Source organism: Puma concolor, chromosome E1, assembly GCF_028749965.1.
Source record: "Puma concolor isolate L17-30 chromosome E1, mPumCon1.1.hap2, whole genome shotgun sequence".
Classification (NCBI taxonomy): Eukaryota; Metazoa; Chordata; class Mammalia; order Carnivora; family Felidae; genus Puma; species Puma concolor.
In genome coordinates, this window is record NC_141680.1 from 57,832,993 (window position 1) to 57,894,596 (window position 61,604).

The following is a 61,604-nucleotide window of genomic DNA, read 5'->3' on the forward strand; positions in this document are numbered from 1 at the left end:
GTCCTGCACTTGGCCACCATCTACAGCCTGTGGACCGAAGGGGAAATGCTTGGACACATTTTACCAGGTCCTGTCTCCTCCATCTTAACTGAGTGGAAAAGGAGAGAGTTGGGACTGGTGGGAAGATGGATGCTTTTGGTGCTAGTAGCCACCAGGCTTTGAAGTGTGCAACCCCTAATAGGCCCACTTCCTGGAAACAGATTTCTTTTAAGGAAAAAAGATACCAGTGAACATTCAGCAGAGGGAAATTCAACCTCATCTGCCCCCAGCCAAGAGTGGCAATAATCTCTGGGCAGAATGCCTTCCACAAATATTGAGCATTTACTCCGTGCCAGAGCTGGGCAGGGAAGAGTAAGTCTTGGTGCTGCCCTCAGCACAAAACCAAGGACCGAGAATTGTTCCCCAAGGAGGAAAGCCCCTGAGTCTCTCGGAGGGGACAAATGAGGAAGAGAGAAATGAAGGAAGGCGGCCCATCTGATTCCAGAATCCACACTTAGCTGTTTTCCTGGGAATTCTCTAGAGAGGGTCTGGAGCAGTTCCTGACCAGTGGAGAGTAGAGCTCACGTACATCCTGTCCCTAAGCTCTGCGCCCCTTAGCGCCCAGGACTTTGCTACTCTGCCCAGCCAGAGGCAGAGAAGCCCCTGGCCACCTTGGGATGAGATGTACTTCCCCAGGTTGTATCAGCTCCCCACAGAAGTTGAAGGGCTTGATGAGGGGTCTTGGGGCCACTGTCCTAAGTAGAGCCGCTAGGGTACCCAAGAACCCAGATTCTAGTCATAACTCCTGTCCCAAGGGGTGTGCATAGGGCAGGGGCTGACTACAGGCACCATGGTCAAAAAACGCATGTTGGGGTGCAAGGAACTGACGCCCTCATTCCAGAGTCGTCCCTTGGTCTGGGAGGTTGGGGTACGCCCCTCATCAAGTGCAAAGGGGGTTTTGAGGTCCTTCTGCTTCGACGTTCCCCCCACATGGGCGCCCTCCGACTCCTCTGGGTTCCCAAGGGCCCTTAGAGACACCCCTCGATGCAACCTCGACCCCTCACCACCCTTCCGGACGCGCGTCGCCTCCAGCCAGGGGCTGAAGGCACAGAACGCACCTCTCGCGCGCCAAGCGCAGGAACTATCCGGCCCCTTGTTTGCCTAGGCCCGCCCCTTCCGCCCTCTGGGGTGGGGCTAAGTGAGGCTTCCGCCGGAAACCCGGAATCAAGCAGAAAACCAAGCTCGGAAGCTAAGCTCTGGGTGTTGCTAGTCCCTCGTCCTCGTCTCCTGCGTCCAAATTTAGGTTTTCACGCCCAGTTTTTACAAGGTCCTGAGGCCCCACCTCACCCCCACATTCCAACTTCGGCAGAACCTAAGGCCAGGAAAGGAACCTATTTCCGGCCTCACCTCCCACTCTCCTGTCCTTCCCCGGTCCCCCTCTGCCCCCCCGACCATGGCCCAGAAGCCGAAGGTAGACCCCCACGTCGGGCGCCTGGGATACCTGCAGGCACTGGTCACGGAATTCCAAGAGACGGAGAGCCAAGGTGAGAAGGGCAGGGTGGGGGGCTGAAGACGGGGCAGTGGTCCGGCCGCCACAGCCGTTCCGAACCTGGCCCCAATGCCGCTTTTCTACCGCAGACGCCAAGGAGCAAGTACTGGCCAACCTCGCCAACTTCGCCTATGACCCCAATAACTACCAGTATCTGCGGCAGCTGCAGGTCCTTGATTTATTCCTCGATTCGCTGTCGGAGGAGAATGAAAACCTGGTGGAGTTTGCTATTGGTAAGGATGGGGCAGATCTCCCAGATACCTGATTTGACTTGGTGAGATAAGTGAGTCATTGGGAAAGGAATCTTTTAAGCAGTCCCTCTGCTGAGAAGGCAGGTCGTCTCATTGTACCAGCGATGTCTGTGCCACCTCCTCGGTTAACACATTGTCCCGGGTCACAGCTAGCTTGAGTCAGGTCTGCAACTAATGCCCAGGACTTCCTCTGCATGCGTGCTTTCCCTCCCACTTAGAGATGAGATAATAATTGAGGGAATGGATTGAAGCCACTTGAAGGGAAAAACGTTTATAGAATGCCGTTTTTAAACATCTCTATTAGAGGGGCGCCTGGGTGGCGCAGTCGGTTAAGCGTCCGACTTCAGCCAGGTCACGATCTCGCGGTCCGTGAGTTCGAGCCCCGCGTCAGGCTCTGGGCTGATGGCTCAGAGCCTGGAGCCTGTTTCCGATTCTGTGTCTCCCTCTCTCTCTGCCCCTCCCCCGTTCATGCTCTGTCTCTCTCTGTCCCAAAAATAAATAAACGTTGAAAAAAAATTTAAAAAAAAAATAAACATCTCTATTAGAAAAAAAAATTTTTTTAATGGTTATTTTTAAGAGAGAAAGCGTGCACATGGGGGAGAGGCAGAGAGAGGGAGACACAGAATCCGAGGCAGGCTCCAGGCTGTCAGCACAGAGCCTGTCGCGGGGCTCAAACTCAGGAACCAAGAGATCATGACTCTAGCAGAAGTTGGATGCTTAACCAGCTGAGCCACCCAGGTGCCCCATAAACATCTGTGTCTTAATGTATTAATATCAGGAGACGTAGAGGTGATTTGGAGTGGCTATGACTTCTGTAGTTGTTATGGTCTAAAACCCATGAATTATTCAGTGGACATACTTATTGGGCATGTACTGTGTGAGGAAGTTACTGTTCTTGTTTTGTTTTTTTCTTTAAGTTTATTTTGAGGGAGGGAGAAGGGGCAGGACAGAGTCGGGGGAGAGAGAATCCTAAGCAGGTTCTGCTCTGTCAGTGCAGAGCCCGATGTGGGACTTGATCTCAGGATCCATAAGATCATGACCTGAGTTGAAATCAAGAGTCAGATGCTTAGCCGCCTGAGCCACCCAGGGGCCCCTGCTGTTCTAAATGCTGGAGATATGGGGAACAAGTTGTGGAAAGGTCTTTGCCCTCAAGGAACTTACATTCTAGTAGGGGGAGACAGATGGTGAGCAAACAAACAAAAAAGCTGAGGCTCTGAAAGAAGTGAACAGGGTGATGATGGAGAGCATAGGTGGGAGCTGCTTCATTTCTGCCATCATGGGAAGTCATTGTAGAAAGAGGCCCAGCATGGTCAGGAACCCTAAAGCAGGAGGAGCCAGAAAGAAGGCTGATGTGGCAGGCTATGGTGAATGAACCAGATTGGTACAAAATGGGTTACAGAGGTGGGCGGCACCAGAATTTATAGGGACTTAGATCTAGGCCATGGAAAAGAGTTTGGATTTATTCTGAGGACAAATGTTCATTTTTCAATATGCATCATAAAAAATAACGTTTTTCTACACAACCAAAGGAATCTTATTTACATAGAGAAAGAAACCTTTTATTTATTTATTAGGTTTATTTATTTATTTTAAAAGAGAGAGAAAACCCACACGCCTGCCAGTTGGGGAGGGGCAGAGAGAGAGAGAGAGAGAGAGAGAGAGAGAGAGAATCACAAGCAGGCTCCGAGCTGTCAGTGCAGAGCCCCATGTGGGGCTCAGTCTCACGAATCATGAGATCATGACCTGAGCTGAAATCAGGAATCAGATGGTTAACCAACTGAGCCACCCACGCGCCCTGAGAAAAAAACATTTTATAATAAATCCATTATCACTTAATACCTACTTATGCAAATTTTTCTAATAGTTCCCAAAATGACATTTTCCTGTTGGTTTGTATAAACCAGGAACCAATCCAGAATTCATGCATTTAATCTGGTTGTTATGTTCCTTAGCTCTCTCTTTCTCTCTGTCTTTCTCTCTTTTTAAATTTTTTTTTTTTAACGTTTATTTATTTTTTTGGGACAGAGAGAGACAGAGCATGAACGGGGGAGGGGCAGAGAGAGAGGGAGACACAGAATCGGAAACAGGCTCCAGGCTCTGAGCCATCAGCCCAGAGCCTGACGCGGGGCTCGAACTCACGGACCGCGAGATCGTGACCTGGCTGAAGTCGGCCGCTTAACCGACTGCGCCACCCAGGCGCCCCTTTCTCTCTTTTTAAATGAACTTCGTGTTTTATTTCTTTAATTTTTTAAATGTTTATTCATCTTTTGAGAAAGAGAGAGAGAGAGCATGAGCAGGGGAGAGGCAGAGAGAGAGGAAAACACAGAATCCAAAGCAGGTTGCAGGCTACGAGCTGTCAGCACAGATCCCACTGTGGGGCTTGAACCCACAAGCTGTGAGATCGTGACCTGAGCCATAGTTGGCTGCTTAACCGACTGCACAACCCAGGCACCCTAAAAAAAAAAAAAATTTTTTTTTTTTTTTTTAATTAAGCTCTATGCCCAGTGAAGGGCTTGAACTCATGACTCTGAGATCAAGAGTTGCATGCTCCGTCTATGAGCCAGCTAGATGCCCCATGAACTTTGTATTTTACAACAGTTTTAGAAAAATTGCAAGAATAATACAGAGAGTTCCCATATATGCCACATCCAGCTTCTCTATTATTAACATCCTACATTAGTATGGTACATTTGTTACAATTAGTAAACCCAGTATTGATACATTATTAACTAAAGTCCACACTATTCACATTTCCTTAGTGTTTCTGTAATAGCCTTTTACTGTTCCAGGATCCCATCCAGGATACTATATTACTTTTAGTTGTCACATCTTAGGCTCCTTTGGACTTGCCAGTCTCTTAGACACTCCCTTTTTTTTGATGGCATTGATGGTTTCAAGGATTGCCAGTCAGGTATTTTGTAAACTCTGCCTTAACTGGGATTTGTCTGATGCCTTTTTCTTGATTAGACTGGGTTATGGGTTTGGGGAAGGACAGCCACAGAGGTTAAGTGCCATTGTCATCACATCACACCATGTCATGGGGCCGTGCTCTCAGCATGACTTCTCACTGTGGGTGACGGCTTTGATCACCTGGCTGAGGTGGTGTTGGTCAAGTTTCTCCACTGTAAAGTTACTCTTTTTTCCTCCTCTTTCCATGTACTCTTTAGAAGGAAGTCACTACATAAATGGTCTCTTTTTGGGGAGCCTGGCTGGCTCAGTCAGTGGAGCATCGAGCTCTTGATCTTGGAGTTGTGAGTTTGGGTGTAGGGATTACTTAAAAAATAAAATCTTTAAAAAATAATAAAAAATTAAAAAATAAGTTATCTCTTTTAATCATTAGTAGACTCTTGTAACACTAAATATTAAAGGATCCAGACCAGTTCTGCAGAATTTCCCATCTTTCTAATTGTCTGGTTGCCTCTTTTGGTGTCATTTAGTTTGTTCCTCTTTCCCCTTTATCTTCTGTAGCCTAGAAGTTAGGCTGTAGGCCTTGATAGAATTAACTAACACTTTTTTTTTTTTTTTGCACTGAATACATCATTGGTAGGTGTGATTTAAAATTTTGAAAGACCATCCAGGTTGGCCCCTTCTATTTGGGGTACCTGGGGCCAGAGTACAAATGGGGGTCGTCCCTCCTCTTGTCACCACAGTAGGTCTCACATCCTTATGTGTGGACATCCTGGCTCTGTCCATACCTGCTCTGTGGCCACTCCTTCGGACTTAGGAGTGTCCGCACAACAGGGGTTGCACACACCATCAGTCGAGTCCACCCCCCTGGGAGTCAGGATCCAGGAAAGAGGCCCATGCAGTTGTGGGAGCAGGTTCAGGGCCTAGAGCTCCAGGTATGGGGCAGAGGAGGATGGGCTCTGGGTGGACTCCCTGGACTCTTCAACCTGTGGAGAAGGCCCTTAGAGTGAGGCCCTCTGAAGCAGGGCCAGGAGCCCCAGTTGCCCAGGTGTACGAGTGGTGCTGGCTCGTGTCTCTGTCCCTCTGGAAGGTTACTATGCTAAGTAAATATTCTAAACAATCGGTCACTTTAAGATTTTCTTCTGTGTACGTCCTCCAGCCCCTCCCTCTGCTCCCCAGCTTCTGCCATCTGAATGGTGACAGTGGCCCCTGCGGAGCATGTGGCTAAACCTCCACCTGGGAGCAGTAGAGCTCCTCCAGCTCAAGCTTTTGACTGGAGAAAACTTGCATGAAAGGAGCAGTCAACCAAAAAAAGGTTTTGCAGGATCAGGAAGTAACTTTCCCCAGGCAGGAGCTCTCTGAGCCCCTGGTGTGCTGGGCCTGGCCTGGATTCTTGCTCTCCTGGGCAGCTTCCCAGAGTGGGTGATCAAGCCCTGGACCTGGAATCCCCAGTCCGCTCTTCCACTTCCTAGCTGATTCTTGTGGCTGAGTTCCATCTGTCCCTTCTTTGAGACTCATTCCCTCACCTGTGTTTGCCCTACTCTGCAGGACTGTCGGGGGGAACAGACGCACGGGCGCATGTGTCTGTCTCCGTGAAGGTACTTTGCCTAGCTGGTTACTCTGTTAGTATCATTATCACCAAGCTTTTCCCTGCCACTTTTCCTTCTTATTTTCTCTTCCTCTCCTTCCCACCAGCGCAAGATCCCTAATCCCCAGAATAGTAGCTTTCCCAGCCTTGAATCCCTCCATGGGGTTGTCGGCAGAGTAGATTTCTCTTGTATTTATTGTGCATGACAGGGAGTCCCCGTCGTACTTAGGTGCACGTTTTGCTATTGCTGTCATTTCCTTTTCTCTTTAATTTTTTTTTTTCAACGTTTATTTATTTTTGGGACAGAGAGAGACAGAGCATGAACGGGGGAGGGGCAGAGAGAGAGGGAGACACAGAATCGGAAACAGGCTCCAGGCTCCGAGCCATCAGCCCAGAGCCCGACGCGGGGCTCGAACTCCCGGACCGCGAGATCGTGACCTGGCTGAAGTCGGACGCTCAACCGACTGCGCCACCCAGGCGCCCCGATCTTTTTTTTTTTTTTTTTTTTTTAAATTTTTTTTTTTAACGTTTATTTATTTTTGGGACAGAGAGAGACAGAGCATGAACGGGCGAGGGGCAGAGAGAGAGGGAGACACAGAATCGGAAACAGGCTCCAGGCTCCGAGCCATCAGCCCAGAGCCCGACGCGGGGCTCGAACTCACGGACCGCGAGATCGTGACCTGGCTGAAGTCAGACGCTTAACCGACTGCGCCACCCAGGCGCCCCGTTTCCTTTTCTCTTAATGTCGCTGGCCCTAAATGGCCAGCTGCCGGGTGCTTATTCCACTAACAGGCTCTTGTGGCAGGCCTGAGATTGTGATCTCCACGAGGACAGAGCCCAGCTTTGCCTATCTCTGGGGAAGGGAAGGGGAGGGAAGGGCCCAGAAGGTGCAGAGCACTAACCATGACTTGTTGCTGCAGCCCTGAGTGGGGTTGGTTCTGGAATAACTGGCAGAGAGAAGAGGTGGGTTAGATTGCCTGTGGCCCACAGAACCAAAACCAGTGTCCGTTGGTTGGCAAGGAGCGTAGTGAGTTTGGTAAGGGCTGGGCTTTGGGGTCAGGCAGGCCTGGGTTCAAGTCCTGGCTCTCCCACTTAACTCCTGGCCTGTGATTTGCCTTCTCTCATCATGTCAGGCGGGGCAGCACCAGTACCTGCCTCACAGAGTTGTTGAGAGAATCAAATGAGATCAAGTGTCTGCAGCTGCAGGATCCCCTAGGCCTCCACCCCAAGGGCTGGTGTCCAGGGCCCCCTCTGAGGATAAACAGTTCCCTCATCTCCCAAAGAGGAGGTGGGATGGCATGCTGTCCTTCACGAGGGGAACCACTTGTCTGCCTCAGGGGTTCTTTCCTTCTGGAAAAACACTGAATAATAGAAAAAATAATGAAAGTTGATCGTTGGCCTCCCAGCGAGTGTCTGGGCAGCATTAGGCAAAGGGAGCCTGGCCTTAACGCATGTGTTGGCGCTGCACCCAGGCCCCCCCTAGCTACAGAGCTGGTGCTCTCGCACTTCGGAGGACGTGGAGTGATAGCTGGCACTCAGGGAGCACCCTCTGTGTGCCAGGCACTGCCTTCTGTGCTTTGTCGCCTCTGACCCTGAGACACTGAAAGTGGCGCTCATAGCTTCCATTTTCCATAAGGAGTCTGAGGCTTAGGAAGGATCAGTGGGTTGGCCCGAGGTTTAAAGAGTGCCAGCCTGGGACAGAAACCAAGGCTGTCAGATTCTAGAAGAGGGCAGAGGAGTTCCCAGTTCCTAGGTCTGTGGAAGGTTGAAAGGCACTTCCTCCAAACCCTTCATGTTACTGATGAGGAGCCAGGCATGGAGAGAGCACTGCCCCTCGGCTAGTTCATGGCAGGGCAGGGTCCGAATGCAGGCTTCCTTCCGCCTGCCCTTGCAGCCCACCACAGTGGCAGGCATGCTTCTGGGGTGGTGCTGATGCGCTCAGCGCTGAGATGAGACCTCCTGTCAAGTGGCTCTGCCCGCCCTGGGGGCTGAGGGCCTGACCGCCAGCCCTTTGGTTCAGCTGCAGTTGTTTTTGTGGGCTGTGGTGGCAGGTCTGAAAGCTGCACTGGGGCGAGTTGGGGTCCCCGACCATTGACTTGCCGGGGGGCCATCTTCCTGTGACCTGTGAAATACCCTGGGGAGGATGACTACAACCTTAAAGAAGAATCTGGTTCCGGTGGTTGCCTGTAGCCCGCAGGGATTTTTGAGTCTCTGTACCTTCCCCTTTCTTGGCCTTTTCTTTTGTGGATTTGCCCGTTTAGAACAACTGTAGAACTGTTTTACCTTTTGGTTGTAGTCCTGGCTGCCTTTTTCCCCTCAGGGTGAAGGGCTCTGGTTGGGAGCTGTTATGATAAAAGCTGCCTTTCTGGATGCCTGCTGTCTGCCCACGGTGTGCCCACAACTTGCCAGCACATGCCCACCTTGTACCAGCACCGCCTGCAAGGTCTCTGAATGTGTCACCAGCCGCAAGGCAGGTAGGACTCAGGCCTCTTTATGTATGAGGAAACAGCTCTTCAGTGAGGTTAGGTCCATTGCCTGGGGCTCACACTGTTAGTGATGACTGGAGCCAGGAATTTACCCAGTCTCCCTGGATCCAAATTCCATGCCCAGGGGACCCAGCTGGCAGACCCAATGCTGAAACTACAGAGCATCGTCTTCCTTTGTTCTTTGTTTCCACTGCACCTTGCCATTTCCACGCTATCCGTGCACAGCCCAGGGCCTTGCTTGATCGCCCACTAAGAGGAGCTGCCACTGGGAGACAGCAGTGTTTCGGGCCAGAGCTGCCCTTGTTGGGGATGGGAGGTGGGAGTGGGTGAATTACAGAGAGCCAGATAAAAAGCCTGGATCTCAGTAAATACTCAAATGAGTGAAAGAATTTGGAGCTCTTGCTCCAAATGAAGCCTTTGGCATTAATTTGGGAATGTTTGCCCAAAGCACTATTGGTTGACTCTGATGCGTTCTAGATGCAGTGTGTTCACCACTGCATCAGCCTAGATGCTGTATGGAGACACAAAGGAACCAGGAGAGGGCACCTGGGTGACTCAGTCAGTTGAGCAAGCATCTGACTCTTGATTTCAACTCGGGTCATCATCTCATGGTTCATGAGTTCGAGCCCCGAGTGGGGCTGCACACACACAGTGCAGAGCTTGCTTGGGATTCTCTCTCTCTCTCTGCCCTTCTTGTGCTTGCTCACGCTGTATCTCTCTCTTTCAAAATAAATAAACTTTAAAAAGTGCCAGAAAACTTACAAAAAAAAAAAAAAAAAAAAAGAGAGAGATGCCAGAAGAGAATTCTCTGCCTCCAAGAAAACTGGTTGAATCTTAGGATATCACAGAATACTTGGCAGTTTTGTTACTAAATCAGGGTTCCGGGGAGCACCTAAGTGGCTGCATTGGTTAAGAGTCTGACTCTTGATCTTAGCTCACGTCTTGAGTTCAGCGCTGGACGTGGAGCCTACTTAAAAAATACATAAAAATAAATAAAACGGGGTTCAAGTAAGTGGCTTCCCAGAATTCATGTTAAATTACTTTCCCGGTTTCTATTTCCTGCAATACATGTAGTTGCCACCAGATGGTGGTGGTGCTCAGAAAAAGGCCAGTATTTAAAAAATAAAAAAAAAAGAAAAAAAGACAAAGATAAATCCTCAGCAATCTCTGGGGAAAAAAAATTTTTTTAATACTCACTTACTTTGAGAGACAATGCACTCACATGGAAGAGGGGCAGAGAGAGAGGGAGACAGAGAATTCCAAGCAGGCTTGCGTTAATGCAAAGCCCGACATGGGGCTCGATCCCACAAACCGTGAGATCATGACCTGAACTGAAACCAAGAGTCAGACACTTAACCAGGTGAGCTACCCAGGCGCCCCCCTGGAAATACTACTTAATAAAATTGAAGGCAGGCACTCCCCATGACCCAGAATTGTATTCATAGGGTTAGGGTACATGCACATGCAGACACATGCAAAAATGTCACCAGCAGCATGATCTATAACAGTTCCAAACTTGAAACAGTCAATAATAGAGTGGATGCTGACGTTATGGGATATTCATACTGCTCACTTAGCAAGGTAAATGAACAATCTGTAGCTACATGTAGTAATCTTACCTGACGTTAAGCAAATGGTGCTCCACACATAATACATACAGTGTAACTATATTTCCGTAAAATCCAAAAATAGGCGGAAGTGAGTTACGGTATTAGTATAGCAGGGGTATATATAGTGAAATTATTTTTTATTAAAAATTTAAAAGTTCCTGCTTGTTAATTAGAAATTATTAAACTATTACAAGTCAGGAAGGTGTTCACCTCTGATGGGAGAGAATTGGATCAGGAAGGGACATGCAGAGGCTTTTGGGTTGCTGACTATTTTCCTTCTTGACCTTGGTGCTGGTTACATGGGCACGTGCATTCTCATTGTTAAACTCTACCTGTGTGTGTCATTTCTTTCTGTACATGTGGGTTGAAGGTATGGCCCTGTGCCAGCCTCTGGGGCTATAAACAGGTGCATGCTTGGTCCGCATGTACTGCGCGCTGGGTGGCGGGGGCGGTGGTGGTACTTGATCACATTCTTTCAATTATCTTGAGCCATTTTGCTGATAAAGAAACTGAGGCTTAGAGAAACTGAGTTGCTTGCTCTGGTCACCTAGGTCCTCAGTGGCAGTGCCAAGAATCTAACTAGATCAGCCCACCTTTGCTTCATCCTCCATATTCTGGGGCTTCACTATACCTCCTTCTCTCACTGATGAATTAGGTAGGCTCCTGGGATCATACAGCTTTCTGCTTAAAAAGGAATTCCTCGGGGCACCTTCTGCCTCAATAGGTAGAGCATGCAACTCAACTCATGATGTCGGAGGTCATGAGTTCAAGCCTCACGGGCTTAGAGTTCACGTAAAATAAAATGAAACAAAACAAAAAACAAGGAAGGGGTGCCTGGGTGGCCAGTCAGGTAAGCACCCAACTTCAGCTCGGGTCATGATCTCATGGTTCGTGGGTTTGAGCCCCATGTCATGCTGTCTGCTGTCAGTGTGGAGCCCCATGGCCACCTCTCTCTCTGCCCCTCCCCTGTTCTCTTTCGAGCGCATGCTCTCTTTCTCGGTCTCAAAAATGAATAAACATTAAAAAAAAAAGGAATTCCTCAGCCATCCGTCTCTGGCAGGATTCCCCTTACAGAAAGGGGGTGACGTCAGTGTTCTCACCCCACTGCTTCCTTCCACACTAGCTGGACCGGGGCAGTCTCTGCCCTCCCTCCTGGACTTGCAGAGACCCGTTTCCCTTCCACTTAGTTCTGGACCCAAGCAAGGTGTGTGTGTGTGTGTGTGTGTGTGTGTGGGTGTGTGGTGTGTGTGTGGGTGTGTGGTGTGTGTGTGTGTGTGTGAATTTATGCGAATACATGATTGACACACATGTTACAGATTTCAAAAGGATATGTCGTCAACAGTGACACCTTCTGTAGCCTCTTCTGAAAGCAGCCATTTACTAGTTTCTTTTATATCCTCCCAGAGATTATTTTCCGGATTTATGAACAAATATGTGTATTTACACTTACACCTTTTTGCAAGTTCTACGCTTGTGGTGGCATATGATATGTATGTTCTGCTTTTTCTTTCTATTCTCTCTCTCTCTTTTTTTTTTTTTTTTTTTTTTTTTTTTTTAGCTTAGCATCATGTCTCAGTGCACCTGCAGTATCAGCCCATAAGGAGCTGCCTCATTCTTTGTGAATGCTGCCTGCTATTCTGTGCAACGGAGGCAGGGGCACATTTAGGGGTGGCCATTCAGGTTGTCTCCACTTCACCCTCACAGGTGGTGCTGCAGTGGAATACCTTATTTGTATGTCATTTCTCCCCTGTATGGGGTATGCCTGTAGAGTAAATTTCCAGAAGTGAAGTATAGGTCAGAAGTGCGAAAAGCCTTGTTTTTTCTTCTTTTGATGTAATTTGGCGTTTGTTATTATGGGAAACATCCATGAGTTTAGGTCAAAACTACGTGCAAGGCATTTTCAGAGAAGCCTATCTTCCATCTCTAAGCCTGTCACCTTGTTCCCCTCCTTTTTACACATAATGGTAGCTTTCTCTACTTACTGTTCTCTCTCTCCACATTTAAATTTCAGAAAGAACTGTTTTCAAGATGCTAAAGTAAAACCCAAGAATAAATAGGCTCAGATGAAGACTTTTATCTGGGATGGGCTGCATCCAGCCCAGTGCCCTGAGGCGTCTGAGTCATCAGAGGGCATAAAGTCTTGGGCCACTCTCTCCTAGGGCATGACCTCATTTAATTCCCCAGAACAATCCTTAGACCTTCCTTTCGCGGCATCAGCGCCCTTCTTGCTGTGTGACCTGAGGTCCCCTACCTGACCTCTCTGAGCCTTCGGCTTTCTCATCCTTGGTTTTACTTGGTGTTTTTCTCTTTTGCCTCTCCTGGGGGTTTCTGTGGTTCCGTGTGTCTAGAAGGGCCCTGCTTTTGCCTCTTATTCTTTTTTTTGTCTTGTCTGGTTTGCCTGAAACACTTTCATCAGCCAGTCAGAACTTGGTCTCCCTTTTGTTTGGTAACCACGGTTTAAATGGCAGCACCATCAACATACAGTGACGTGCACATATCTTAAGTGTCAGTTTGACGAATTTTTTTTCTTGAACTTTTTCTTGTTTTTTTAAGGTTTTAAATTTTGGTTAGTTAAAATTCAGTGTAATATTAGTTTCAGGTGTATGATATAGTGATTCAGCATTTCCACACAACATCCAGTGCAGTTTATTGGATTGTTAAATTCATTAAGGTATATGTATATCTATGTAACCACTAAAATCAAGACCTAGAATGTTTCCATCTCCCCAGAAAGGTCCCTTTCCCAGTTAGTGTCTTCCACCCCCCCAGGTAACCAATATTCTAACCCATGGGTTTTACCCGTCCGTCTGTCCTTCCTTCCTTCCTCCCTCCCTTCCTTGATTTGATTTGATTTGATTTATTTAATGTTTATTTATTCTTGAGACAGAGACAGAGCGTGAATAGGGGAGGGACAGAGAGGGAGACACAGAATCTGAAGCAGGCTCCAAGCTCTGAGCTGTCAGCACAGAGCCTGACACGGGGCTCAAACCCACGAACTGTGAGATCATGACCTGAGCCACAGTCGGACACTTAACCGACTGAGCCAGCCAGGTGTCCCATATTTTATTTATTTATTTTAATTCTTATTTACTTTTGAGACAGAGAGCGATAGACCATGAACACGGAAGGGGCAGAGAGAGAGGGAGACAGAATCTGAAGCAGGCTCCAGGCTCAGAGCTGTCAGCACAGAGCCCGATGTGGCCCAAACTCACGAACCATGAGATCATGACCTGAGCCAAAGTCAGATGCTTAACCAACTGAACCACCCAGGTGCCCCCAAGATTTTATTTTTAAGTGATCTCCACACCCACCATGGGGCTGGAACTTACGACCCTGAGATCAAGAGTCACATACTCCACCAACTGAGCCAGCCAGGTGCCCCTGTTTTGCCTGTTCTTGAACTCCATCTGCATACAATCACACAGGATGTACTCCTGTGTCTGGTTTCTTTCACTCAGTGTTTTTGATATCCATCCAGATTTTTACAGTGTCCTTAGTTCATGTCTTTGTATGAATATGCCACAATTTGTTCATCCGTTCACCTGTTGCTGGAGATTTGAGTTGTTTCTAATTTAGAGCCTTTATGAAGAAAGCTGTTAGTTTGTACACAAGTTTTCTTGTATAGGTATGTACTCCTTTTTCTCAGAATTACGTAGAAGTGAAATTGTTGAGTCCTAGGGTAGGTGGATGTTTAACTTGTGAAGCTGCCACATACTTTTCCACCTTCATTATGCAGTGTGAGACCCCCATACCCCCTGTGTATGAGAATTCCAGCATCCCCACCTCCCACCAGCTCTTACTATTGTTGTTCTGCTTTGTTTTAGCCATGATAGGCGTGTGGAGGCATCTGATCCTGCCTCTGAGAAGTAGCTATGAGCACTGTGTCCTACACTGGCCCTATTGTGCAGAGTTATCCAAGTCTCTGTTCATTTTTTACATTGTGTTCATCTTTCATTGATAGTAATATACTTTAAATCTTTTTTGTTATGTTTATTCATTTTGAGAGAAAGAATAACACACACACACACACACACACACACACACACACACGCTCAAGCCGGGGAGGGGCAGAGGAGAGAAGGAGAAAGAGAATCCAAAGCAGGCTCCGCACTGTCAGCACATAGTCTGATGTGTGGCTCAGTCCCATGAACTGTGAGATCATAACCTGAGCTGAAATCAAGAGTCAGTCAGCCAAAATCAAGACACTCAACCAGCTGAGCCACCCAGGCACCCCAGTAATATATATTTCTTTATATGTTAAGTCTATTATTATATAATTTAATACTTAATATATATTAATAGACTTTATATATTAAGTCTATTAATTTTTTTAAATGGTGTCATTTGATGAGGTTTTTTGTTTTTTTTTGAGCAGCAAGCAAAAGTTTATTAGAATATAAGATTAGAAAGGAAGAATAGGAAAGCTCTCTTTACAGAGAGAGATAGAGCACGTGTGGGGGAGGGGCAGAGAGAGGATCCCAAGTTCAACGCGGGGCTCAAACTCCCAAAACACGAGTTCATGACTTGAGCCGAAATCAAGAGTCAGATGGTTAACTGACTGAACCACCCATGTGCCCTGGCTTTTACTTTCTAGGTGAAATTCAGCTTTTTTGTTTTGTTTTTTTTTAAATCCTTTTCCTGGTTACAAAAAAATTTTTTTTCATGGAGGAAAATTTGGAAAATAAAATAAAAATGACTCCTAATCCTGCTGCACAGAAATAAGTATTGTTAGCATTTTGCTGTGTTTCCAGCTTGTCTTTTTTTAATGTATCTGTTTACTGAGCATGTGTTATATGCCGGCCTGAGGCGACAGCATGGGACAAGACAAAGTTCCCACCCTTGTGGGATTTGTTGTCTAGTGGGGCAACCTTCAATAAACATGATGACCAGTAATTAGGTGTGAAGGAAGGAAATGAAGGTGGGGAGGGGGCTGGTTAGGGCTGTCACAGAAGGCTCTCAGAAGAGGTGACATCTTATTGGGCTTGCTTTTTTTATTGCATTTTTATCATATATACAGTTTGATGACTTTCTTTCCTCCTCAACCTTATGTTGTAAGCATTTTCCCATAGTAAATATTCTTTGAAAACATGATTTTTAAGAACTGTATAATTTTCCATCAGATGGACGTACTGAACTTTATCTAACCAGCCTGCTATTGTTGGGCATTGTTTAGGAAGCTTCCAGTTTTTTGTGTTACCCTCTTCCTACAACCCTCCTTAGTTCTTTAGGGCAGGGTCACAGAGGTAGACTCAGGAGGGAAAGCTCAAAGCACCCATGGCCTGGGCTTCTCCTGGGTCCTCTGGCTCCATTTTGGGTGCTCGTGTTGAGACTTCTTGCCCCCCCGAAGCCCCTCTCTTTCCAGACCTTCGTGTTCTCCCCTCTGAGGATCGCTGCCAGCAAGGCAGAGGGGCTTGAAGAAGTGCCTGTGGTTGGGCCCTGGGCAGTGGTGAGCTCTGGCAGGCGCAGGATCCACCCTTGGAGACTTCCTAGGTCTCCAGATAGGGAGCAGATTGGGCCAGCTGTCCTGAGGCCTCCTCCTGCCTTCACCGTCCAGCACGTGCCATCTGGTTATCCCCCAGCCTGGGTGGCAGTGTCCCGCCCAGGCACATCTGCGTGTGATGGTGACTCACTAGCTGAGAGTGACTCAGGATTCATCTTATCATACTTTACAGCGGAGATAAATCCTACCCTCTGCCCCTGGTCCATTAGACTACGGTGTGGGCAGGAGGCTGGTTCACCGCTTGTAGTTCAGAAGACGTGGTGTAGGTGAGTCCGGGAAGCCAGAGGCCTGCCAGAGCATTTCTACTTGTGCCATGAGAGTGGCATAGGGTTTCCATCCCTGGGACTCGGGGCAAGTTACCCAACAGCTCAGCTTCTGCTGAAATAGGGGTGATAGCAACACTTCATGGGGTTCAGTCATGTTCCCAGCATGTATCTGGTGAGAGCACCCCATTGCAGGTCCCTGGGTTGCGGAAGTAAACCAGAAAGCAGGGCCTTGCCTTATGGTGTCCAGTGACAGGGACAGACAGCAAGTATGGAAGGCAGTCAACAGGATGACCCCAGGATATGCTCAGGCCTCTGAGTGTCCCATAGGGAGGGAGCTCCCCATCAGAGTGCCTGGTCTCCCTCACCTCGTGACTTTGAGAGCGCCACTAAGCTGCTTCCTTCCCTCGGAGGTGCTCTGAGCCACAGCTCGAATGCCAGCACTGCAGAAGTCTGGGGGGGGGGGGGCAACACCTCAGGAAGCTGTCCCATCCCCCAGCCCGCGGCCATTCCACCCTTACTCCCCTGCCCCTACCTTACCCCCCCCCCTCCCCCGGCTCACTGCTTTACAACCCCTGCAATAAATATTTGTGGAGCGCCTCTTGCCCCGAGCACCAAGGACTTGACCTCAAGGCACGTACCTTCTGGTGGGGCTTGGCAGTTAGCAAGAAAACCAACCTGCCAAGATGGTTTCTGGGAATACTAAGCGTATAAAGAAGACGTGCAGTGATGAGGTGAGTGCCATGGTCATGGTGGGGAGTGGCTAGTGGGTATTCCAGGGAAACCTTACTGGTGAGGAAGCAGTGAAGGGTTGATTCCCAGCATGAGGGAGGCAGCATGTGAAAATCTGGGGCCCAAAGGCCCTAAGGATGGGCTGAGGTGGTGGCTGTTGCGAGTGACAGGGACAGAGAGGACAGACTAGATGGTACGGGGCTGTGAAGACCTCAAAGGGGAGTTCAGATTTTATCCCAAATACAGTGAGAAGTCCCTAGAGGGTAACTGGATTAAAACCTTTAAAGACATTTCCCTAGGGGCACCTGGGTGACTCCATTGGTTAAGCATCTGACTTCAGGTCAAGATCTCCTGGTTTGTGGATTCAAGCCCAGAGCCCCATGTCAGGCTCTGTGCTGACAGCTCAGAGCCTGGAGCCTACTTTGGAATCTGTGTCTCCCTCTCTCTCTGCCCTTCCCCTGTTCATGCTCTGTTTCTCTGTCAAAAATAAATAAAATGTTAAAAAAAAAAAATTTTTTTTTTTTAATTTTTTTTTGTAACATTTTATTTATTTTTGAGACAGAGAACATGAACAGGGGAGGGTCAGAGAAAGAGGGAGACACAGAATCTGAAACAGGCTCCAGGCTCTGAGCTGTCAGCACAGAGCCCGACGCGGGGCTCGAACCCACGGACCGCGAGATCATGACCTGAGCCAAAGTCAGACGCTTAACCGACTGAGCCACCCAGGCGCCCCCCCCCACCCCAAAAAATGTTTTTTAATAAATAAATTGCACTGCATCCATAAGGTAGTCACTGCATGGCCATTAGATGGTGCCATGGTTGTAGATCTGTGGGCCTGGAAAGATGTTTACAAATACGTTGTGGGGCTTTTTTTTTTTCAACGTTTATTCACTTGAGAGAGCATGAATGAGGGAGGGGCAGAGAGAGAGAGGGAGACCCAGAATCCGAAGCAGGCTCCAGGCTCTGAGCTGACAGCACAGAGCCTGACGCGGGGCTCGAACTCACGGACTGTGAGATCATGACCTGAGCTGAAGTCAGACGCTTAACCGACTAAGCCACCCAGGCACCCCTACGTTGTTTTGTGTTTTAAAGTTTGTTTATTTTGAGAGAGAGTGCAGGGGAGGAGGAGAGGGAGAGAGAATCCCATGCATACTCCGTGCTGTCAGTGCAAGGCTCCATTTCATGAACCATAAGATCATGACCTGAGCTGCAGTCAAGATTTGGACACAACCCACTGAGCTACTCAGGCACCCTGTTTGTTTGGTTTTGTTTGTTTGTTTGTTTGTTTGTTTTTAAAATAAGCTTATTTATTTTGAGAGTGAGAGAGCATACACACAGCAGGGTAGAGACAGAGAATCCCAAGCAGGCTCCACGCTGACTCAAGGCTTGATCCCACAAACCATGAGATCATGACCTGAGCTGAAACTAAGAGTTGGACGCTTAACTAACTGAGCCACCCAGGCGCCTGTATCACATTTTTTATTAAATGTTTATATTTATTCACATATTTTGAAACTGAGGAATGAAAAGCAAATGTTAAATAGATGGTAGGATTAAGATGGCTTGTAATTTGGCTTCTAGTATTTATAACTGCTTTATTGAGATAGTATAAGCTGTACATCCTTAAAGGATATGATTTGGTATGTTTTGACACGTATACACCTGTGAGACCATCACCTTACCTATGTTTTTTAATTCTGTAAAGTGATGTATTACAGATTTTATTTTTTTGCTTTAATTTTTTTTTTAATGTTTATTTTTGAGAAAGAGACACAGAGCATGAGTTGGGGAGTGGCAGAGAGAGAGGGAGACACAGCATCCAAAGCAGGCTCCAGGCTCTGAGCCGTCAGCACAGTGTCTGACGCAGGACTCAAACTCACAAGCCACAAGATCATGCCCTGAGCCAAAGTTGGACGCTTAACCGACTGAGCCGCCCAGGCGCCCCTGTGTTTTTGCTTTAAAAAAAAAAAAAAAAAAAAGGAAAGCATATTAACCATTGAACTGGCTGAACCAAGAGGGGAAGGGATTGGTACCCACTTCCTGAAGGCTAGGCTGTGATGGGCAGGCGGGAATCTTGAAAGGAAGGGCTGGGTACCAGAATGGACTTTGGATCTCTTGTCCCTGGGCCACCTTCTCATAGGCCTGGGCCCTTTCTCAGGACAAAGTGGGCCAAGAGAAGCTGGGAGGGGTGGTGGGAGGATGCCCAGGCCTGAGCATCCAGTCTCCCTTTGCCCTTCCCCAGGAGGCCTCTGCAACCTGTGTCCAGACAGGGCCAACAAGGAGCACATCCTGCAGACAGGGGGCATCCCCCTCATCATCAACTGCCTGTCCAGTCCCAACGAGGAGACCGTGCTGTCCGCTGTCACCACAATCATGTACCTGAGCTCGCCAGGCTCTGCCTCCCACCCTGAGCTGACTGCCATGCCCGTGGTGCAGTGCATGCTGCGCTTCTCTCTCTCGGCCAACACCAGGCTCCGGAACCTGGCCCAGATCTTCCTCGAAGACTTCTGTTCCCCAAGCCAGGTGGCGGAAGCCCGTAGCTGGCGGGCTCACTCTGCCCTGGGTATCCCACTGCCAAGGACTGAGGCCCTGCAGCAGCCCTGATCCAGGGAGATCTCATGGCCATTGACACCCTGACTGCTAGAGACAAGACCACAATCCCAGTGGGGACTCGGAGCAGGAGCAGCCTGGCTCCCACTGAATGTGTTCTCCCCAAAAGGTGCCCTTTAAGGTATTTTAAAGGTGAGTTTTCTCAGTGTGACACATATTTACACTGTGATGAGAGGCATTAGATGAGTGAGGGAGCCAGACCTGGAGGCCCATGGAGGAGAGCAAAGGCCATTTCCATAGATTGGCACCCTTAACCAGCTAGAAGTCAAGAGCCTGCCTCCTACCCGCCCCCCCCCCCCCCCCCCCGCAACCCCCCACTTGAGCCAGGCTCTCAACCTTATGTGAGAGAGAAGCAGCTGGGACCCTAGATCCAGAGGCCTTGCAGAAGGGGGTTTTCATGAGGAGCACCTGGGCCTGGGATTAGAATTGTTCATGCTTGAGGGAATAGGAATTCTCCTTTCACAGAAGTATCTGAAGTAATCTTGAGGAATACAAGTGAGAAGCCAGCTCTGGGAAGTTGGTCATGCCCACTCCAGGGCTATGGAAGCTGGGTACCTACACCACAAGGTCTCCAGGCTGGGCATTGGGTATGGTGGACACCGGCCTGGAGAACTCTGTGGCCCGGGATCACCTGTTTATCCACACAGGCCTATCTGCTGGGCACCATGGGCTTCAAAGACAAAGGTGTGGTCTCTACTCTTGAGTGATGCAGTCCGCTGACCGTGAAGGTAGCCATCAGGTGTTAAGACCACGAGTATGAGGGTGAGGACATATCAGAATAAGGCACAGATCCTTGAAGCTTCATATTCTGCCCTCGCCACCCCATGGCCCTGGCCTGAACACCTTGGCCTTCCTCCTCTGTCATCAGGGTTGGGTTAGTGAGGACAGGTCCCTGGCCCTGGAAGTCTCAGACTCAGGAGGGCTTCGCGAATGCAAGAGTGGTGCTCAGGGAACACAGAGGACCTCCTGACAAAAATCTGTGGTTTAGAGTCCACAGTGTATGTTGACCAGCACAGGGGAAGCGGTGTGGGACGACCATGGGAAGTTGGGATTCAGGAGCAATGGGGAGCTTCCTGGCCTCCCTTCTGCAGTCCCTCAAGGTTGACCTCCATGGTCACGATGAAAGATGGCAGATGCAAGAGGCATGGTATCCAGATGGGTGTGGAGGTGGGACTGAGGACAGGAGAAAGCCTCCTCCTCAGCCTCCATTCCCGCTGCCCTCCCTAGGGTTCCTGTACCTCTACTTTCCCAAATAAAGGGCCTTTAAAGAGTGGTGAGCCAAAGTGTTTTATTAAAAAGGTTCCTGAGTAGTTTTCCCACCATGATTCCTTGCCAGCCGTCTTGTGGGGTTCCAGGTGGCTGCCGTGTGAGAACCGAGGTTACTGAGTCTCCCTGCTCCACGGTGCTGGTGGCCACCGCCATGGCACTGCCCTGTCATCCAGCTCTGCTGGTGTTCCCTGATGGCCTGCCTTCCCTTCCTTCAGCTACTACCCACTGTCCCGGCCCCCCCGCTTGCTGTCTATGATCTCCCTCCAGTTGTCACTCCAGGAGAGCAGCCGTCTCCTTGTGGGGGGCAGGGCGAGGTGCTGGTTGTGGCAGCAGGTGAACAAAATGTGCTCCCAGCTTGGGGTCTCCTCTTGGCCTGGGACAGGATGCAAGAGAAAGGCAGGGAGATGCAGTCTATAATCTGGTTATTTTTACTCCCTCCCTAATCCAGCAGGCCAAATGCCTGGAAGGTTGCCAGGAAAACGGGTCTAACCTCGAATGGTGTCCTTGTCGTCAATGAGCAGGTCCCCCAAGACCACCGTCTTGTCCCTCGTCAGGATAATGCGCTCCACAAACTGCGGCCCCAGGTGATTCTCCACCCAGCGGTACTGTGGAGGGGGCACAAGTCGGTCAGCAGGGCCAGTGAGTAAGTAGGTGGGAGTGGGGTCTCCAGCCCTTGAGAGATGCTGCTCCCCTCCCCCCCCACACACTTCCTGTGTTTCTGCCCATTTATTAAAAAAAAGGGCTTTTTAAGTTTAATTATTTTGAGAGAGAGCACGAGCAAGAGAGCAGGGGAGGAGCAGAGAGAGAGGGAGAGAGACAATCCCAAGTAGGCTAGGCACCTTCAGCACAGAGCCTGAGCCCTAAACGACCGAGCCCCCGGGTGCCCCTCTGCTAGTTTACTTTAATCCTCAGGATTTAGGAAGCAGTTTGCTATCAAGCGCTGGGGCAGCCGCACCTTCTCGGCCACACAGTGTTCATACTTCGTCAGAGGGCTGGTGCAGATGAAGACTTCGGTGCTGCACGCAAGGGGCGCAGGTTAGACTTAGGGTGGTGCCCTCCCTTCTCCACCGCCCCTCCCCTCTTTGCCCTTTCTCACTCCTGCATGTTGTTCATCTCCTGCAGGGCTTCCAAGGCTCCAGGGATAGGCTCCAAGTCTAGGAAAAAGCCTGGGGCTTCATACACACTGGCCACTTTGTCCTGAAAGATACCATGTTCTTGTCCCAGCTTCTGCCTCCAGCAGATCTAGCCCCAGTGAGGACTCTCAAAAGATTCCTGGGGGGTTTTGGTCTCCAAATCAAAGCCTCGGGGAGACGATTTTGCTTAGGGGGAAGCGCTCTGACAGACTTTCTCGTCCAGGGCGAACAATGGATTCTAAATGGAGGGTTTTGTTAAACAAAGGGGGAAGACAGTCTTGCCCAAGGGGTGGGCTCCCATTCTTAGGTGCCGTGTGGGGTCGGGGCTCGGGCTCCCTTGCATCCTATGGGGTTCGGGCCCTTGCTCCCGGGTATCCTGCGGGGTCGGGACTCCTCGCTCCCGGGGACACTGTGGGGACTGGGGCTCCCTGCCCGCGGACACCCGGCGTTGCATTCCCGCCCTTTCCCTACTTACCGCCAGGTCTGGCCGCAGGGCTCGGTACTGCTCGCGGGCGAGGAAGCCGCGGCGCTTTTCCAGCGCCACGTGCGGCTCCCCGGGGAACCGGCGGCGGAAGCCCCGCAGGAGGCCGGCCTCGAAGTCGGCCAACACGCCATCCATGTCCACCAGCACCCGCACCGGCCGCGCGCGCCGCGCCGCCATCGCCGCAGAGGCCGGGCTGGGATTGGGGGGGAGGCGGGGGCGGGCAGGCGCGGGCCGTAGCTTCCGGAGGCGCGCGGTGGGCGGGCGCACCGGGCTCATTTGCATGGGCGCCGGTGAGCCCGGCCTCGCGGGAGGGCGCGACTTTTCCCGGGAGGCGGCGCGGGGCGGCCCGAGAGCGCGCCCGCCTGCACGTGTACCTCCCCCAACTCCGCGGGGGAACGTACCCGCTCACCCCAAGCGGACCCGGGCGGGGGCGGATCTCAAATTCTGCGATGGGTGAATCCTGTGGGGCTGGCTCCGCCCCTAGAGTCGCGACCGCGAGTCCCGGGGGCCACCGGCACAACTCCCTGCTTGTGGGACGGGGCACAGGATCACACCGGATCCCGGGCCAGAACTCCCTGAGGCCCGAATCATGGGGGCTCCCAGTAACTTTGAAGTGAATGACTGCTGAAGACCCCTGACTCGTGTGAGTAGAGCTCCTAAGAGATGAACTCATAAACCAGAGTTGGGAGCATCCACTTTATGCATCCAGTCCCACCCAGAGGACACGATTTCCAACAAACTCAGGTAATCGGGGAAGGTCCTTTCTGTGGAAGGGACACCGCTGTTCTAGAATTGGCAGTTACAGCCCCCTCTAGAAAATGCCTAACATGGCTAAGTTTTGTTGACGCTCCTTTGTAGATTTTTCTCAACTTCCTGACTACGTCCAAATACATTTTCCTACAAACCATAAACTCAGATTTGATTAAGCGACCCGTCTTCCTCTAGTTCCCCATCTGAGCACCCAATACTTCCAAACCAATGTTGAAACACATTACAAAGGGGAGACTAGCCTCTCCTTCTAAAGTGATCTAATTAAAAAACTCTCAAGAAGAGGTACAATCGCTGTAGGCAATAGTGAGTCCTCCAATGTTCCCCCTCCTTCCCATTCAAGTCACACAAACTGGATTTATACCCAGTTTATACCTAGGCCAAAGTGTCAACGAAATACTGATTGTTCTGCCATCATCATAAAATCATTCAACTCCACTTTGTAAACCCTAAGCTTTCTAAGTAGAAAATTTAACACCCTTAGCAAACATGTTACATAGAATTTCATAAAATCTGTTCTGATAGTATCTGAATGATTGGCAGAGCTGTCCCTCCCTCACAACACTTGAAATTTGATTAGGCACTTATCTTCAAAAAATAAAAACTTAAAGCCAAGGTACAAGTGTGACACAAATCAGGGACATCTCTTTTCCAGGATCCCCACCATTAGAGAGAGAAGGGTACAGACAGGTTCCCTACCTCCAAAGAGGTTCCAATAGAAACCATAACTCAGGCTAGTATTTGCAGAGCTAACCTGTTTTCATCAAATCAGACGGATCCTATACCAAAGCTGTTGATTCTCCATTTTGCAAATGCTTTCTTTGCACCTTAAGGGAGAAAAGCTTTACACCCCCTGAATCTATTCTTCCTAAAGAAATGTCCCAATAGTTCAAATGAAGCCAGTGGTTATGCTCATCGTCTCAACGGTCTTACATTTTAAGATAGGAAACTGGATCCAAGATGACAAGCCTAAAGAACACAGTTGGGTAGTAGTGCAGCTAGACCTAAAAGCCAAGTCTTAATGCCCAATTTGGACATTTAATATAAATATAGCATGTTGATCTGGAACCTTCTGCCTGAACGCAAAGAGCTTTCCTCTCTTCTGTCTGCTCGGATCCTCCTCCCCTTCGTTTGGAGTGCTCTTCTGTAGCCACCCACCATTGAGAAGCACCTTGATGGAGGAGAGGACTTAAAAACTTACATGTTACTGCCCAGCACAGAGAGTGGGTAGAAGAGTCTAAAATATACTACCTAATAAATATTTTATCATTTATCCGTATCCCTGTATTTTATTAGCACAGGTATCAGTTAACTATCTTTTTGGCATTTTGAACTCCTGCTATGACTGTAAACCTGTTCTCTTTTGAGAGAAGCCCACTTACTTCTCTGGGCCTTCCAATAGTCTTTTAACTTTAGTGACTCATCGGTTCTTGGGCAACAGGATTTATAGTAAAGAAGAAAGCAACTGAACAGGTAGAACAGTGAAACGATCTCAAAAAGATGACACAGGACACGATGTTCCAAATTTGCACATTGTTTACTTTGAGCAACAGTCCAGGATTGTGAAGTACAACACACATGTTAAGGATGAGACTTCAGTTCATGGTCAAGCACCAGCATCATGCACACGGCTTCAAGTTATCTAAGAAGAGCACTGCCCCCTTGGGGTCTGTTCATGACGAAGACCCACTTCTGTGTGGCCACCGCCCTCGCTTGCTTTACCACTTGGAAATTTGTCAGTTTGAGTGCACATCGAAGCCTTCCTCTGCAAGACAGCAGCAGGCTTAGCTCATCAGCTAGTTGAGTTAGTATCTGGCTTATTTCTTAAGGTTCAAAAATTAAAAAGGCAGTTTTTGTTTTTGTTTTTGTTTTTTGCTTTGCAGGCAGCAAGGCATGAGGCACAGACCTCTACTGTTCCATATGGCACAGGAAGATGCTTTTAGCAAAGGGCACGGACAAGGTAGGGCTACAATGAGTAAGTTTGGCATAAAGACAACCCTGTGTTTGGGGGCCTGAAGGAACATGCCTGTGGACTGTTTACTGGTCTGCCCAATCAAGGCTTGGTAAACCCAAGTAAAGCTGACAAGAAAAGGGTTTTAAAAACCTCAGTACAAAAGATCCTCTAACACATTTGGAACCAGATTATTCTTAAAAACACCATACTAAGTGTCACAAAACTTTCCCTCCAATCTACTACTAGAAAACACTCATGCCATGGCCTACAGACCCGGAGGAATCAGGACAGATAAAGAGAAACCTGTTCTTAAAAAAAAAAAAAAAGACAGCAGTACATAAAGTGCTTCTTTTTTAATGAAACAAATCCAAAAGATGTACAGTCAGGCTCAAGTTGTGCAGTTCACAAGCATGGAGAAAACAAACAAATAAAACGACAGAGTTCAAGAGAGTCAGAGCTAACCCAGGACGAGGCTGGACTTGCCGCCAGGGGGATTTCTTCGGGACGGCGCTGGGGCCGGGGCCACCGGGCTGGGCACGGGGGCAGCGGGCACGGGCTTCTCCTCGCTCTGCCCCAGGCTGGCCTGCAAATCTGTGTCCACGTTTTCTAGAAAAACAGAAGGAGGTTCAGGCTTACTAAGCAACTATTTCTAGGAAAGATGGAGAGTCTTAAGATTTTTTTTTTTTGGAGGATGGTTTAAATCATACCTAGAGATATATAAGACAAGAATCATTCACCCATGTTCCCACAACCCAAAACTAACCACTTAGTGTTTTGCCTTATTTGTCCCCAGGCCTTTTTCTGTGTGTGCTCATTTCTAAATTGTACAAATATATGAAGATGTAGTATTTTAAATTAGAAGTCCACCTCCGTGTGGGTCTCTTCTTCTGACTCCCAGAGGCCCTACTCGGAATTGTGTCCATTCTAGCCCCTCTGTTATACTTACTTATAAGCATACTTTATTCCCAACAGATAATATATACTTCTGGGTTTTGTTGTTGTTGTACTGATACCAACTTCCTTTTTTTATACTCGGAAATTTACCCATATTTATACACATGGTCATAATTTACCCTACTTAACTCCTTTATAGTATTTTATCACATGATTCAATATATTTGATATAATACAGTACTGCATTAGCTGTACTAGTCATGAAAACTGGAACCGACCCAACCATTCCAAACAAAGTTGGAATGTATATAGACTGGCAAAGGTGCCCACGGGGAAACAAGTGCTACCATCTTCAATCTGAACAGACACTATGCATCGCCCTCCCTAGAGGAGGCTGTGCCACGTTCTACCCCCAACCCGTGTCAGACTGTGCTGTCCGTACACCTTTGCACATCCATCATTTGATAACCACCTCACTTTAAAATTTGCCAAACTGATGGGTGAAATATTATTTCATTCCTGTTTCATGTTACATTTCCATGATTACTAGGTGAGCCTGATTTCTTTTTCTAACCACAAAGATAACCCATAGTACCAACATCATTTATTAGAGTCTACCTTTCCCCTACTGATTAGTAATATCTCCATTAGATCACTCCCATATATATTAACTACGTACTTTCCATGTTAAAGGCTTCAGAATTAGTGTACTATTATCCAGCATCCTAGAGACTGCTTGATGATTCACTAATCTGTGAAATTCCCAACAAATATATATTCTTAATGAGGCATTTTCCAAAATATGGAAGTCTTTGTTCAAAGTCCAAAGTGACAGTAAAATGCCAGGTCTCAATTCAGTTGCATAATCTCACACCTGCTTTAGAATAAAATCTCTTAGGGCATCTGGGTGGCTCAGTCGGTCAAGCATCTGATTTTGGCCTAGGTCGTGATCTCACCGTTCCCAAGTTCAAGCCCCGCATTGCACTCTGTGCTGACAGCTCAGAGCCTGGAGCCTGTTTCAGATTCTGTGTCTCCCTCTCTCTCTGCCCCTCCCCCAACTTGTGCTCTGTGGCTCTCAAAAATAAACATTTAAAAAACATTTTAGAGGGGGCGCCTGGGTGGCGTAGTCGGTTAAGCGTCCGACTTCAGCCAGGTCACGATCTCGCGGTCCGTGAGTTCGAGCCCCGCGTCGGGCTCTGGGCTGATGGCTCGGAGCCTGGAGCCTGTTTCGGATTCTGTGTCTCCCTCTCTCTCTGCCCCTCCCCCGTTCATGCTCTGTCTCTCTCTGTCCCAAAAATAAAAATAAACGCTGAAAAAAAAAAAAATTAAAAAAAAAAAAAATTTTAGAATAAAATTTCTTGGGGGTGCCTGGGTGGCTCAGTTGGTTAAGTGCCCAGCTCTTGATCTCTGCTCAGGTCATGATCTCACAGTTCATGAGATCGAGCCCCGAGATGGGCTCTGTTTGCCCTGACAGCGTGAAGCCTGCTGGGATTCTCTCTCTCTGTCCCTCCCCTGCTTGGATGTATGCATGTACTATCTCTCTCAAAATAAATGCTAAAAAAAAAAAAAAAAAAAAAATCTCTTCTCCTCAATCTCTCTCTCTCACACACACACAAAGGCAACTTTAGTGTAAGAAACCAAACACTAATTCATAAAACTTGGGAGAAAACTACCTTAAGGTTTAAAGACATTTATTCCCTCCTCCCCTAGATTAAGGTGTTCCAAAGCCCTGGAAGCAGTGAAACAGAAATACTGGTTATGATCTATACCATGTAAGAAATTCATATGGCCCTCATATTTGACACCGATGAAAAGTTCTAATTTTGAAAAAATGTACTTTAAGTTCCCCAAAGACTAACCATTAAAAGCTCATGTTCCTAAAAGCACCTGTACCAAGTTTTAGCGAACTGATACCGAGAAGTCCAAGGGGGAAGAAGTCTTCAATGAGAAACTCAACGAATTCTCAGAAATATGCTACTGCTGCTTTTGACATTTCCTTTTAAGAATTTTTATAACATTCTATAGAAGTAACATAACACATATGATGTTCTATAGTATTGAACTACAAGTAAAAATCAGTATGGAGCTTTCCAGAATGACAGCCCTCATGATAATTAACTTAAAGCTTGGTGAGAAAGGGTCACGCCTTAATTTCCTGTTGCTACATTCTTGTTTGCACGGGAAGCAGGATTAAATGCATCAACACTGAGAACCCAAGTCTTCTGATAAGTGTCCCGTGAATAACCTAGAAAAGTATGTCCCATTTACCACAAATACAAACAAAACCCCAAAACCCATGATTTGAAACAATCCAAGATGGACAAATACGGGGCATGAGTTCCACTTGAGCCAGCCAGCCTATCAGTTCAAGCAATTTCATTGCTGCTACTAGGACTTGGCCTCACCGCTGCACAGGCTCTCACAGGTATCCATTGTCTGCCTGGATCAAGCAGTTATGAGTACTTCTAAAGGACAAAACATTACCTCGCAGCTCTACCGTGATCATTTATTTCCTACTGATTTTTGGATAAATCAAGCTCACACCTACCATTCTTATATTTGTCTTTCATTATTTTTTTTAAAGTTTTTTTTGTTGTTATTGTTTTGTTTTGATTTTGAGAGAGAGCACGTGCATGATAAGGAGAGGGGAAGAGAGAGTGGGGGAGAGGGAAAGAATCCCAACCAGGCTCCACGCTTGCAGTGCAGAGCCTGACGTGGGGCTTGATTTGACAAACCATGAGATGATGACTGGAGCCAACATCAAGAGTCTGATCCTTAACAGACTGAGCCATCCAGGTATCCCCCGTCTTTCATTATTAAAGGAACTGTTTTGTCTTTCACTAGATAACATGCCGAAAAAGAAAAAAAGCACATATGGAGGATAAACAACAGTAGGCCTTAATTTAAATGCTCCTTTGTCAGGGCACCTGGGTGGCTCAGTCGGTTAAGCATCCAACTTTGGCTCAGGTCATGATCTCGTGGTTTTTTAGTTCAAGCCCCGCATTGGGCTCTGTGCTGGCAGCTCAGAGCCTGGAGCCTGCTTCAGATTCTGTATCCCCTTCTCTCTCTGCCCCTCCCCCACTCATGCTCTGTCTCTTTCAAAAATAAACAAACATTAAAAAAATTTTAATAAAAAAAAAATAAATGCTCAAATTTGTCAGGGCACCTGGGTGGCTCAGTTGGTTAAGCTTTGGACTTCAGCTCAGGTCATGAGTACATGGTTTGTGAGTTCATGCCCTGTGTTGGGCTCTGCACGGACAGCTCAGAGCCTGCCTGGGATTCTTTCTCCCTCTCTCTCTGCCCCACAACCCCCCCCCCCCAATAAATAAACATTTTTAATAAATAAATGCTCCTTTGTCTAGTCAGAAATGCTCCAGCCAAAAAGAACAGAGGCTAGTCTGTTACTATGTCCCCTTAGTCTGTAATGAAGTAATAAGTACAGGAACTGAGAGGCTTTAGAAACTTATACAGGATTGACTGAGAAAGCTTTTGCTTGTTGAATCTAATGACTGAAAAACGGGACTTTAAACAAACACTTCACCATAATACACATCTAATATACTCCTGACTTGTCTTTCTTCTTTGGCAAATCAACAAGGCACTGAACAGATACCTACGTCAGGATAAATGATAAAGTGGTTCATTACGAGGGTGAAAGAATCAGAACAGCAAGAGATGCAGCAGACTAACTTGCCTAAAGGCAGGAAAGACTTGTACCTAAATTCTGCGGACCTACTCCCTCTGCTGCAGATTTCCCACTGCTCCCTTTAGCCATCCCTAGGTTTAGTTCTCTAAGAGAGAACGGCAACCTTCCTTATATCCAAACCAAATCTATCTTAAACCAAGCAGAATAGCTTGGCTTCGAAGTAAATTTGGCAACAGAATCGGGGTTGACCTCTACTCCCCCAGATGGATCTTGAATCATTGTGCCCCTTGTCATTTCATGACAATTTCATGAGTGTGCTACTCACCTGAAGAATCTGAAAAAAAAAACGAGCTGGGAGAGAACTACTAGTAGCACGTCAAGTGACACATTTTTTTTTTTATAACTCCATCAAGGCCCTCTCATCCTTCTCCAGGCTTCCCAAATTCGTAACTATATCCATTGCCCAAAAGCAGTGACTAAGGATTAGCTAATTCTTGCTAAGTAAGGTCTGCTAGTGGAAGTATTTCAGAATATGAAAAGCAGCAGAACTGAAAAGACTTCAAGATTTTTTTTTTTTTAAACTCCGGAAGAGTCTTTTCAGACAGAACACACTGGACATGAACAATAACTAATACATCTTCAATCCAGTGAGAAAGTGATTTGTTCATGGAGGAAGAACCCAGGTAACGCTCACAAAGGCCCAATAGACTCTCTTCCCACCGTGCCCATCAAGAAACGCTGTCTGTGGGGCACGTGGGTGGCTCAGTCGGTTAAGCATCAGACTTCGGCTCAGGTCATGATCTTGCAGTCTGTGAGTTCGAGCCCCGTCTGCGTCGGGCTCTGTGCTGACAGCTCAGAGCCTGGAGCCTGCTTTGGATTCTGTGTCTCCCTCTCTCTCTGCCCCTCCCCCGTTCAGGCTCTGTCTCTCTCTGTCTCAAAAATAAATAAACGTTAAAAAAAAATTTTTTTTTAAAAGAAAGAAGCGCTGTGTGAGAGGGCAGAAGAGGAGTCTGGTTCCTCAACACTTGTTTCACGGGAAGACTGCCTCACAAAATGTAATGGTCTTCCTTCCGGACCGACCAGAGGGCCTTCTGACTGCTGCATTTCACCGAGTCAACTTTCACCCGATTCCTGCTGCCCGACACACTTACGCCTTTCGTTACATGCAATAGTCATTCTCTGGCACTTGTTAAGGAAGTGCCAATAAATACTTCAAAGACTTAACATCATTAAAGAAATGATTATAGCTCATTTCCACATATAATTGGTAACATGGATGAAAATTTATATCTGCCTCCTAAATCATCAGCCACGAGATCACAGAGTTGCCGACGTCTTGCTGAATAAGCACCTCAGTGTAAAATCAAAGTTTGTAAATTAAATGCTGTGTGCCAAGCTTGAAATGCCAGAGCCTTTTACTAAAAAGCTCTCATTAACAGGAACACCCACCAGCCCAACTACTGCACACCTATCTGTGAAGGACTCTCCATTTTTCCTTTCTTGTGCATTCCCGGCCTTGCTCTCACTGCGGCGGACGCACATGTGGCCATGTTTGCTAACTTCCCAGTTTTGTGTTTCTTTGCTCTCCACCCAGGGTATGCTGTGCTGGCCCTTGGGGCAAAGCCAGGTTTCACTCCCCAAGACACTATTTCAAGAAAAATTCCGCTCTATTCTAAAACCATTTACAGAACCAGAAATGTGTACTTCAGAAGGACTCACCATGAATGTCGCCTTCTCCCTGGAAAAGAAAAGAAAATTTTACTTCAGATTTTAATTTTGTAACAAATAAAGCAGTCACAGTTCTGAGAGGCTACTATTTGAAACCAAACGTGGAAGCTCATTTTGATGCAGTCAAGTTCAGGGTCAGGCCACAACACAATTACATTACAACAATTATATTACAGTATAACTGACTTTGGGACAATGCTATACAAAACTGCTGCATGACAAATTGCCCCGGTGCCAGCAATACCCAACACACCAAAAAAACCTTAACATTTACACCGATGGCCTAATATCAATTAGCATTTCAGAGGATCTTTTATCAGAATGTGAAACTGGTAAGTTTATTTTTCCATGCTCCCTTTCCTTTTTCCTTATCTAGCTGTTGAGGGGCCTCTATAAATTCCAAAGTCCATTAAGAGGGTTCCACACTGGGATGGCTGACACCACTGTGTGCTCAGAGGGCCCTACTTAGGAGGCCACCCTACCAGGCTTCCAGACACCTGCCTGGGGACATTGGGATCATGTTCCTCTGCAGACAACTGATGATAACACCCAGGCTGCAGTCTCCTCGAGTTCAGCTCAGAACAACTGGGCAACGTTCATCAGGTCTTTGACCTCACACACACTACTATATACGACTTAGGTAGGAAGTGTGATCCAGAAGTTCCCAAAATCGATAGTGAAAAGAGAGAGACTGATCCAACTGGTAGAAGAGGCATGTGAACCAACCCAGATCATGTCACTTCAGTTTTCTGACTTTTCTCTTTATGGATCTTCCAGCACCAGTATGGCCTCAGGCCCTTCCCTAGTCACCTCTATGTAAGGCTCTAGTGACAGAACTGAAGCTCTTATTACAACAGGAAGGAAGTCAATTTCCAAACCGGATTAACCTCAAAGCCTTTCTTTCCCCCCCAACCCTGTGTTGTCACACTGACCTTCAGATCTAAGAAGTCTCCAGAGTTTGCTTCAGAAGAGTTCCTTCTCTGGGGTCCAGATGACTCAGAATCCTCTCTGCCACCACTAGACTTGGCACCTGAATTAAAACATACTTCCTTAAGGACTATGACAGAAAGACCGAAAGCAAAACACTTCTTTTGTGAATGATGTTCATGTTAGTCTTGTATCAAAAAATGAGCAAACAGGTTAAGTGAGAGCTTAAAAATTCTACAGAGGAACCAAATAGCCCAATTTGACTTCAATCCCTATTCTGACCCCTCTCCCAGGCTTTCCTCCAGTGACAAGACTTAACTGTTGTTGATCTCATTATGGTTGGGCTAGATTTTGCTCCTCAGCACAAAACCAACTGTAGTTATTCATGCTGGGTCTGTACCTTTGATCAGTGGTCACACATATAAGCAGTACCTGCTGACTTGGCCCATGAAGGGGGGTTTTCCTCAGGTGTCCCAAAGATGCTAGAGGCCATTTTGTTCCTCCTCACGGGTTGTTCTGTTGGTTCATCAAAGCCTAATGAAAAATTGGATCCACCACCTGGAGGCCGCAAAACCCTTGGGAGTAATGGCAAAAAACATCCATTTCAGATCATGCCAAAACATTTCTCAGCATAAATGTTTTCAAACACCTTTCAAATTCATTTCCCTCACCCATTCATTCCTCCTACCCACCCACCCACCCACCCACCCCACCCCCTCCAAGAGAGAGCTGCTAATGGGAAAAGGGAACTGATTCTGTTGTGGTATAAAGTCAACACTGGATCACATCAGTCAGAATGCCTAGTAGCAGACAGACAAGAAGTAAGTGTTGACAAGGATGTGGAGAGAAAGGAACCCTTGTGCACTGCTGGTGGGAATGTAAACTGGTGCAGCCACTGTGGAAAACAGTATGGAGTTTCCTGAAAAAATTAATAACCGAAATCCCATATGATCTAGTAATGCTACTTTTGGATATCTACCCAAAGAAAACAAAAACACTAATTTGAAAAGATATATACACCCCTACATTTACTGCGGCCTTATTTACAATAGCCAAGATATGGAAGCAACCTACCTGTCAACTGATAGATGAATGGATAAAGAAAATGGATATTACTCAGCTCAGCCATAAAAAAGAATGAAACCCTGCCATTTCAGACAACATGGTCGGATGTACAGGGTATGATGCTAAATGAAATAAGTCAGACAGAAACAGTCAAATACTACATGATTTCACTTATATGTGGAACCTAAAAAAACCAAATGAACAAACAAAAAAAACAGAAATGGGGCGCCTGGGTGACTTAGTCGGTTAAGTGTTGACTTCAGCTCAGGTCATGATCTCACAGTTTGTGTGAGCCCTGAATCGGGCTCTGCGCTGACAGCACAGAGCCTGCTTTGGCTTCTCCGTCTCCCTCTCTCTCTGCCCCTCCCCCACATGCACGCACTCCCGCTCACTCTCTCTCTCTGTCTCTCAAAAATAAACAAAACATTAAAAAACAAAACCAGAAACAATCACAAACACAGAGAAAAAACTGGTGGATGCCAGAAGGGAGACAGGTAGGAAGGTGGGTGAACCAGGTAAAGGGGATTAAGAAATACAGATTTCCAGTTATAAAATAAGTACATCATGGGGCTGAAAAGTACAGCATGGGGAATACAGTCAAGAATATAATAAATTTGTATGAGGACTGCATTTATCGTGGTTAGCATTTCATAAATGTATAGAATTGTCGAATCACTATGTTGTACACCTGAGACTAATAGATTATTCTCAATTAAAAAACTGAAAGTTTTTGGGGCGCCTGGGTGGCGCAGTCGGTTAAGCGTCCAACTTCAGCCAGGTCACGATCTCGCGGTCCGCGAGTTCGAGCCCCACGTCAGGCTCTGGGCTGATGGCTCAGAGCCTGGAGCCTGTTTCCGATTCTGTGTCTCCCTCTCTCTGTGCCCCTCCCCCGTTCATGCTCTGTCTCTCTCCCAAAAATAAATAAACGTTGAAAAAAAAAATTAAAAAAAAAAATAAAAAACTGAAAGTTTTTAAAAATTCAACACTGGATGTTAAGATACAAAATGCTGTTTTATAATATTTGTAGTAAGGACTTCTGACATGAAGACAGCTAAAAAAGCCTGAAAAGTTATCACAAATAACAGCCTGGCTGACGTCCCCTTTTAGATAATGGCAAAAGACCTAACAGACCTTGCCTAATAGGATCAGCTGGATGTATTTGCAAAAAAGTTTAGAAGCATATCTTGTTATTTATTCAGAAAGCATTTCCATTTTTATTTTCAACAAAATTAAAAATGGAAGATTATACATATAAAAGTTAAGTTGACCAATTTAGAAGCCCATGGAGAGCGATACTAGTCTCTTCCTATCTAGCCATCGCCAGCGAGCCCCATTTATACACTTGCACCACAGTATTCTCACTAGTAAACATGAACAATTAGCCACAAGGAGGAAGTCCGTATGAGAAACTGGCGTTAAGATTCACAGAATGTTCGATAACCAGGCACCTTTGGACTCTATAGCTTTCGGTTCAGCAAGGAAACCCAGCACTTGTCCATTTCCAAAGCTTCCTGCTTGGCTTGACCAACGTGTCCCATCCCTGGAAGAACTCAATTTAACTTGTCCTGTCACTGCTCAAAACATAGAAAATGGAGATGGTTTTATGGAAGGAAAGATTTTCTAACTACGGATTCAATTCTATTACTGGAGACAGGAGTAGTCTGGTTTTCTATTTCTTCTTAAGTCAGTTTGAAAAATATTTTTCTAGGAGGATGTCCATTTTATTCAAGTTTCCAAATAAAGAACAGTTGTCATTTGCAAACACAGCTCCTTATATTAGAAAAGGAAACATATGGGAAGAGGGGGGAAAAAAAAGAAAAGAGGGAAACAAACCACAAGAGACTCTATTAGTGATAGAGAACTATGGGTTGACAGAGGGAGGTGGGTGGGACGATGGGCTACATGGATGCTGGGTACTAAGGAGGACAGTTGTGATGAGCACTGGGTGTTGTATGTAAGTGTTGAATCAATGACTTCTGAACCAATACCACACTGCATGTTAACTAAAATTTAAACTTTTTAAAACAGTGAAAAAGATAAAAATAAATTTTAAAAATAAGAAAAGGAAAAATTAAACACTTACAGCATAAATGCCTTCCTAAGTGCCCCTCTAAAGGCATTCCAAGTTTTGTTTTTTTAACTATCGTTCCACTCTAAACATTTTCTCCTTCCCATTATTTTCTTCTTTGACCCATACATTATTTAGAAGTACATGTATCAGTTTCCAAACACAGGGGTCTTTCTGGTTTATTAATTTCTAGTTTTTAACTACAACACAGACAACAGTCTGTATGATACGAATCCTTTGAAATGTGATGAGATGTGATTTATGGCCTAATATGTACTCAATTCTATAAATCTATATATTCTTAAAAAGAATGTGTATTTGTTAATGTTCTATATGTCTACTAGGATCAAGCTTGCTAATGAGTTGTTCAAATCTGATTTTTAAGTATGTTAAAAAAAAATTTTTTTTAATGTATTTTTGAGAGAAAGACAGCACGAGTGGGGGAGGGGCAGAGAGAGGGAGACACAGAATCACAAACAGGCTCCAGGCTCTGAGCTGTGAGCAGAGCCCGACACGGGGCTCGAACTCACAGACCTTGAGATCAAGACCTGAGCTGAAGTCAGACACTTAACCGACTGAGCCACCCAGGCTCCCCTAAGTATGTTTTACACTTAATGAGTGAATCCATTAACAATTCCTACCACAATGAAGAGTTTGCCAGTTTCTCCTCAGAATTCTGTCAAGATAAGAGTTCTCTCTCAGAATGATTGCCACTGGAGTAAATGTTAGATCAGTGGGAAAAACTACATTGGGCTGACTAATCATTTTGATAAAACAAAACATATCCCTCAGTCATTTTATTTACCAAAGTAAGTTCCAGCTAGGCAAAATTATTTATTCAATTTATGTATTTTTTTTAAAGTTTATTTATTTATTTTGAGAGAGAAGAGGGTAGGGGAGAGGAGGGGCAGAGAGAAAGGGAGAGAGAGAGAATCCCAAGCGGGCTCCGTGTGGTCAGCACAGAGCCCCCACATGGGGCTTGAACCCACGAACCATGAGATCATGACCTGAGCTGAAATCAAGAGTCGGATGTCTAACTGACTGAGCCACCCAAGCACCCTCTTTTACTTATTTTTTGAGAGCATTTCATATACTAGTGATGTTATCCTTTGTTGATTATGTGTATTTTTGCCAAGTTTAATTCGTCCATCTTTTCACAGTTTCTGGCTTTCATCTTGTACTTAGAAATAAAGCCCTTTTCTTCAAGACTAGGACCACATTTGTACAAACTTTTGTTTGTACAAAATTTTTTTTTTAATATTTATTTTTGGCAGAGAGAGAGCATGCGAGCGAGCACGCACACTCACCAGTGGGAGAAGGGCAAAAGAGAGGGAGACAGAGGATCCCAAGAAGGATCTGCGCTGACAACAGAGAGCCTGACTCGGGTTCCCACTCGCGAACCGTGAGATCATGACCTGAGCTGAAGTCAGACGCTTAACAGACTGAGCCACCCAGGTGTCCCTGTACAAACTTTCTAAAGGACATTTTGATAATATGTGTCAACTGTTTGCTTTTTATATGAACCAGCATTTCTACTTCCAGAAATTGCCCTAATTAGATAACCAGATATATATACAAGGATACTCCTTTAAAAATGTTTATCTACAAATAAATTTGGGAATACCCTAACTGTCCATTAGCAAAGGCTTAATTATCAAAGCATGTCCACACAACAGAAAGCTGTATACATTAGGGTGAGAGTTACCTTCATTAGTGGATATGAAAAGTTACCCAAAACACAGTGAATGAAAAACGCTGGAAGACAAACATAAGCCCAATGACGTGTTACATAAAATGACGTGTACAGAGATAAATTTATCTGGTTGTGTGATCTTAGATAAACTGCTTGACTTTTGTTTTGCTTTTCTCTTCTAATGTTCTTTTGTTTCTGTTTTTGTTTTAAAAGAGAGAGTAGTTTTTTAGAGGAAAGGGGCAGAGAAAGAGGGAAAAAGAGAATCTTAAGCAGGCTCCATGCTCAGCACGGAGCCTAACATGGACTTAATCCCACAACCCTGAGATCATGACCTGAGGTGAAATTAAGAGTCAGATGCTCAACCAACTGAGCCACTCAGTGGCCTCTGCTTTTATCTTCTACCAAAAGAGGTTAGTAGTAATTGCCTCATAAGACTATTCTAAGAATATCCAATATACTGTGCTTAGAAGGCAGCAGTCGTAGCTATTAGCATCACAACTAGACATAAAGGCCTGAGAAGTACCCATACCACAATGGCATCCAGGGTTTGTGCTCTCAGATAGGATTTCAGGTGAATTTCAATGTCCTTTTTTATACTTCATATTTTTCTGTATTGCCACTAATCTAAAATTCTTTCAAAGACTCCTTCTGGGTTCCAGAATTCCCTGACAACCTTTCTTTCTTTTTTTTAACTTTCTTTTTTTAACATTTATTCATTTTTTTTAAGTGAGAATGAGAGAGAGAGAGAGAGAGAGAGAGAGAGAGAGAGAGAGAGACAGAATCCGAAGCAAGCTCCAGGCTCTGAGCTGTCAGCACAGTGCCTGATGTGGGGCTTGAACCCACCAACCGTGAGATTGTGACCTGAGCGGAAGTCCAAGCTCCCCTCCCTGACAATCTTTCTTTTGACAGTACTAATTTTCCTACTGGCCGCTGCATGTGATCATTTGTGGACATCCGTGTCCCCTTGGATCTTTCAGCAGAAATCGTGGCTCCTCTGCTGACACCCTGGCCTGGACTCTCTAACACTGCCTCTTCTTCCCATGTGGCCACTACCCACAAGCCAGCAGAGATGCAAGGTAACGTGACAAACTATCAACATGGCCTCTCAACCGTATCTAGTTCTTACCAACTTCTTCACCAATCCAGTCATTTTCTCACTGTTCCCCAGAACAGTTCTGGTTTATCTCCACTTTGGGGTATTTACTCCCATCTTTACTCCTGCCTAGAGCACTCTCCACCCTTTCCTCAAGCATCCCTCAAAACCGGGCCCATCTCTTAAACCTCAACCTCCTCCATAAAGCAGACTAGTAGAGCTCTCCATAGGCTCAAAGAATACCAGGTAGAACACGGAGGAAAGGATGGCTTCTGGTGTGAAGTGCCCAAGAGTAAATATTTTTGGCCTGTGGATCATGCAGTATTTTGTAACTATTGGGGTCTGTCATGTGGCACAGAGGCAGCCACAGACAACATGCAAACAAACGAGTGCAGCTATTTTCCAATAAAACTTTTATTTACAGACACTGCAATCTGACTTTCCTATAATTTCCACAAGTCATGAAATGAATCTTTTTTTTGCAACCATTTATAAATGTAAAAATCAGGTACCTGCTGCGTTTAGCCCTTGGGTGATTGTTTGCTGGGCTCTGTTCTGTCTAGTTCAACAGCCTCATTTTAAAGAGCGCAAAGTCTGAGGCGCCTGGGTGGCTCAGTCGGTTGAGTGTCTGACTCCGGCTCAGGTCATGATCTCATGGTTGGTGGGTTTGAGCCCCACATCGGGCTCTGTGCTGACAGCTCAGAGCCTGGAGCCTGTTTCAGATTCTGTGTCTCCCTCTCTTTCTGTCCCTCCCCCACTCTCACTTTGTCTCACTCTGTCTCTCAAAAATAAATAAATGTAAAAAAAAAAAAAAAAAAAAAAAAAAAATTTAAAGAGCGCAAAGTCAAGCCCCGAGAGCCTCTGAAGAAATTGTCCAACATTAGTTAACTGACAGTGACGAGGACCAGAACCCAAATCCTCAGTCTCTGGCCAGCACAGAAGTGTTCAACGTGCTAAAATACAGGAGGCACAGAAGGCCATTTTCTCTTTCATTTTCCTACACACCTATGTACTGGTGCTTTGATTAGTTTTCATGTTTTCCAATCTTAGAGTGTCTTCTATTTCTTCTGTAGGTCCTCTAGCGTCCTCCCCTGGATCACAGATTTGTGTGTGTCCACAGTATAATTCAATACAGAAATTGCACTAAATAAAAATGTCATTATTTTCCCCCTCGGGCGGGGAGGTGGTGGGGGAGGGGAGGTTGGGGAGACCCATTGTGTTTTTGGTAACATGTAAAATATTTATAACTCTACTTTTTTTTTCAAGTTTTAGATATTAAATATCCACTTGGATTAATTTCATTATATGAATTAAGATAAGTGTATTCAGGCATACATTATATAAAGTTGATAATTTTAGGTTTGCTTAATTAAATGGTTTAAATCATAATTAAAAGTGTATTATAAGTTTTTTTTTAATTTTTTTTTTTCAACGTTTATTTTATTTTTGGGACAGAGAGAGACAGAGCATGAACGGGGGAGGGGCAGAGAGAGAGGAAGACACAGAATCGGAAACAGGCTCCAGGCTCTGAGCCATCAGCCCAGAGCCCGACGCAGGGCTCGAACTCACGGACCGCGAGATCGTGACCTGGCTGAAGTCGGACACTCAACCGACTGCGCCACCCAGGCGCCCCTAAAAGTGTATTATAAATTCTTAATAGGCTTTCTCTCATGTTAAAGTTTGAAGCAACCAGGTTTTTATCCCTTGTTTGTACCCAAATCAACAAAGAGTCAATAAAATCAAAATTCACTTGTTCCCTTGAGATTAGAATGATTTTTTTTTTTCCTTTATCATCGTAATTAAACCCTCATGAATTAGCCAGATGAAAATCTCCAGAACCCTAATGGTCTGGGAAGTATTTTTTGGCCTTAAAAAAAGAAAAAAAGACACTAGTGCCCAAACACCGGCTTAAAAAGAAAGTCAAAGCTCTGCGCACCCAACTTTTTAAAGGTCTGTGTTCCTCTTGCAAGAGCAGGTAATACCTACTCCGATGACGTCAGTGTTGTAAAGCCCGTTTGTAACAGTGAGACATCCCCAAACAAAGGATTTGGATCATAAGACAGAAATTATTCCAATTTTATTTTTTAAGTTTCTCCTATTCTTTCTGAACCACACAGGGTAACTAAACCAGGATTACCTACTTGAGACTCACCAAAAATGGACCCATGTACCACGGATAACAATTAAAAAAAACAAAAATCACTTTTTCTTTCTTCTTTCTCTAGATGCCAGAGTTCCCATGTGATCTTTGCAGATCATCCCGTCCCAGACTAAATTTACAATGTGCTTATGGAGCCAGAAGAATGTTACTGCAGAAACAACTGAAGGAAAATTAGGTGAGATTACAGAGGAAGTAAAGGTAGGAAGTAAATAAAAGGACAAAGCTCCAGTCCTAGCATCACGATACTGGAGGGAAACTGATGACAAAAGGTGAATGAAAGCATTTATTCTGCAGAACCCAAAACCATTTGGTCTCACATTTCGAATATCCATATCAAAAAACTAGCATGAGGATTCCTTTGACCTGGTTACCGAAATTTTTTATGAAGCACTAAACTACACTCAACCCCAAAAGATGAAACCTGATTTTTTTTACATAATGTATAAATTTTCACGTTCCAGTCACTACAGTTTGACCAGCAGAAAGTTGACCGCATGGCACAAAAAGAAAGGTTCGGCGTGTTCCAGTGTCCTCGGCAAAAAAAATGATCTCATTGCAAGAATGACAACAGAAGAGGGAGTGACCAGTATTTTTGTAGGTCTATCCTCCTCAAAGTCCCCAACCTTCCAGGACCCACTAATTTATTTTAAATCTTTCCCACTTTCCTACATCGTATAAGGGAAAGGAATGAGTTGAAAAGGGGTGTCATTTCCAACCTGCCGCCTAAGCCTCGCTGCTGAGGCCAGCTTTTTGTCCCCAAGTTCTCCAACCCCTGTGAGGCACTGCTATTTCACGGCTGTCTTCTTAGCCCCACAAAATGGCTCCCTTTGTGCCACTTGCCCAGGACCCCCAAGCTGGCCGCACACGACTGCAGGTCGTGATCAATGAAGAATAGATGCCTAGAAAAAGTGAAACCTAAGCTTCCTACAAGCCCTGAGCAGGATCCCAGAGATGCCTGTATCCCGTCTTAAAAGAGAACAGTGTGCAATTAGCCGAGACAATGTGGACACCTTCCGCCGGTTCCAAACCCTTCCACCAAGTCAGGCAAGGGCTTGGAAAAGGATCCCAGTGCAAACACCCAGTGCCCTCATCCCCTAATGCAGTAGCGACTGTGGCCAGAAAGGCCCCGGCATCCCAGGTGCAGATAGTACGGAAGAGACAATGGATGTCTCCGGCCCCGCCCAAGAACAGGAAACCTCCTCCTGCTAGGGAACCCGGGCCAGGGAAGAACTCGTTTGACAAACGTCAAAAGGGGGAGGGAAAGAGGTGGGATGCAAAGGCCGAGGTCCGAAGGTTTGAGCGCAGAAAACCCACTCGGACAGGCTCGCCACCCTTTTGCGTTCGGAGGTGGGCGCGGGAGGGGAAGGAGCAGGGGTCTTTCCTTTGTTAGCAGAGGAGAAGCACTTCGCAGAGGGCTGACGGTTGGGTCCCGGACGCGCGTGGAGGTCGCGATGACCAGCCCCGCCCGACCACAAATGCCACCTGCCGGGCGGGCCCCAGTGGATAAGCGCCCGCAAGACTCAATCGCTGCGGCCGAAGGGGGTGGCCACCGGGCCGGGGGGGGGGGGGGGGGGGACCGCCACCTGCCCGGGGCCAGAGGCAAGAGCGCGTGGCCAGAGGTGGGACAATGGGGCCTGATCGGGACGCCCCGGGGGCTGCCCCGGCACGTGGGGGCCAAGACCACCGCCCTGGGGCCGGTCAGCCGCACCGCAAAGGGAAGGAAACGAACCCTGTCCGCTTGGCCTGACTACCGAAAGCCCGCAGCACTGCGAGGACCAGCGGCCCCGGCCCTCCCCGACCGACCCCTCGCTCCGGGGGAGGAATGAATGGGAGAGAAGCGGGAGTCGGGCGGGGCCGGCGCGACGGGCTCGCCCGACGGCACAAAGACGGAGCAGACGGTCGAGCCCCGCCGCCCGGCCGGGCACGAGCGCGACAGCCAGGGCACGTCACCGCCAACGACCCGCCGCCCTGCCCCCGTGGCCCCGCCGGACGGCGGCCTTCCCTGCCCTCGAGCCCCGCGCCGAGCGGGGGCGTCCCCGCAGCCTCACCGGGAGCTATTCCTGCTGTTGGGGTCGACTCCCTTGAAGGTGGTGGTGGTGGTCATGGTGCCGAGGAGCGAGGTAGGCTGGCGTGGGAGCAGAGTGCTGAGGGTCGGGTCCGAGGGGCGCAGAGCAGCTCCGCACCGCAACGCCAGCAACCGCTGCAGGAGCCTCCGCCACCGCCTGCCTCACGGGCCGCAGCCTTTATAAGGCTCAAAAGAACCCGCCCCCACCGTGCCTGTATTGGCCAATTCAAATAGCTCTTTCGTTCCTATTGGTTCCCTGAAGTGCCAAGCATCGGGCGGCACCCCGACGGGCTGCGGTGGCCCTGCTCGGCCTAAACCCGCCCCCTTCCTGGTCAGGGTGGGTCTATGGAAGTTCCCCCTCCCCCACCCCCAAATCTTGGTGATGATTGGACAAAGGACAAACCTGCCCAGCGTTGGGCACAAGTTGTGCTCACTGTCACTTAAAAAAGTTACCTGACTGAGGGAAAAGCTCGGTCAGCCCCCACCAAGCCCAGGGCAGATTTGTCTTGACCATTTCACTTACGTGCCTTACTCATGGTGAGATAGTAAGGGCATGCTCCTTAAGGGATGAAAATTACTGCTGCAAATTGACATTCATTGAATACCTACTGTGTGTCCCGTTTGGAAACATGACAGTCTCAAAGCAGCAGCACTATGAGTCAGCAACAGAAAGCAAGCCAAGACGATCCCTTTGAAAACGACTGGAAATTCTTCACATTTTAATGTTACTATTTAGCTGTCAGGGGTGGTGCATGTACTAGACCAAAATTACAGTCGTTCCGATTTGAGGGCCTGTTCTAAGGCTGGTTAATGCTCGGCGATGGGGAATGGTCACATCCCTTGCTACCAAGACTATCGAGCAGGCCTGGCCTCTGCAGCTGTTTATAACCCTTAAGTCATGACTCTTCCACCTGTCTGGGTAAATCTATCCCTGCAACAAATGCAGACACTTGGAGGACTCAAGAATGGCTGTTTACAAGATCGTAATGGGAAAGTCTTGAGCAAACAAGAGTGGAGGCCTTCCCATGTCATGCATGTTTCCTCAAGGCAGACCCTCTTCAGTATTTCCATAAAAATTGAACAACATTCGACTCTGTGTGGCCTCCCCCTTCTTGGCAGTTTGGAAGTTTATATTCTTGGTTAACCTCTCTCCTGGGTTTTCGTGAAAAGGTAGAGATAAGTTCACTCCTAAAAGGCATGGATCATGTCTTTATGTACTGACCACTCATTTGAATTAAAATCTTCCCATTCTTTTTTTTTTTTTTTTTGTAAGATTTTATTTTTAAATAAACTCCACACCCAACCTGGGGCTTGAAACACAACCCTGAGATCGAGAGTTGCCCCCCCCTCCCCGCCCCCCCCCCCCCCCCCACTGACCGAGACAGCCAGGCGCCCCTAAAATCTTCCCATTCTTAAAGACTGGGCCTAAATTTCTGAAACTTTTGAAAAAACAGAACACCTTTCAGACCAAGTTGGCCAGTGAGCACACATACCCTTCTAGTAAGTCATATAATTATCGACTAAGAGGTAGAGTATGGTCTCTCATAGGAGAAACCAGAGTTTGAATCTGAACTCTTACCTTTTCTGAGCACTAGTTTCCTCATTCGTAAAAATAAGGACAAAATAGTATTTCAACTCCAGACTTGTAAATGAAGTAATGGATAGAAAGTGTTTGGCTCCGCACGTAAGAAGTCATCAAAGTGATAGTAGCTATGCTTATTGTCAGATATACTTGGAAAGTAATTACAAACTTTTTAACAATCTGAAAATTGTTTTTTATATATTAAATGAGGGGGTTGGACATATCTTCAGGTGGGTCCCTTTTGGTCTAAAGTTTTGAGTTCATACTTGACTTGCCCTATTTCCTCCATCCCCTGTAATGTAAAAGACAGATTGGTAGGGCAATACACCAGACTGGAAATTGAAAACCGTTAATTCTGATTCTGCTCCCTTAAAAAGACACTTCTCCCATAAAAGACACTTCTAGGTCATTTATGCTCTTGCTTCCTCATCTATAAATGGGATTAACAGCACCTATTCTACGTTGTTGTGAAGGGCTTGAAACGAGAGAATTTTAAGAATGTTGACTTGGTAAACTAAAGCTTTCTATGAGAGCTGCCCCATCCTGGCTGAACATCAGAATAACCTATGAGCTTTTAAGGAACAAAAATGAATGCCAGGCCCCCTCTGAGATCTCCTGAATTGGAATTTCCGGGGGGGGGGGGCAGGAGAGTGTAGGGGGGGGTGTAGGGTAGGGTCTACTCATGGGTATCTTTAAGAAGTTAAACAGATAGCTTTCCCATGTGGCTTGGGCTGAGCACCTCTGCTTCAAAGGTAAGGGATCCGTCCCAGGGCACCCTTTTAATCTAATGATTTGTAAAGAAGAATAAAGTATATAAGACAGATAACTGATCAAGGCCATCTTAAGCAGGCCTGTTTGGTGCATTGTATTTTAAAGTAAAATTGTCAGGGGTGCCTGGCTGGCTCAGTCAGTATAGCATGTGACTCTTGAGTTCAAGGTCATTAGTTCAAATCCTGCATAGAGCTTACTTAAAAATAAATAAAAGAGATTCCTGCCTTAAATAATAAAGTAAAATTGCCAAAAATTTCCAGAATAACAAGCTCTCCTATTTACTTGTTCATGTCCTACAGCAGTTTTGACTAAAATCACTGTACTCCCCCTTTCTGCTACAAGATGGAGATGTGGGGTAAAACAGGTATGATACATAATTCGGCTATAATGACCTTTGCTCCAGATGACCAACTGAAAATGGGACATTAATGAAATTACATTCTATACAAAAGATCACAGATCAGATCAGGATCAAAAGATGCAAAAGGATGGCCACTTTTATTTTTTTATAATATTTATTTATTTTTGAGAGACAGAGACAGAGCACAAGTGGGGGAAGGGCAGAGAGAGAGGGAGACACAGAATCCGAAGCAGGCTCCAGGCTCTGAGCTGTCAGCACAGAGCCCGACGCGGGACTTGAACTCACAGACCACGAGATCATGACCTGAGCCCAAGTCTGATGCTTTTACCAACTGAGCCACTCAGGCATCCCAAGAATGGCTACTTTTAAAATCATAATGGTCCATATCACTGATTTTTTAAATACTTATCTAGGGCTCTGTATCTATACAACAGTTGTTCCAAACCCTTAGGTTAACCTAAAAACCTAAAGAAATAGAAGACAAATGAAAGCTTATGACAAGGAATGGTCCAACAAGCTATTTCACGACTATACCAATGTTTTCCAAACTTTTATGAAACAGAATCCAAATATATAACACAGATGAACAAGAGGGCATCTGTGACTGAAACCGAGCAGAGGGTCCAAAATCCTGGCCCTTTCTGCTTCCCCACCCCTGGCTGGCCTTTCTCTCCACTGTCTTCTTTTGGCACACCCATGGTTCTATGCAATTTCAAAATCACTGCCCTATATGTATGTTCCACTTTCACCTGCTTTTTAAATAAGGTGGAGGGAATGAGCAGTTATCCACACTCTGCATAACTTCTCATGCCTTTAAGCAGTTAAGTGCCCTTTGATTTCACTTAGTCCCATGCTGCCACTTCTCTGCTACAAAGTACCAGTCAGTTACTGGTGGCTGGGTGGCTCAATCAGTTAAGCACATGACTTCAGCTAAAGTCATGGTCCCAAGGCTCGTGAGTTCGAGCCCCGCATCGGTCTCTGTGCTGAAAGCTCAGAGCCTGGAGCCTGCTTTGGATTCTGCGACTCCCTCTCTCTCTCTGCCCCTCCTGTGCTCATGCTCTGTCTCTCAAAAAATAAATAAGTGTTAAAAATAAATAAATATAAACAAACATTTAAAAAATTAAAAAATAAAAGATGTCAAAAATGTTTAAAAGCCCTAATAATTTTCCTTTAACATGAACAGAAATCCTAGTGGTTTTTTCATTTGTTTCTAGGTATGTGGAGTTTTATTCGAGAATGCAATGTATAACTTACTCAGAATAATCTGGAAGTTGCTCTTCACCTCTTGAGCCTACTAAGGTAAGTAATACCTAAATTTAAATGAAACACAAAAACATACTAACATTCTGTCTCTTAGCTCTCAAGCATCTGTTTTTGCATTGGATGTTACCAACTTTGTTCTGAATCCTCCATAATTTCAACCTGCCCCGATTTATTCCAGCACCCTAGAAGAAATGGGCAAATTACAGGGCCTTATTATTGGTATTTACTCTGCCTAGATTATGCGATCGGGTTTGAACCAATTTCCTAGTTAATGTCTCTCCCTCTGATCCAAAACACACATAGGTTGAGCCCCTATGAAATAAATTGCAGACATTTAACTATTTTTGACCTACAAGAACAATAATTATTTATATTCACCCATAGTTTAATACATCTTTTCTTTTTTCTTTAAGTAATCTCTACACCCAGCATGGGGCTCAAACTCATGAATCTGAGATCAAGAGTCACATGCTCTACCGACTGAGCCAGCGAGGTGCCCCGATACATTTTCTTAATATTTTCCATTCCTCCTATTATTAAAAGAAAATGCTGGTCTTATGCTTTTGAACTTCACTAAGTAACTGAACTAATGAATGACTCACTGACAAGTATTTCTAACAAGCTTTTGAACCCCAGGATTGCAGGGTGCCCATGTCACTTATGTGTGACTTAACCACACATATTTACACATACATTCTGTATCCATCACTCCTAAAGCCAAATTTAGTATGCATCTGTCCATTCTTTTCTTAGCTGCACGCATGCATGCACACACACACACATACACACAAAGGCAGATCAGTGCCACAGAAAGACAAGTGAAAGAATTCATTTTTTCTTGAAACTCATTCACCACAAAGCAAATATGAGAGGTCTCAAATACGGAAAATGGCTGTCATGTTTTACCTTCACTGTCAAAGGTAAACAAAATGGCACATACACTCTACTAGGTCTGACACACCACTCTCACATCCTTTTAAATCACTGAATTGTGGAAGGAGAGCGTGATTCCTATTTTCCCATGAGTTCCCCTTTCTATCAGACCAAGCTGAATAAAATGGTGTGGATTAAGTGTGTTCGCTTTTCCCAATCCCATGCTATTTCTATATTTAATAAACAAGCAAAAAAACTCCCCTCACCCATCTGTCCTGCTCTCCTAGAGATGAATTTGGCCTCCTTTGCTAAAATTACAAAACATCAAACAATTCAAAACAGCATGCCCTGGAAAATGTGAGAAAATTCTTAGTATTCCAAATTCTATAACTTGAGACAAGGTTAGCCACCTAAAATGCCTTAAAAATAGGAATTGCAAAGAAAGCAAACATTACATGACAATTCTGAGACTTTAAACTGTTTCATAAAGGCCCCAAGGGTATGGGAAATCCTAAAATGATCTCATATGTAGTCACATGTCACTGCTTACCGGGAAATAACACTCCACATTCCAAATAGATTAAATTCCTAACCTGTTTATATGCTCTATTCTAATTATGTTCCACTCTGAAGAACTCTTTATTAGCTAACCACTATACAGACTGAAATCTCACTATAAAACATGTGTACGTCCTACAACACGGAAGACTACCCCTTTAAATCATCACCTACAGAATCAGAATGTTGAAGCATGTTGTGGATGGGTCTTCTGGTTCTGAGAGTATCGGAGAATCATTAAAATCCTGAAGACTGTTTTTCTTTAAAGACTCATTAGGGCACAATTTAGCATTAAGCATTTATTAAAACACGTAACAAGACAAAGGTTGTATTCAGTTTTAAAAATGAACAGAAAAGCTTTGGCCTTTTTCATTTACATTAAGTGCAAGCCATCGGTACGGATTATGGTATTCTGCTGAAGCCTCAGCACCCTGACAGAGCCCTTACTGCAACGCAGAAGATACTTTTCTTTAAAGGGTTCAGTACGTGGGAGGGACCATGTTAGGCAGCTAAAATATTTATTATCTCATGTACTCTTCACCATAAGGTGCTTAACTCTTAAGAGTTGTGAGAATGCCTCCCAGAATTGCTTCTCAATTTCATACCGCTTTGAAAATACATTTCTGGGGGTAGGGCCCCAGCATTGGTACATTTTTAAAAGCTCATCAGGGGATTCTGATGCAAAACCACAACCTAGAATCACTGTCATATTTAAAAGCAGCAGGATCTTAACTCAAAAATAATCCTCAGCAGCACAGCTGACCCTCTCCAATACACCATAAACTCTGCAAGGGCCTTGAGAAACTCTCCAACAGGCTTCCCTCACATCCTGGGTTTCCACCTTCTACTGACCTCCTGCTGTCACAATGTCCCACAGAACTACAAACATCAAGCAAAACAAGGAAGCAAACAACCTGACACTCCTTTTTCTGAAAAATTGCGAATACCTTTTGTTTTGGGTCAAGCAGCGTGTATGAATAGTAGGGGTGCTTTGGAGCAGAAATTTTCTCATTTCTCTACACAGAACTGTGTTCACTTAGACAGAATTTGCTACTTGCAGGATATAAATATGTGGGGTATCAACGAGACAGCAGCCAGAAAGAGTTTAGCTAAATTGTCCGAGCAATTAATCAAAATGGAAGTGTAACTCCCATCATTTGAACCTCCCCTCCGAAGCCAAAATAAAATGCCAAGATTACTTTCAGTATTTTCAACAATGTACTTATTTTCAAAGTGTTCTTTAAGAAGTGCTTCATAGCCAGGGGTGGGAGGAAGGGGGGAGGGGGTGCCCTGAGTGGCTCAGTAGGTTAAGCATCCAATTCTTGACTTCAGTCAGCTCAGGTCATTGTGAGATAAAGCCCCTTGTGGGGCTCCATGCTGTTTGGGATTCTCGCTCTCCCTCTGCCCCTACCCTGCTAGTGCTCTCTCTCAAAATAAAGGGGTGCCTGGCTGGCTCAGTCAGGAGAGCAGGCAACTCTAGATCTCAGGATTGTTGAGTTCAAGCCCCATGGTGGGTGTAGAGATGACTTAGAAATAAAAGCTTAAAAAAAAAAGTGCTCCACATATTTTCCCATAGTTTTCTTGGTTACAACGTATGTGAAATAGGGGAATTCAATTATGAACAGTTCATTTAAGAACAGAAATAAGGTGAATCTTTAGTTATACACTGACCCAACTAATTAATAAGCCACAACACACTATATTATCTGTGTGCTTTTCATGCTTTACCCTCTGGCTTTTAAAATTCTATCAAGTATTTCCATGAAGTTTCATAGTCCCCCCCAACATGGCAAAAGCACCCATGACATTAGTTAGTAAATTCCTAATTAAACAAGAACCCAGTTCAAATCCTTTCCATAATAAAGTTCTCTGGCGTGAATTTCAATCCAAATTTTTAATATTTAGGGCACCACCAAATTCCACCATTCAACAGTACCTAGTGCAACAAATCAAGAGACATGCACTTACCTGATCTAAGAATTCTTGGGGGCAGGCTTCCCACACAGTTGCACAATATAAATTGTAAAAATTGTTAACACGATACATATAAGAAAATAAAAGTTGTTGGTTCAAGATTAACTCCTATATATACAGAGTCAAAGTCCAAAACCTATGGAACAGGGGCACCAGGTTTGTTGAGCATGTGACTGTTGATCTCAGGGTCATGAGTTCAAGCTCCATATTGGGTGTAGAGATTATATAAAATAAATAAAACTTAAAAAAAAAAATCTATTGAACACCTTTCTTTGGGGAAGCTCACTCACCATAAAAATGGATATATATAAAAAAAAGACCATATTACAGCAGTGGTAGGGTGAACTAAGTGAATGACAAGGCAGGAAAGGGAACAATGGGGACTTGACCCAAAAAGGCCACATTGGTGAGGAGGGGTGGGAATTGTTTGAGAACCAATATGGAAGAACACAATGAAAAGGTATCAGACCTATTCTCTAGTCCTAGTTTCATAATCATCTCTGGACCTCTGCTTCTTCAGTTCTAAAACAGGGGTTACAATTAGGTAATCTAAATCTTTCCAGCTCTAATATTCTGTTCATTGGTTCTATAGCTGTATCCTTCCCCATATTTGAATTTAAAAACTGTGGTACCCTGCGTATTTAAAGCTTTAAGAGTGGATACATGTAAATACCTTCTGTCCCTCAACATTCTCAAGAACAAAGACTCTGTTTTGGGTTAGGGAATATTTACTCATCAGCATGAGAGTCAGAATGGTTAAGTGATTGGGGGAACCTGGGAGTGGCTCAGCCCTTTAAGCTTGATTTCAGCTCATGGTTTGTGAGATCCAGCCTTACATCATCTGGCTCTACACAGGGCAGAGCCCGCATGGGATTCTCTCCCTCCCTCTCTCAAAATAAACAAACATTTAAAAAAAGAAAAGAAAAGAAAAGAAAAAGGGTAAACTGAGTGATTTATCAGCAGAGTTAGCAAAATCACCGTTTTTTCCTAGCTGCATGTACTAACCCATTCTGCCAGGTAGTGTTACACAGAACTCGACTTGGGAGTAAATCCACATCATGACCCGATTTTTGCTAGTAAAGTTGCAGATTTGGAACTAAGCTTACTAAACAAAGGGGCTGAAACATCAGTTGCTAGTCATTTATACACTTTGTTATTCTTTGTTTTGCACCTGTCTGTCAGGAATGCAGTGTAGCTTTAGTTCTTCCTTGAAATGTTACTTCTAGCAGGCCTACTCATTTCAGGGCTTTTTCTAAGCTTCAACTTTTCTACTTAATATTCTTCAGAATAAAGAAAACAGCTCATTTTAAACAAGAAGTTTATTTAAACAACGAGACGTTTGACTTGAAGGGAAAACTATCTAGGATTCATTTCTTTTAGAGTAATTTATCCCTACTTAAAGACAGATTGCCCTACATGTAACAGCTACGTACAAAAAAGTTATAAAATTGTCCTTGGTTTTACAATGATAAATGAAAAACATTAAAATTCTCCAATCGAACAAGGTATGCAAGGATTTTTATGTTGTTCTTTTTTTGTTAAACAGTGAGAGCAAAATAACTTACTGGAATATAAAGATAAGAGCTGAATGAGCATGCCACTAATGGAGAAAGGGGGTATTTTCACAGAACCAGTATTTTTCCCCATCCCATCTCCATTTGATGTCGGTCAAAACATACCATTGGCCATTTAGTTAAAAAAAAAATGCAAAATGCTTGCGCACATACACAGTTACTTTATGTACAATAAAGGAATGGGGAAGGGGAAAATGAAAGAATAGAGAAAACTATACTGTAGTAGTCAGGATGTGGTGGAACCAAATTGCGGTTTTCTAATTGAGAATGTCTTCTTGGTCTGGAGGAACAGAGTTCTGGAGTAAAGTAGCAGGTTCCCTTTTTAGTAGACACCTCCTGTCTGCTGCTGGAACACATCAATTGTATCTTCATCCTCCATTTCCAACTAGCATGAAAGAGATAAAACAAAAAAAAAAACACAAATGGAGGGTCACTGATTATCAGCTCTTAAATCTGTAACTATCAGACTTAAGTACCCTGAAAAACTACACAAGTTCCACCCAATTCCAGTGTTCGTTATTTTAAACCCCTAGCTTAATGTAGCATCAGGCTTGGGTTTAAATTAATCTTTCACTTGGTCTTCTTTATTTCAGTATAGAAAACTTAGTTTTTAAGTGAAAAAGCTACGTCCAGGAGTTAAATCACCTCACTTTTAATTACTGAAAATTCAGGTCATGATCTCATGGTTTGTGGGATCAATCCCCGCATCAGGCTCTGCTGCCAGTGCGGAGGGATGCTGCTTGGGATTCTCTCTCTTCCTCTCTGTCCTTCCCCTGCTTGCATGAGCACACTCTCTTTCAAAATAAATAAACAAACATTAGAAAAAAAAACTCAAAGAAATACAGTACACTCTTACATGAAAAGCACACAGTTGTTATTAAAAAATAGGTTTATATGTGTAGAAATGGAACTATTCCTAAGATCTAGTATTGCATTAAAAACAAATATAAAAAGTAAGCAGCAAAAGTGGTTATAGTATTATATTTGTTTTCAAAAGTGTGTGTGCGCGCAAGTGCGCATGAGTGCATACCACGAATATATATCCTCACATATGCACAAAGCACAGTGGTTGTCTCTGTGCAGCAAGGGAAGGTTATGGCAAGAAAAAACTTAACAAAAAACTAATTTAAATTTTAAAATGCTATTCACAAACTAAGTTTTGTAAGGCTCACTACCCACCCATTGTACATAAAACAACCATGTTTAGAGTGGAAAGGTATTGGTACCTATGGCAGTGCTGTAAAAGAAATAATCTTTGTTATTGGTTTATTATGCTGATAATTACCTTTGAAAAATACTTTCTAAAAACTGGTAATTTTGGAAATAAAACAAGAACCCTGGGTACATAAACACAAGAAAGGGAATCATTTCTAACACAGTTCAAATATACTAAAAGTAAGGGTATAGCATTAAAATGTTAATGACTAAGCCTCAATCCCCTCTTTGTAAAGTGAAACAGCATTCAGTTGTAAGAATTAAATGAGTCAAAGAAAGTTAAGTATTTAAACAGAATGGTGGGCACATAATTATATTACTATTAAAACTGGTCATTAAGATGTTCTAATTTTTCACAGTTCTGCTACTTAGTACTGGGAGAATAATTCTAAAATGAATCAATTTCATTCTACAGTGAATTCAATCTCAAATACTATAATGAGTTCAATTCCAAATTCAATTTGAAGATTTTACAATGCAGTTGTGCAAAAATCCTCCTCACAGTTAATATTTGCAGCTAGCACTGTAGAAACAAGAACCTTTTTTACGGTGGTGGGCGAGAGCATCAAAAGACAGAAAATACATTCTCGACATCAGAGTTTAGCATAATGGGTTTTTATTCTTTTTAAACCATGAAAACATGTCTTCAGCCTATCCACTGAAATAAAACTCCTGGGATGTTAAATTTCATGGTGAAACTTGAAATGCCTTCAAAGGATAAAAGACTTTTTCCTGTCTCTCATTCACCAACAGAATTCAGCTCCTCCTTGTGGCTACATACTATAATTGCTTCTTAGAGACTCCCCAAGTGAAATTAAGATATTCTTCCCTCAAGTACAACTTAGACATTTCAAATTTTTGAAGTTTATCAACAAAACCACAACCAGGGTGGGCTACTTCACTCATACCATATTTATTACTTGCTAGTTTTTATGGAGTGATAAAAACAAATTCAAAAGTAGAAGAGCTCCAACTTAAGTTTCTATCAAAATATTCTTTCCCCAAACTAGAAGCCTTAAGTAGAACCTCAGAGGGTAAAAGGAAACAAAGACAAAGAGCTTCTGCCACGGAAGACAGCCCAGCTGATCCCTGACAAAGCGAAAGAACTGAGGTGATATGTAGAGAGATTAAAGGATCAGACTGTGTCACCTTTTGCAGAAGGCTTTGGAAAGCCACTTATTATCAAGAACCCAACACTGGTCGAGCTAAGCCATCGAGAGACTTGCAGTTAGGAGCCCAAAGATGCCTTTAGTTGACAAGGACAGGTCAAAGAGAATTCAGCATGAGAAGTTAAAATGGCCAGGATCGACAGCCAACCAATCACCTGTGGGGGAGCCTGGAGAATCATCAAGAACTGCAGCAATGAAAACAACATTCTGAATTATTTGCTCCGAATAATGCTGGCAATAGGGAGGAATGGATTAAAGCAACCAAATGACCTATTAGTTTACAAAATGATAATTGCATATTAAAAACCTCTGACATCTCCTGAGAAAATACTAACATTAATATTCCTATTATTTTCCCTTCTGTGCCCCTTTGGTCATATTTTACATAGTTTTGAACTCTGGCGAAGAACTATACTGCAATGTCTCAAAGTTCACAAATTAACAAACAAGACTGTTGAGCAAATTACAAACCACACTGACTTTTCTAGCTAGCACAAAGAGATTTTTTTTTTACCTGTGCAGGTGTGTCTGTTTCATTGATTGGCTGCCCATCAAATCGGAATCTGATCTGCCTCATTGACAAACCCTACAAGAGAGTTTAAAAACAGTAAGAATGCAAAGAAAACAGTAAAAACTGAAACCATATGCATATTTAGCCACAAATATATTAAAAGAGGGACCCAAATAAATAATCAATACATTAACATTTCTATGTGGGTAAAAAGATTTGGTAGGATTTTCACTTTCTTTGAACCATGTTTGTTTTTCTTTGGAAAAGTGATCTTTTTTAAAAAAAAGGTCTTTTTAAAAAAGCTGTTTTGCTTTTGAGATCCAAGCTTGGATATATCATATACCTTGAGTCAAACAGTACATATAAATGAGTTAGAAAGATATTGAAAAGAAATTTAAAGTTAACAGATACAGCAACATTCTTCCATCCATGTTAAAGAGCTCTCCAAATGGGGGGGAAAACACCCTTCATAATGAAAACTGGAATTCACCTAAGTAAGTGTAAAGATTAAGTTTGCCTTAAAGCCACTTTACCTTCATTTCTATCCAAACAGCTCCTATCGCTAAGCAAAAGTAACCTGTGTCCCAACCCAGCACCATGCTAGAGACACCACAGGAATTCAACAAGTTTTTACCCTCGGGCAGGCAGGACATTCCCACTAGAACTGTCCTAAAATCATTCATAAGCACACAAGCTTGGAACTATGGAATAGTTCAAAAGAAACACCTGCTTTGTAAATTCCATTTTAGTATTTACCCAGACCAACAATTACTATTTGTCAACCTCACTACAAAGTAAGCTCCAAGAGGGACAAGAACCTAAGACTGTCTTGGTTATACTGTATTCCTCGCACATAGTTGGTACTCACAGGTGTAAGTTACTGATGGAATAAAATGGATGAAATGCAATATCATGATTCGTTTTACCATGATTTGTTTTATTTAAAAGTACACCTAAAACTAAGTTAAGGAGTAGCTTCATTACAAAAAGAGAATGTAAAATTTATATTACTAGAGTTTAGCTTCAAGAAATTTTTATGTTTTTAAGGAGATAAATGAGCCTGAGCATGCCCCTTCTGCAAAGCAGATTCCGATGTTGTACTCATCATTACCTACCTGACACAGGGGTAGGAAGAAGGGGAAAGGAGCAAAAGCAGCAAAGCTGTTGGGAACTGCAGCCAAATGAAGATAGGAAAATAAACTATCTTTGGAGATATGTATGGAGATACTATGTGTACATATTAACTGGAAAAATAGCATAGGAAGCATCCTACAAAAAAAAAAAAATCACTCCTGTATCATACTCAAATTACAAACTGTAATTATTGTTACACAGAACACTCTGCTTTAATTTACTTAAGAAAAAATTAAACTGAATTCCTAGGACTAGAATACTGAAACAAAGTGCTCAATAAATACTTAGAGGACACTTGTATTCCTTTAACAAGGATTCACTATATCTGTCTTTAAAACTACTTCTAACATGAAGATCATGTTACTTTCCTTTACAAACCCTGGTCTTTGACACTAACACTTTCAGACTAGCCTGTCTTAAGGAATACAAGCAATTCCCAGACCAGATAAGGGATATCCATAACCTTAATTCATTTCTCATGACATCCAAATTTAATTTGTAATTATGCAAAGCAACCAAGAATTAAATGCCAAGCCATTAAGTACTAATTACATATTTGCAAACACTCCATTGAAAACCCATTACTTTAATAAAATACTAAGCCATATGCTGGATCTTTCCTCTACTACATCTACTAGTACGGTCCTAGGTCAATGGCATGGCCGTTCAAAACAAGGGGGGCTGGGGGGAGCACAGTCCAGAACACACATCGTATTCCTTCATGCTTTTCCTTATCAATAAAAGCTTTTATTTCGCCACAGATCAAAAACCAAAACCCAGGAAACTTGCCTTTCCAATTCCATAAATGACGTCAACTCAAACAATGAATTTATGTTAAACCAGTATTTGGGTTCCACTTCTGAATAAATCGTATCTCTGAGCTTTGGCTTCAGAGATGTGCCACAGAAGAGCTGTGTGAGGTTATCTCTTTGGATCCCCATTTCTTCATTTCACAAAAATGAACTGGAATAAACCAATGAATCAATCTATGCTCTCTGAAAGTCACAGTAAATGCACACTAGAATGAAGTAGTATGCTCTCAGCAGAAGGCTACACGGTGACAAGTGGGCAAACTCTAATTCTTCATGTGAATAGAAAACTTCTTCACAATCAACCTCTGGAGACAGTTTGAATGTCCTCTATCATTTTACAAGCATTTACTGAACACGTTCTATAAACCAGGTACTGGTCTAAGCTCTAAAGAAATAGTAAACAAGAAGACCCCATGCTCATGAAGCTTACATTTTAGTGCAGAGACAAATATACATCAATGCAAAAAACAGCTGAGAGGACCAAGTGATGGGAGCAGAGACACTCTGAATTAATCAGAAAAGTCTCCCAGGTTAGTGACTGAGCAAGAGTGGAATAAAATGGTTGAGGGCTTGGCACTATCCAACACAAACACAATGTGGCAGCTCTTTCTGCCCAAAAGGTCCTGTCCCTGTGCTTTAATTACAACCACCTTTTTGCACCGGGGGATATGGATGGATGGATGGATGGATGGATGGATGGATACATGTGTATATGCGCCACATATGCAATTTTAAAATTCCCAACTGCCACATTAAAATCAGGTAAATATTGTTTTAACTCGACATACTCAAAATCCTATTATTTTAGCATGTAACTAACATCTGAAAAGGTGAGTACTTTTACTTTTTTCTCCACTATGAGTTTTCAAAATCTGACATATACTGTGCACTATACAACACATATTAATTTGGACTAGCCATGTTTCAGGTGGTAAAGTCACATGTGGCTTGTGACAGCACACTGTTGAGTTTTGAACAGCACAGGTTTCAGTAGAGAACAGAATTTGTTGGTGGATTTTATTATAGGAGTTATGAAGCATCATCAGGATGATCCCAAGTGTCTGACCTCCCACCTAGATGCTCAGTTTGAGATGCCTATTAGACATCTACTACAACTCCTCCAAAGATCTGAGGCCAAATGAGTTCAGCAGAAAGTATGAGCATTCAATTAATCTGGATAAGAAATCCTTACTCAAGAATCCTCAACTGTCAAAAAACCAAACCAAACCAAAACAAAACCTTTAGCTATGCAAATTAGGTTGCATAAATATTTTAGACTTTTGAAAGGCTCTATCTACACTTAAAAAGCAAGTAATCAGGGGCACCTGGGTGGCTCAGAGTCAGAGCATCCCACTCTTGATTTCGGCTCAGGTCATGATCTCATGGTTCATGGGATCAAACCACTCCCATTCTCTCTCTCTCCTTCTCTCTGCCCCTCTCCCACCTGCTCATACTCTAAATAAATACATTAACTTAAAAAAAGAGGGGCGCCTGGGTGGCGCAGTCGGTTAAGCGTCAGACTTCAGCCAGGTCACGATCTCAGGGTCCGTGAGTTCGAGCCCTGCGTCAGGCTCTGGGCTGATGGCTCAGAGCCTGGAGCCTGTTTCCGATTCTCTGTCTCCCTCTCTCTCTGCCCCTCCCCCGTTCATGCTCTGTCTCTCTCTGTCCCAAAAATAAAAAATAAACGTTGAAAAAAAAAATTTAAAAAAAAAAAAAAAAAAAAAAAAAAAGAGAGGGGAGTAGAGAATCAGCCCAATTAGGTGATACTTCTTCAACTCCCTCCTTCTTAGAATGAGAGAAATAAACATTTGAAAAGTAAACAGGAATCTTGTTTCAGTCAAAACTCTGAGGTTATTCTCAACTTAAAAGGAAATTGAGAACAAATCTTTTCAAATTCTTCCTGGATCATATCTTTAAATCATATCTGCATTCTAAGTGATATGCAGAATTACATTTTTTATGGATTACCAATGCTTCTTTTTCCCATACTGCAAACTGAGTGGCCCCAAGTTTAGTCAACTTAAACCTAACTGAAAAAATTCACAAAAAACTTTATTTACATGAGTAATACACTAAATTTAACATACCAGGAAAACCCAAAAGCTCTTGATTGACCAGCTAACTCAATCTCATAGATCTCTTATAAAGACAATCTGCAACACAGGATGTGCTCTGTGTCTTTGTTTTTCTGGCACATAGTATAATGCCCTGGCACATGGTAAGTATCTGGTAAATATCAGGTAAGCAAAAAAAACTCTTTTGAGGCCCTAACAGGAAATACAGGAAGTCTTAAATATGAACATTTTAGGATGAAGAATCAATAGATATGTATAATAAAATATTAATAGTTAAATCTAGGTGGTGAGCACATGAGCATTCAATGTATTTTCAACTGTGCACTACGTTGGGAGTTTTCATATTAAGTGTTGGAAAGTATGACCATCTAAAACCTAAAATTTATCGGGCATCTGGGTGGCTCAGTTAGGCAACTGACTTCAACTGGGGTCATGATCTCACGGTTCATGGGTTTGAGCTGCATAGGGCTCTCTGCTGTTGGCATGGAGCCACTTCAGATCCTCTGTGCCCCCCCTTCTGTGCCCCTCCCCCAGTTGTCCCCCCATAAATAATATAATATAAAATAAAATAAAACCTAAAATTTAGTAACGAGAAAAAATATGCAAAGAATTTTGTTGAAAACCACTAAATCTATGCATGCTTCTATTTTGCAAATGGTGTGCTCCGTAAAAGTTCTACAAGATGATTACCTTTTAAAATCCCCCTCTAACCTGAGGGGGCACTAGTGTTCAAATATGTTAAGATGCTAGAGCAAAAATTCTTTAGCACAACTAGTAAGTACATATTTACTAGTTGTTTAAGGGGATTTCACCAAAATTCTTCAAACAAGAGTACACTAAAAACTCTGTCTTTCCAGGGAGCTGTAAAATTAATTTATATGGTGAAGATAAAAGCATTATAAGCACATTCTCACTATAAATTATTATAAATACACCAGACATAAAATAAAGCTTCAATCTCAAAAAGAAGTTTATTTTCAGTTTCTTCCAAATGCCCTTAGATCTCATGGAGGAAGTCCAACTATGAGCTCAAACTCAACCTCTCAACTTCTGTAGGTTTAAATCTTACTCTATTTTGAGCCTATTTTTAGGACAATTTGCAATGCTGACAACTGATTTTAGTCTAAAAGAATGGTTTTCCCAACTTTTACATGTTACGTATTCAGGGTTGAATAAAAAAATACTTCTTCCAGGTTATTGTTGAATTAACTGATCTAGGTACCAGAGTTTTTGTTATACTTGCAAAAGTCATCTTTAAAGTTGCCTCTGTATTGTTACAGACTCAACCTCACTAAAGGAAGCTTCTTTGTTTTAAACCCGGCATTCAACTCACAGCATCTATTCATTACTTCCTCTTTTTGCTGTCTATTTACTAATTCCTGAGTAAAATGCAAATGTCCCTATAACATAGGAATGTTTTTGTCTGACTCAGGAGGTTAACTTTCTTTCTTGACCTCTACTATTAAAAAAATATAACAATTTTATATGGTTCAGGAAAACTGCAATGTTGCTAAACTCACAATTTAACTTTATTTCCAAACTGGTTTAAATGCTCAAAATAGTTTTGACACCACACAAATTTTAAATAGACTTAAAAAAAAAAAAAAAAAAAAGAGAGCCTGACAAGAAATTTTATCAAGTTCATCCTTATTTTCTTATAAAAGTAAAATCACATCCCTTCGGGAACTAATCGCATGTTGTCATAATTTGATGCATTCTGGCACAGTACTAGAATCATAGAGCATATTAGCCAAACCATTCTAAGGATTTTCACGAAGCATCAACATACCAAGGGTATGATAAAATTGATATGTTAAGTATATAAGTGCATTCATTCAACCAAAGAAGTCTATTATAACATTATGCCAGTCTAGTATCTACTCTCAAAAAAAATAAGGTTTTTTTTAAAAACACGTTTTATGGGAAGTGCATATGTCATTTCCTCACCTGTCGTTCACAATAGGCTTTCATTAGTTTACTAAGTGGTGTATGCCTCTTAATCTTAAACTGCACCACAGAACCATCCTGCCCCGCCACCTTCAAATTAATATGATCGTTGTTCTCAGTCTTGACTCCTTCCTGTTGAAAGAAAAATAAAAGTGTAATTTGGAAAATGTGAAAAACAAACACCTTTTAAAGTAGCAGCAGCCCAACTTGCTTCAGTAATCAACAGGTTTCTCATTCTGTATGATAAAAGAGCATACAGCTGTTTTCGGCCGCTGAAATCAATCTGAAAGATGAAAAATCCTGGAGCAACGACATTAAATAGCTGTCATAGAAACAGAAAAGAAGCTTTAACATGTAATACCATCAGCGATAACAATCGATTTTTACAGATGGGTCCCACTCAAGAACTCTTAAATCTGAATTTTCTAAAAGAGCATATTTTGCATCTCTCTCAAAATATGTGTTTGCCCCGAAAAGATTAAAAATAAGTGTCTTTTCCCTTTATAAAGTGCTTTAAGTACCGAATGCAAGGATAAAAATCTAGAACTTGCAACTAATAACTCATTACAACTCTCCTGTTAAAAAGTTACAAACTCTGTTTAGGAACTTAAATCTCAACTACATTAAAAAAACCTAACTGATGAATACCCGTCGGTTCTCTCTTCAAGCAGCGGTAATAACTTAGAACCACTATTAATGTTCGCCTCTATGAGCAGCCTCATTTTTGTTTATTTTCAGTCAGAGCTCTTACTCTCCCCTCCCCTTTGTTGTCATGGGTCAAATGCAGTTTTCTTGCAACTCTTCCTTGTAAATTTCGACCCTACCTGAAGTTCACCAAAATCAAGAGTAGATGGAAATCTGTAGCCCCCAAATCACTTCAGAAAGGAAGGGGGATGGGGTGTCACAAAACAAATCAAACGAAAGTGCCGTGTGCCAGGAAGAAGTGTGCCCTAGTCCTCACGGAAAGAACCTCCCGGTGCCTCAAAACCCGCGTTAAAAAGTTAAGCCCTACCAAGTCTTTCTGCTCGCACATCTGCCTCCCAACTTCTCGAAACCGCATGGTCTCCGCAGGTTAGGGGTTATCTGGCACGCAGGGAAATGCCCCTGCCCTGACCCCCTGGGGACCCTGAGGCCATCAAAGTGGGAAACACTCCCCGGGAGTCCCCCAAACCCCGGCCACTCGCGACGGCCGGATGGGGAACCCATCGACAGTCCATTGATTCGCCCCGAGCCCTCACCGGGCCAGCGCAGCCCGGGGCAGGGGTCCCCAGATGCCGGCTACCCCCTCCCCTGAGGGGGAAGCCCCGGGCCGAGGGAACTCCCCGCCACCGCGAAGGCGGCAACACCCGCCGCGGCCCGGCG

General features: G+C 44.4%; 4 protein-coding genes and 1 long non-coding RNA gene across 6 annotated transcripts in view; 2 read left to right on the forward strand and 3 right to left on the reverse strand.

Annotated features, from left to right (window-relative positions):
- The first annotated feature begins 1,183 nt into the window (after nucleotides 1-1,183).
- On the forward strand, nucleotides 1,184-20,752 carry ARMC7 (armadillo repeat containing 7). 2 transcript variants are annotated; one of them, XM_086688018.1, is made up of 3 exons: nucleotides 1,184-1,523; nucleotides 1,618-1,761; nucleotides 19,108-20,752. In XM_086688018.1, exons 1-3 carry the CDS (start codon nucleotides 1,433-1,435, stop codon nucleotides 19,467-19,469), a joined length of 597 nt encoding a protein of 198 aa, XP_086544144.1. In that variant the 5' UTR covers nucleotides 1,184-1,432; the 3' UTR covers nucleotides 19,470-20,752. The 2 variants fall into 2 exon arrangements, with proteins under 2 accessions (XP_086544144.1, XP_086544145.1); XM_086688019.1 differs by having other exon boundaries at nucleotides 1,618-1,697; nucleotides 19,108-19,390.
- NT5C (5', 3'-nucleotidase, cytosolic) lies at nucleotides 20,747-22,575 on the reverse strand. The gene is made up of 5 exons (XM_025927596.2): nucleotides 22,353-22,575; nucleotides 21,841-21,941; nucleotides 21,700-21,760; nucleotides 21,235-21,349; nucleotides 20,747-21,117 (listed from the first exon to the last, which is right to left on the reverse strand). The coding sequence occupies exons 1-5, from the start codon at nucleotides 22,536-22,538 to the stop codon at nucleotides 20,963-20,965; spliced, it is 618 nt and encodes a 205-aa protein (XP_025783381.1). The 5' UTR covers nucleotides 22,539-22,575; the 3' UTR covers nucleotides 20,747-20,962.
- A 2,846-nt stretch (nucleotides 22,576-25,421) lies between these two features.
- Nucleotides 25,422-42,597, reverse strand: JPT1 (Jupiter microtubule associated homolog 1). Its single transcript, XM_025927601.2, has 5 exons — nucleotides 42,407-42,597; nucleotides 32,711-32,853; nucleotides 32,284-32,381; nucleotides 31,343-31,361; nucleotides 25,422-25,689 (listed from the first exon to the last, which is right to left on the reverse strand). The coding sequence occupies exons 1-5, from the start codon at nucleotides 42,460-42,462 to the stop codon at nucleotides 25,541-25,543; spliced, it is 465 nt and encodes a 154-aa protein (XP_025783386.1). The 5' UTR covers nucleotides 42,463-42,597; the 3' UTR covers nucleotides 25,422-25,540.
- A 3,714-nt stretch (nucleotides 42,598-46,311) lies between these two features.
- LOC147574530 (uncharacterized) lies at nucleotides 46,312-55,190 on the forward strand. Its single transcript, XR_015244298.1, has 2 exons — nucleotides 46,312-46,436; nucleotides 53,010-55,190. It is a non-coding gene; the product is annotated as an uncharacterized LOC147574530 (long non-coding RNA).
- Nucleotides 51,107-61,604, reverse strand: part of SUMO2 (small ubiquitin like modifier 2) — an 11,028-nt gene continuing 530 nt past the window's right edge. Inside the window, exons 2-4 of the mRNA XM_086688028.1 lie at nucleotides 60,243-60,374; nucleotides 54,278-54,349; nucleotides 51,107-51,764 (exon numbers count right to left, since the gene is read on the reverse strand). Coding sequence (XP_086544154.1) covers nucleotides 51,702-51,764; nucleotides 54,278-54,349; nucleotides 60,243-60,374 — 267 coding nt within the window. The 3' untranslated portion in view covers nucleotides 51,107-51,701. The remainder of the gene's footprint in view (nucleotides 51,765-54,277; nucleotides 54,350-60,242; nucleotides 60,375-61,604) is intronic.

What these genes read in the sequence shown, in the direction of transcription:
- JPT1 (XM_025927601.2), bottom strand. Translation starts at nt 42,462, where the DNA reads ATGACCACCACCACCACCTTCAAGGGAGTCGACCCCAACAGCAGGAAT. An exon ending in AACAGCAGGAATAGCTCCCG is followed by an intron (nt 32,854 to 42,406) that starts GTGAGGCTGCGG and finishes ATTACTCCCAAG; the next exon opens with GGTTTTGCGGCCTCCAGGTG. An exon ending in TTCATGGGCCAAGTCAGCAG is followed by an intron (nt 32,382 to 32,710) that starts GTACTGCTTATA and finishes GTTTTAATTCAG; the next exon opens with GTGCCAAGTCTAGTGGTGGC.
- NT5C (XM_025927596.2), bottom strand. Translation starts at nt 22,538, where the DNA reads ATGGCGGCGCGGCGCGCGCGGCCGGTGCGGGTGCTGGTGGACATGGAT. An exon ending in GAGATGAACAACATGCAGGA is followed by an intron (nt 21,761 to 21,840) that starts GTGAGAAAGGGC and finishes CCTTGCGTGCAG; the next exon opens with CACCGAAGTCTTCATCTGCA. An exon ending in CGACAAGGACACCATTCGAG is followed by an intron (nt 21,118 to 21,234) that starts GTTAGACCCGTT and finishes ATCCTGTCCCAG; the next exon opens with GCCAAGAGGAGACCCCAAGC.
- ARMC7 (XM_086688018.1), top strand. Translation starts at nt 1,433, where the DNA reads ATGGCCCAGAAGCCGAAGGTAGACCCCCACGTCGGGCGCCTGGGATAC. An exon ending in CCAAGAGACGGAGAGCCAAG is followed by an intron (nt 1,524 to 1,617) that starts GTGAGAAGGGCA and finishes TTTCTACCGCAG; the next exon opens with ACGCCAAGGAGCAAGTACTG. An exon ending in CCTGGTGGAGTTTGCTATTG is followed by an intron (nt 1,762 to 19,107) that starts GTAAGGATGGGG and finishes GCCCTTCCCCAG; the next exon opens with GAGGCCTCTGCAACCTGTGT.